This window comes from Misgurnus anguillicaudatus, chromosome 20 (assembly GCF_027580225.2).
Source record: "Misgurnus anguillicaudatus chromosome 20, ASM2758022v2, whole genome shotgun sequence".
Lineage (NCBI taxonomy): Eukaryota > Metazoa > Chordata > Actinopteri > Cypriniformes > Cobitidae > Misgurnus > Misgurnus anguillicaudatus.
In genome coordinates this window covers 13099577-13150476 of record NC_073356.2, presented here as the reverse complement: position 1 = coordinate 13150476, position 50900 = coordinate 13099577, and the positions used below count along the sequence as shown (strand labels likewise).

Sequence of the window (50900 nt, the reverse complement as noted above, 5' to 3'; positions counted from 1 at the left end):
AACACGATCGACTGCTTTATGCTGTCAATCACTGAGTGATTTTTTTATTTTATTGTAAAACTTCAGAGAAACAGATTTAATAATGTGCCATGGGCTTTTTATGTCTATAATTATGTATTGTGTCTATATCTGTCATTACACGGACCAGAACAGCACGAAAACAATGTGGGTTAAACAAATCACAGTTTTATAAATAACAATGACTGTCAAAAAACGTCTTGAAGAGGTTCTGCTCATTAATGCATGTACAATAAAGTAATGTGAAGAGATTTTGAGATTTTTATACTGTTATTAAACTGCACAGTATGCGCTGCAAACGCAGCCGGTATGAAAGCACAATGGCCACGCGCAGCAACGCTCTCCTCACGCGCTGCTGATGCTACGCATACGCGCTGCTCACGCATGCGATGTGAAACCAGCGTAAAGTCAATGGCGGAATATGTTTTTTGTTATTTAAAGAGCGGATTAGTAATATGCGCCTATAAACGGGACGACAACGTGGGTTTGCTTATCACATACATGAATGTGCAGCAGCACAAAAACGCTTTTAAATATGAAAGATTAAAGGAATGAATGTAAAAGATTATTATTGAGTCTCTTGGACATAAATGAGGACTAATTATGAGACGTTAGAAGGCGCAAAGAGCTGCTTCACCTGCAGCCTGGTAAGTAAATAAATGCTTTGCTTTAAACAAATGCATCTATTTTTAAATGTTTTTAAAAAAAATGCTACCTCACATATTTATTGTATATGATGACTCTGTACCTGTGGATATGGTGAAATGAGAAACATTTTTAAAGCCAGAGTCCACGATGTTTGAAAGCCAATGTTGATATTTGAAATCACCTAAACAAACACGCCCCTACCCCAATAGAATCTGGACCTTCTGTTGATAGACCCGCCCCACACATACGCAACCCGGCAAGGATGTCGGTTAGTAGACACGCTCCTTACTGCTGATTGGCTATAAGTGTGTTTTGGTAGTCGGCCCGTCTCCTTTTCCAAAGCGTTTTTCAAACATCGTGGACTCCGCCTTTAAGTAATGCTTAAGAAAAATCTTGACGCTGTCCAAGTGCTGAAACGTGTGGAGAGCCGTTTGTAAATTCTTTCATCTCCTGTTTGTTACAAATAAAGTATTTTTAGAGTACAAACCTTTTCTTACATACTTGTAAATTATTTTTTGATGATATTGGATAGCCATACATTTATAGCAATTAAAAGCCTGCTATTTTTACTTCCATGACTAAAAGAAAACGGGTTTTAAAAGGTTTTAATAAAAAATAACAATTTCAATACAAGTGAAAACAACACAATAATTTAACATTAATCTTAAACTGGGGATCTTCTCCCTCCGCTTAGTTTTTCAGTTAACAAAGTCCGTCATCTAAATAGGGATTAGACATAGCGCCAGCGCAACTGGCTTTTAAAGGGGATGAGAGCTGAGACTCTCATTGGTTTATTGCACGTTACGCCCAAAACACACCCATTACTCATAAAAAAATAGGATCAATCCTTTCCGACCATTCGCTCGGCGCACAAACCATTTTTCCCGTCGTTAAATTAGCAAAAGTGGATTCAGACACGCCCATTTAGACGTTGCGCTGAGCGCTTCAGACAATGCGCTTAGATCGTTAAAATAGGGCCCTAGTACTGAATATTCATCATGACTATTGCAATGTTACTGCGTATGTGAGTTTATAGAGTCAAACATATTTAACTTTTAGCGACACACTGCGCTGATCAATCGTCACTTCATTTTGCTTTTTAATTGGCTAATGACTAGGTGGAGGTCGTAGTATCACGCTAAATTTCTGACACTGCCAAAAAAAAAAATCACAGGCTACCTTTGAATCTCGAAGAAGGACCACCGTTTAGGAGCAACGATCATAGAAATCATTACAAATGCATCACAATGACCAACTATCGTCTAGGACAGACAAAAATCTTGTGGTGTGAACCTGGCTTAAAGGTCCACTGTGTAGATTTTTAGCGGCCTCCAGCAGTTCAGTCCACAGCTCACCAGATTTAGAAACGCCTCTCACGAGCAATACACAGCCACAAAGTCGCTTATAATGTGAATATACCTTTACTGAGTAGAGGTGGGCAATAAACCGGTAGAAATGTGTCAACCCGCATAGATTTTGGACGATCGTCTCTTTCAAGGTTACACGGCAAGTTTGCACGTGGTCACGAAAACGTAATGTTTGTACACATTTGTACAAGTGATTTTAAGCCATTGAAAGAGCTGTTTCTGTGTGCAAGTGTGCATCCAGTGCTCATTGAGCTTGTGAGCATTTTTGCATTTAAATTCACATTTAGGCGTTTAGCAGACGCTTTTATCCAAAGCGATTTGTCATAGTGAGGCAATAATACAAGAAGTAATAATAACAATTTACAAATAGTAACTATTTCGAAACAATACCACTTTTGCGACTTTATTGGCCTTAAATACACATGTGAGTCAGCTGAAAAAAACATGTGTAACAGTATATTTGATCCGGACTTTGGTCTTAAAGGGGAAGTTACCTCATTTCGCAAATTTCTCACTGCTCTTATCTAAATCACTTTTTTACCTTTGATAAGATATACATATACATTATTATTTATTATCCTTATTTCATCACTGACTGTTTATCTTTAGTGAATTTGAGTTTTTTGTCTTCTTTTTTTTGTGAGAATTATGAAAATTATATGGCATTCAAGATTTTAATAACATAAAAACCTTATTAAATGAAACTCTACTGTGAAACAAACATATTATCATCATAATATAAAATTAATCCTATTGTAATATTTGGTCATATCGCCCACCCCATACTTTTATAGCTATTTTTAGAGTTTAATAGCACTAGTCCCCATTCGCTTTCAATGCATTAAAAAGAGCAACGTGTTCTTTTGTGTTTCACAGAAGTATCATATATATTAATAATGGTATGAGGTTAAGAAATATGACAAAATGTTCATTTTTGTTCATGGATCGGAGTTTGAAAATAGAGTTCATATAGTGTGTATAGAGTCTTACAATAAATATCTACATCTCTGGGCTCTAAACTGAACCAAAATACTGTGTTAAATGCATTTATCTAACAAACTACAGCTAACTGGCAGCAGCATGTGTGGAGTTTCAAAGAGGTCAGAAATTGAAGCAAGTTACGCTCTCATCTACAACAAAGTGAGAAAAACTGCTTACTGAGCATAAAAGTGCATAATAATACCACATGCCAGAGCGACCACCTATAATGATTGACCGTTATCTGGTAAAGATAACCCAACAATTAGATCTAAGATAACATATTTCAATAAATACAGAATTTTAATACACAAGTGAATAATTTAGTGTTTAAACAATAAATAATACAATATTTCACACCACCGAAATGCCATGACTTCCATCAATGAAAAGCCATTTTGGAAAAGTTCGTTTTGAAGCAATAATTTCATCCTACAATACAGTAAATGATTTCAGTATATCTGAATAAACTTTACACTGATTAAATTCAGAACATTTGAAAACACTTAGGCCTGAAACAAACTTCACACAAGTACACGACTGCAAACGTTTCTAGCTACAAAAACTCAATTTCATTCAAAACTAGTGATGCACCGATGTATCGGCCGCCGATATTTATCGGCCGATTTTTGATGAATTTGAAACCATCGGCATATCGGCAATAGCACGAGAAAGGCCGATACCGATTGTTTATTAATTAACTGCATAAAGAAATCCATTATATGTAAAAAATGAGTTAATGTTGTTAATAAAATAAATGCTGAATAGCAAAAACCACCTTTGAAGGTTGTCATGCTGTCTTATTATATTTGTTTTAGCTTAACTTGTGCCTCTCTTATTATGTTGGTCAGTTGAATGTTAATTAGATCCAATCCATGTTCAGTAAAAATAATTTGATGCAGAAATAAACTAGCTAATAGACCAACTGTATAGTATTGTATACAAGTGTTTAATATCGGTATCGGCCAGAAGTTGTCTGTTTAAATCGGTATCGGTATCAGCCCAAAAAAATCCTATCGGTGCATCCCTATTCAAAACCACTGGAGTTTCATTTTATTTAACAAGGGGGGCTATAGAAAGAATTACTATAGTATAAACTGGTGAGGTGTTCAGCTAACTTAGCATCCCTCGAGTCGTGAAATTGTTACAGCCACAGCAATGCAAGAATGCATGGTAAATTCATGTACTTGTGTGTAGAGTTTCTGGCCTTAGATATCAGAAAAAAGCAAACAATACTGATATAAATACTTCTGAAATGTAAGGTAAAAGATCCTTTGGGAAAATGTAAAAGTCAAGATCTACTGTATTTTACAGTTGTCTATATCACTCACTGTCACGCAAGTGTGAAAAACTGGATGCATTTTAGTATGTAGTGTTATAATCTATACCTTAAGTATGCACTGTAAAAATCTATTTCATTTAAAATATCCAACAAATACTTTTACATTTTCAATACTTATCCACATCGTCAGCGAATACATTTGGCAGTTTAACAAACATATCAATAATTTATCATTTCCAACGCTATCTCACGAAAATTTGTACATATTTTACGAGTTGGCTAATTCGTAATACTTAATACGACCACATTCGTAAGTTTTTGTACGACCTGTGACATTGGGGTTTAAGCTTTGGTTTCGTTGTTGTTTTTTTACGAAAATCGTATGCTTTCGCACAAAATTGTACGAAATTTGCCAATCGTAAAATATGTACGAATTCTCGTGAAATCAGACTGATCATTTCCCAGCAAGCAAAAGCTGTCATTTCACCGTCTAGGTTAACTAATAAACCCGATATAGTCCGGATATGATTAACCCACTTGTAGCCAAAATAAAATGTAATGCTGTTTCTGCCTAAATAACTTGTGAGATGTATGTTATTCCATCATGTAAGCAAAGTCGACAGCGATTACATGCTGTTTGGTTTCATTTACTTATTTATTTAATCTAATTTATTTTTGAGCTATGGTTGGACGTCTATTCATTTTTACTGAGAGCTCAAATTTTTCATTGTTTTAGCCTCTGGGCTGTGTTTCACCTACGAAAGTGAACCATGGTTTTACTACAGTTAAAACCAAAACAACATGGTTACTGTAGTATAACCCTTTATTTGCTGATAGTAATCAATACACCAAAAAAACATGATTACTACACTTTTACCACAATAAAACCATGGTTTCGTAAGGGTTGAATGGCTATAAGACGTCTTTAAAACGCAAAATTGCTTGCTGGGTTCTGTCGTACAATGCAGGTTGATAAGATTAATGGCACAAATTAAAGATGAAGGTCCAGTTTCACAGACAAGGCTTAAACTTGCATGTCTGAGCTGTCTTAATTTTAAACAGCTTGCACTGACGCATCTTTTTTGTCTCAAGATGCACACCAGTGATGTTTTTCACATGTATAAAAGCTACGTAAAGGGCCTAATTTAACTAAGGCCTATTTCTGGCTTAATCTGCAGATGACTCTGGGCCAGACCCACACCAGATCCGCGCCAAAGTCAGCAGCTCCGGTACGGATTCAGTGCAGTTCTGGCCCAGAGTCGTATGCTGTCTGAGAAGTCTCGCCTTTGAAACCGGGCCGAAATGTTTTGAACATCAATTATTAATACCAAAATAATACTATTTTGCTCCTGAAATACTGTGTTTCTTTAAAAAAAAAATTTTTTTGCAATTCCAAGAGCAAAACGGTAACACACCTGACCTGACTTTAGTACACTATTATAAGCTATTGATCTAATACAGGTTTTTGTTTGGGGTAAAGAAGGAGTGTCCAGGTAGATTAATATGAATACGCATGTGCACGTTTACAGGTGTTGTTGTGATTCTAGGCTCAGATTTATCGTACCATTGATCTGTCTTGTAACTAATACATGTACAATGGTTTAAATACTAACTAACAGAATATTAGGGTATGGTGGCTTAAGCCCTCATATCTGTGCTGTATGGCAGAATAAGCAGAATACCGGCTGGAAATGGTGACCAGGGCAGGACGGGGGAAATGGGTTCCTCTGGGCGGCTTTAGGGCTCCCAGTCTTCATCGTGGTGCTGAGAGGCAATGATGACCACAACGGTAAGGATGGTGCAGAGCACAATAGAGGCGATGCCCACTGCCAGACTGATGAAGGAGAAGTTACGTGCCTCGCGTGAGGCGATCTCCGCCGTCACCATGTCACCTCGAGCAACAGCAGTACGCACCTGCACAAATACAAACATGTTTTTTTTTTTAATTAAAATTAAAGGTCTGTTCACACCAAGTTCACACCAACAATATTATTCAGTCGCATTTAAATGCAAATATCCCTCAGCAGGAAACCGAAAATATATTCACAGGATGATTCATATTTTAGCCTCATTTCCATGGCATTAACACTGCGCCCGGGCTGTCTGTCTTACTCACCTGCACGGCTTTGATGATGGCGATTATTCCTGTTGGCCAGAAGCAACAGACTGTGGTGAGGACTGCGATGGGCAGGTAGTCGTGAGGTGGGCGACGAGGCTCCATCAGAGCTATGCCATTTGGCATGTGCATGGCCATCTGGCCAGGGGCAACACCTGGGTGGGGGGCACCGTTGGGCAGGTAAGGCTGTCCCTGAATAAAGCAGAGAAAAGCTCATTAAAAGGCTTTAGCTACATATCCATCCAATTACACCATGTAGGTTAACCGTTATATAATAAAACCCCACTTACCCCTGCTCCTATAGGGTAAACGGGCACGTAGGCCGTGCAGGGTTGCAGCTGAAGGGGGTATCCCGGATGTAAATAACCCACTGGAGGATGAGGAACGGTGCCGCCCGGTCCGTGCGTCTGCACCGTGTAACCGTTCTGAGCTCCCTGGGGTCCGAGGGTGCCGCAGTGGAACTGGGTCTCCTGGTGGTACCCGTCCGATCCCGGAGGAGGAGGGGGAGGGGGGTAATTGGGTTGCGGGCCACAGCCAGGTGGAGGAGGATGCGAGGGCATGTTGGGGTCCTGGGAGGGCAGATATGGAGGTGGAGCCATCTGTGTCATTTGCTGAGACATAGCCTGCCTCCCCGCTGCCTCCTCCAATCCTGAGCCACGACAGATCAAGAGTGTTAGACAAGTACGGTGTAAATGATTTCGCATTTTACTATTTTATGTTTCAGTTCACACCAGCACATCCCGTGCCCTCTTTTTCAAGTGCTTACTCCCAACACACTGAAAAAAAAAAGATTAGTAAAGTAAAATAAAATATAAAACTTTTGTTTAAATGTAGTTTAAATAAATTGATTGCAACCACTTACCTTAAAAAAATTGATTAAATTCAATGAAAAAAAAAATTCAGTGCAGCAAGGCAAAAATTTGGTCTCATGTGCACCGCGTTGCAGATCTTTAGTGTGTACTTTGCAACTTTGGGACACCAAACTGTTGCTTTATGTGCTCCTGTATAGTTCAGTGCATTGCATTAGCAGTGCAAAGGTTCATGGGTTTCAACCTTGAAATGCACTGTAGTTTGCTTTATACTAAACAAAGTGTCTGCCAAATACATAAATGCACATTTTCTGTTCCTGTATTTCAATTGGTTATGCATTGCATTAGCAACAAAGGTCTTGGGTTTGGTCCAAGGGGACACACATAGCGATAAAAAATTATAGATTTAATACATGCACTTTAAGTCGCTTAAATACATAATACGTAAATACGTAAGCCTGCTAAATACATACATGTACATACATTGATGTAATGAGATTAGTGTATGTGTTTATTGTAGAGATGTTAAGGGACTAAATCATTATGTAATCCTCCATCATGCTTACAATTCAGGATGAGATGGGGCGACTAGGCAATGCAATTCATATTTATTATAAGATGAAGGAGGGTACAATTCTATTCATTTTAACATATGTAAATAAATGACAGATCTGGAGAGGTTTTCCTTTGTCAAACATCTTATAAATAAAGTACATAAAAGATTAAAGGTGAATATGAATCATAAATATATAATCATTCTTTGTTTAATTGGGTTGCCAAAAAGGTGAGATGGATTTTGCAGCCTTTATATAGCATGACACTGGTTTGAAACCATCAAATGAGAACAATTAAAACAGTACAAATTAATGATCATTTAAAAATGCTGTTTATTTCTGCGTATAATCAATCAATCATAAATAATGACAATATAAATTGATTTTAAGGCCCTTCATCAAACAAACAAGGCCCTGCCGCCCTCTTACAACACATAATAAACCCCACACCTCTTTATATATTTATGATTTAATAAAACTTCTATCGCGTGTGTATGTAGCTTATTGTCTATGTCGTTGTGCATATGCAAATAACGGGCATTGCGGTCGTATCACAATCCCTAGTGTGTTACCTATCCAGACAGCTTTAATAGGAATTTGATGTCCCAAAATGTTGGACGCGTCCATGTCCAAAGCTTCAATGCCCAAAACAACGCATCACGCGCCTATGGTGTTTAAACTGCTGCACGCGCTTATGGGCAGCAAACGATGCCCGCGAGGCTGTCTAGGTAGGCAGCTCGTTAGAAAACCACACACGGCCGAATAAATATCGCGGTTTGTACAGCAATGCGTTATAAATAGGAATAAATGAAGAAAAATGAAAACGTAAAGGGGTGCGATATTATTTAAAACGATATCGCCTCATACACATTTGACAAAATACGTTATACAGTGAGTGGTATAAATTGAAAATTAGCTGAATGAAATTGATAGTAAGTGCAAATTTTACCGTGTTTTTCCGACGACATCGTGTTTATTTATCCGTTTTGGCGATGTTCAGGGTGTCCCTCCAGAGAAAATCCAAACCAGTCCGTCCGTCTTAAATCACAACAGACGATGGTAATGATTTTTCAAGGCTAATTACAACGCATCTTCAGTTTAAATCCTCGTGTATGCTGTATAAAGGATGGATTATTTGAGGAGACATACACTGAATATCGCTTAATCTTCATCCACGGTCCGACTGCAGCATCCACATCAGCACAGCAGCAGCAGCAGCAGCAGCAGCAGGTTTCAACTACGCTACACTGAATTAAATACGCGGTCTTAAAGAGACAGCAAAACCACACCACCGTCTCATTGTTATTACATTAACGGTGTATAAATAAATAATTACTGATAATCAAATGGCAAAAAGATTATACACCAAAAAGCTATCGCAACTGATTACCATAGTAAGCTTTTCCACCCATCCCAGCTAGCTTTTATGTTGTAAGAACGTTTTTATTAGGTTTCAGAAACGTTGTTTTTAAATTTCTATATGAAAACGATGTATTATCGTTCGTTATAAGAACGTTATTAAAAACAACATTTCTACCATTTGTATGGTTATTAAAACGTTAGGTAAACGTTATTAGAACGTAATTGGATTCCATAAATGTTACTACAAAAAAACTGGGGAATTAAACAAAGAAATTAAATGAAATTATTTTAAATTAAAATTATTAATTAAACAATTTATACCATTCTAAAAGCTTTAGATCATTCATGGTTTTACAATAGCATTAATAAGTAAGGAATAATTGACGACGGGCCATTGAATTATAAGAAAATAATACACACGAAGGTGGTAATGTTACACCGCAGGAGTGCAGTATTTTCAAATAATTCAAAGGACCATAGTCAATTATTCCTCTTATACCATGGTTACCACAAATATTGCTCTGGTGCCTATTTTTAAGACATTTAACAAGCTAGGTGTGCGGTATACAGAAAAATAATCAACACCCATTGAACATTTCTCAGCCAATCAGAATAAAGCATTCAACAGCCCCGTGGTATAACTAGTTTATTAAATAGTTTATTTGAAGGAAATTGTTTACATATTCATTTCTATTACTCTAAAAAAATATTTTCTAGAAAGTGAGTTTTGTGATGTTAAGTGTGACGTATAAAAACATTTTTTATTCTGACTGGTTGAGAAATGTTCCATGGGTATGCATTATTCTTTGATAAACGCACACCTGACCTGTCAAATGTATGTGGTAATGTATGTGTTATAAGCGGAATAATTGACTCCGGTCCTTTGAGTCATGTAAGGAATAATTGACGACGAGCCATTGAATTATTCAAAAATAATGCACACCCGAGGTGGTAATGTGGCACAACGCGAAGTGTGCATTATTTTCAAATAATTCAAAGGACCGGAGTCGATTATACCACAGTTACCACAAACATTGCTCTGGTGCCTATTTTTAAGACATTTTAAGGTAAGGTGTGTGGTTTACAGAAAAATAACCAACACCCATAAAAAAATTCTCAGCCAATCAAAATAAAGCATTCAACAGACAAGTAAGCAATAAGGTACGAGAGGCTGTGCTGTATCGTGAATAAGTAACGGCTGAAGGGCGTTGTATGCGAAGCGGAGTTAAGCCGAAAATAGAACCGTTGGGAGAAGCGGTCATAGTCGTGTTTTATCGTAAATAAAGCACAGCTATTGACCAATCAGAATCAAGGATTGGAACTAACTGTTTTATAATTGAAAATTATGCACGCCTGTGGTGTAACGGCATGACCACATTGGGTGTGTAATTCAACGGTCCATCATCAATTATTTCTTACTTATTTATGACAATTTTTAGAATAGAATTTGAAATAGCTACCATTGTCTAAACAAAGCAAATGCCTGTTTTTATAATAGAAATAACTACATTTCAAGAACTAGTTACAAAGTTAAAGCTACATATTAAAAAGGTGACTTTATGCCGGCCATAGTTCCAATATGGGTTAATTTTGACACAAGGTTACATTCAGTTTTCCATAGGTCAATAGGAAGGTTAACAGAGAAAAGATGCAGCAAATGAGAAAAATCACAACACATTAAGAATGTGACAGTCTGTGAAATCCAGGCTAAAGTCTCATAATCTAATAGTGACATTAGGAATATTAAAGTTTGATTTCGCTCACTGATTTCAATTTTTGACATGACGTTACTCAATGAATATTCAAGATATCCAAGTAATTTTTCACAAAATGTTCTTTAGATTATGCAGAATTACTTTCTATAGAAAACAGTATATCACAAAAAATGACTTTAGCTGGGTTTTCACAGGCAGTGTCACATATCGAGACAATTCATGTATTAAAAACGAAAACCCTGAGTCAGTTATTGGCGATTTTGGCCAAAATAAACATTCCTAATATGTCTCCGGTCCTAATAAAAAGTATAACAAATCAAAAGCATAAAATCATAGCAACTAGACCTTTTCATGTCGTGTTCATGATATAAAGCTTATTTTATTGCTGTATGATTAATTACAATCCATGATTAATGTCAACTTCCATTTCAGATTAAGTTCACAACTTTGGTCAATAGTGAATTAATCCTTCATTCGTACTGTACATGCATACACACCTTATAATGTAAACATGCACTCAGTAATGCAAGTACAGTTTCATAGACCCATATTCTGTACACTACCATTTCATACTAATCCACAACGCCTGCTTCTTTCCTTCTCAGTGTGTGTAAAGCGAGGCAGTGAACACAATGTCTCTACGAATAGCCAGCGAAGCTTTTTCCATCTTGCTGCCGAGGACGGAGTCGCCGACGATGCGAGCGGCCTGTCTCACTTCCTTCAGGACCTCATCCAGCCTCTGGATGCAGCGAATGATCGTCCCCTCCTGCACGTCTGTCAGCTCAGCGATCTCTGCAAATGGCTACCACACACACAAACACACCACGTGCTATTACCAGCTATTGACAGATATTTCTCTTTCCAAAAATAAAAAAAATGTCCCTGGACCACAAAACCAGTCATAAGAAGCATGGGTATATTTGTAGCAATCGCCAAAAATACATTGTATGGGTCAAAATTATAAATCTTTTTTATGCCAAAAATCTTAAGGATATCATGGTTTTCCTACCACAAATATATCAAAATGTATTAATCATTAGTAATATGTGTTGTTAATGACTTCATTTGGACAACTTTAAAGGTGATTTTCTCAATATTTAGATTTTTTGCACCTTCAGATTTTATATTTCCAAATAGTTTTATCTTGGCCAAATATTGTCCTATATGCAAACAAACCATAAATCGATATAAAGCTTATTTATTCAGCTGATGTATAAATCTCAATAAAAAAGACTCTTATTTTGTGGTCCAGGGCCACATATCTATGTCTTTACATTTATAAATGATGTTAAGGGTTTATAAAAGCAAAATTACCCACAAAAATTATGCTGCTATTAGTAACACACACCCTGGTTGCAGGGCGAACTTTTCTATTTTAGACTTTAGTGCTCACCATGCCTCTTGCCCAGCAGTACACAACCTCAGTCAGGCCAAATTTGAACTGGGACACAAAGTCTTCAGTGGTCTGACCTATCCCACAATCCATCTGCAGCTCACCAATACGCTGTGCCACAGAAAGCACTTGATTGATGCCCTGGGAACGCAAGAAAGAAAAGAAATATATTCACAGAAGACGACATTACTTACTAGTGAAAGTGAGGTCACATAGTACAGCACTACATCAGTCCACTGCCGCTGTCTAAGTGCTTACAAACCTAAAGCAAAGCAGGAAATGTACTCGGCCTGCGGCAACATCACCTGTACACACTCACCTCTAAGCGTTCAAGGAGGAGTGCGCTGTTATATTAGTCTATGAGACACTGTGCACTATAAAACTCTTGGTCGCTTCTCAATCTTATGTCATAACTTATTTACGGTCCCGTTAAAGGGCTTCCATGCTTGCTGTTCAGCAACACAGACACAGACATGGCATGCGCGACTTTATCCTCGGATAAAAAGCCATAAAGCAAATGTCCGGGCTGCTTGTGCTACTCTGATATGCACATCACTTGGATGTTGAGCTCAGAGGACCGTACAAATTCACATCCATCCATAACCAGCGGGACAGGAATATTTGATGCCTTACATTTTATTGGCTGTGAGTGCAGAAATGCATTTCAGGTGTACCTAATGCAGTAACACACTGCACCTGTTCTCAGGCATGAATTGAAGAGCTCAGATGCAAAACCCTCTAAGTGCGTCTGACATGTTTTCTTGTAAATGAGCATTTTTATCAGGTTCTTATGTTTAGGTTCAGTCATTTCAATTTAATGGCAATAGAAAGGTTATAGGTCAGTAATAGAAATGCCTTTTTTTTCACAAATCATTACATTGATCATTTAATTGCTACTTAACAACATTTTTGGGTGTGTCCTTTTAAATGCAAATGAGCTGATCTCTGCACTAAATGGCAGTACAATAGAGACAGAGCGCAGTTATGCAAATTTGAAAACCGCGCCCACCGGGGGAGGCGGCCCGGCCGTCTCCATCGACTTTGTGTTGCGATGGGCCGCCTCCTTGTCATTTCTGGCTTGTAACAAAAAACTGAATAATGCTTAAAAGCTGCTGTGTGACAATATGTACAGCTAACAAGCCAAAGAACCCAGAAATAAGTTTTTATAAGCTGTCGAGCCGTACAACCCAGTCTTTAAGGAGAAAAAAGTGGATCGCCGACTTAGTTTTCCCCTAGTGGACGCAGTTCTACTAATAGTATTACTATGAAAAGTTGTCTGTTTCCACTTTTGTGTCCTTAAACGCTCGTTTTCTGAGGTCGACAGCTTATAAAAAGTTATTTACAGATTAAACTTAAAAACAGATTAATACCTAAAAGCTGCTGTGTGACAAGGTGTACATCTAACAACCCAAAAAAACCAAATACGTTTTTATAAGCTTTCAACTTAAAAAAAACGAGCGTTTAAAGACATAGAAATGGAAACAGGCAACTTTTCATAGTGCTCCTATTAGTAAAACTGCGTCCAATAGGGGGAAACGTAGTCGGCGATCCGCTTTGTTCTCCTTGAGGGCTGGGTTTTGCGGCTCGACAGCTTATAAAAACGTATTTCTGGGTTCTTTGGCTTGTTAGCTGTACATATTGTCACACAGCAGCTTTTAGGCATTATTCTGTTTTTTGTTATAAGCCAGAAATGACAAGGAGGCGGCTTCTCGCAATACAAAGTCAATGGAGACGGTTGGTTTGCTTTCCCCCCCGGTGGGCGTGGTTTTCAGGTTATGATGCGCTGCGCTCTGTCTCTATGGTTGGATAGTGCAGATTAAGGGGGCGGTATTGTCCCCTTCTGACATCACAAGGGGAGCCAAATACAAATTTTCTAGATTGATAGAAGCACTGGGGACACAATTATAGCACAGTTTTGCAAAAAACTGCAAGTATATGCAAAAAAAGTTTCCGGTTACTCTTCACTGTCGGTTCAGAGTAAAAGTAAAAGGCTCAAAAATTCAATCAATATCTTAAAATATTCAGTAAACCGCCTTTAACCAGGTAAAAAACTCAGTGGCGCCTCACTGCAGAACACGACATCCAGGGGGCGGGGTTGGATCCAGATCCAGGGGGCGGGGTTGGATTCAGATTAAGGGGGCGGGGTTGGATTCAGATCCAGGGGCGGAGCTGGATTCAGATCCAGAGATCTCTTCCCACTGCATTATGATTGGTCGGCAGTTTTACCACAAGACACGTCATACACGTGTTGTTGCGTTACCATTTCCGCATTGAGCCGTAACTAAATTAAGTTATTCTTTTGACAGAAAACCAAACTTTACTTATGACTACAATAAAAGTAGGGCTGCACGATAAATCGCATGTGTTTGTCACGCGCATCTCGTCAGTAATGCCGGTTCCTAGATTAGTATTAAATCGGCATCAGCTCTTTTCAGATGGAGCAGCTTTAACTACACAGAGCCGTAGTTCACTGACAATCGGGGCAATTTCTGCGATATGTATGCGATATATGGCCCAGCTTGTCAGGGAACTACAGCTCTGTGCAGTTAAAGGAATAGTCTACTCATTTTCAATATTAAAATATGTTATTACCTTAACTAAGAATTGTTGAGACATCCCTCTATCATCTGTGTGCGTGCACGTAAGCGCTGGAGCACGCTGCGACGCTTCGATAGCATTTAGCTTAGCCCCATTCATTCAATGGTACCATTTAGAGATAAAGTTAGAAGTGACCAAACACAAAGTTTTTCCTCGTAGTTATACGAGCAAGTTTGGTGGTACAAAATAAAACGTAGCGCTTTTCTAAGCGGATTTAAAAGAGGAACTATATTTTATGGCGTAATAGCACTTTTGGGAGTACTTCGACTCGCCTAAAAAGTCCGCTCCCCTTCTCACTCTCATAATGGGAGAGGGAGGGTGTTACTGCGCCGAGTCGAAGTACTCATTTCATTTATATCACATTAAGTCATACAGTAAGACTATCTCTAACCATTTGTACATTAGTTGAACTTCATCCACGACGATACCCATTACGTTTGCTTGAAAAATATCGGGCCTAGCATGTCCCTCCACAATTCCGGGCTTCCGAAAAGAAGCTGGCAACGGCCGCTAATTATATCCATCTCGTCGTGCACACCGAGTTGCATCGCCGTGATACCCATTTCAGTTGCTTCTTTAACTTGATAATTCATAAGTGCGACAACTTTTGCCGAATCCCGTAGGAAGGACGGCAAAAACATCAACAAATGCCTTGCTCGCGTTTCTCTGTTCCTCTTTTAAAATCAATGCTCTGTCGATATCTTTTAGAACAGACTCAATGTCAGAATCTGCACATCTGATTTTTACCGCGGCCGCCATTTCATTGTAAACAGATTCAACACACACGCTCTTTGGTGACGTGGTTGATTTACGTTACTGATCATCTGTCCATCATCGTATAAAGCCCGCCCTGACAATTTGATTGGTCGACCAGCTTTGGGTCGAGCATAGTAGCTCCTCAACGGTGAAACCCCAGACCGATTCTCCCGTTTCTCAAAATGTTGTGGGTGGGGCTAAGATCGGCTGGCACCCGGGCTAGTTTTTATGTGTAATAAGTGGGATAATGTACAGCCATGCGGGTCTCAAATATATCCCTTCAGTGATTTCACCCTGTCGGGAACGTCTCCCTTACCTCCCCTTACACTAACTGTGATCATTACTTACTAAATTATGAATCATTCTCGACTATACTATACTATTAATCAAACGTAGTACACTTAAACTAATAAGAGCAAACGTTGGCGACCACAGGATGCAACTAATTACGGGCTGCAACAACACAAATATACTGGTTTATTTGGCGGAACAAAGTATATAAAGTGGGAGGAGTTGGATCTGGATCCAACCCCACCCCCTGGATGTCGTGCTCTGCAGTGAGGACCGTCTCAAAAAACTTGCACCTTGATGTACGCACAGCGCCGTTCATCCAATACTTCTTCTTAGAGAACTTTGCAATAAAATCGTTGTGGAGTTTAATGGATTCTGCCGACAAAATTATGTTATGCTGTATGCCATGTATTGTTTTTTTTAAGGCTTACAGTAGTTCAGGCTTAAAGGCAGGGTAGGCAGGAATTATTTAAAAAACTTTTTTACACATTTGTTTAAACTGTCTTTATATACAAATGCATAATTAAAATGTAAGTACTCTGAAAAAGACAGTATAAAAATCGAGTGTCTGTAGACCTCTCACGACAGCTTGTTTTAAACACAGCTAATTATTTCCATTCGGGACGAAACAAATGATAAGCTTGCGCGAATATCACTCTCTCTCTCGACCATAGCACCACCCGTTGCTATGGGATCTGCCCAGACATGCGCACACCCGATTGATTTGAACGTGCACGAGGCACTCTAGGAAGAGCAAAATATGGCAGAGAAAGTGAATTCAGAACTCACAGAAAGTGCATATCCAGTCAGCGAAGGCAAACAAGGCAAAAAAGGAATAAACGAAGCAATCAAACGAGAGTAAATATCACGTGGCTTTTCCTCGAGTTGATGATGCGGTAGCGGTATTGTCTGTGGAGTGTAGTCCTCATCAGAGTCAACAATGCTTTCATCACAGAAACTCTTCCATGCAAAACACTGGCTTAATAGTGAGTACTAAAGGCCATCCTTTCTGTTTATATTCCTAGTGATAAAGTTAGGTGTATTAATACATGTGATTATGACATGATGTTATTACATGCACCGCGCTCCTTCCTCTCCGCTTGTCTGAGCTAAATCCTTCTCCCGGCAAAGCGTTCATGTGTTTTGGGGGCGTGGCTTTAGAAGAAACCCAGAAGGGAGGGGGTGGAGTGAATGTAAAAATGAGCTGCGTTTAAAACAGTGGTGAGAGGTCTACAGACACTCGACCCTCCATACTCTCCCCTTCAGAGTACCCACATTTTACCTATGCATTGATACACAAAGACAGTCCAAACTAATCTGTAAAAAAGTCTTTTTAGACAATTCCTGCCTATCCTGCCCTTAAATCATATTAAATGTGTGTTAATAAAGATGTTCTGTGGTGAAGACATGCAGTACATTACCTCTTGTAAAGTGTTGGGGATGTGTGGATCTACTTGGGTTTTTTGTGTAAAGACAAGGCAGGACAGCAGGGCGGCGCTCTCCTCTGGGGCCAGAGGACTCAAGGTGTTCTCAAACAGCAGTTCAGTCAGTAAGAGTTCATGACTGCTGATCTGACACGCCACACGTCCCTTCAGCTGAACCGCCCCAGTGCTGTCCACATACTTCAGAGCTTCCAACACCTGTTATTATAAACAATGATGAAAACATCACTCAACATCATAAATCAAGCAAATTGGAAATGCCAAAAAGTATGTATTGTAAAAACTGTTTATTAATGGTATATAAAATATTTGTGATTATATCAGTTTAATATCAGGCATTAATTTTGAAAGCATATACATTTTCCTTGTGTTAACAGTTTTGGTGTGTAAAGACGTTATACTGTGTAACTGACACAACTCTCTATGATGGAGACGTTCATGTTGAACTGACCTTAATTCTCTGATGGTACTCAGGCAGCAGAGTCAATGACTGATCAGACACCAGGAAGAGAAGTTTGTCCAGCTCTTGCTGCACACTCATCCTCTCTTGCACACGGGCGAACTGAGCAGGACATCCATAGAGAGAGAATATATGATCATAAGTTTATCACTCAGTTCCTGCATCACATTCTGAAAGTGATTACTGAGAGTTAATGAGACAGATCCTTAGACCGCCCCATCACTGTCACACTTCATAAATGCAGTCTGAGGGCCTGGGAGAGTTATTATGCATAATGCATACTAAATATAGAGAAAAAATACAGCAGAACTGACATTTAGAAAGACATGACATAAAAATCATTGATCATAAAAAGATAAAGAAATGCACAGTGGAATATGATAAAACAGCAGAAAGTCAGACAGATGAACACATAGACAGATTAGGGATGAACCAATAGACAGACGGACAGATATACAAACAGAGAGATGTATGACATACAAACATGATCAAGAGATAGACAAACAGAGAGATGGGTATACAAAAGGACAGACAGACAAAGAGATGGATAAACAGACAGACAGACATGCAGATAGATAGATAGATAGATAGATAGATAGATAGATAGATAGATAGATAGATAGATAGATAGATAGATAGACAGACAGACAGACAGACAGACAGACAGACAGACAGACAGACAGACAGACAGGCCAATTAATGGATGACAAGACATGATCAAGAGTAGGGCTGCACGATAATGAGAAAATATGCGATATGCGATAGTTCTGTTGGTGGGTGCAATGGCGATATGCCTTGCGATATGTCTTACTTAGAGAAATTCTTTTTTTATTTGCTTTTATTTTAGCATTTAGATATGTAATGAAATAAAGAGGTAATGCATATTCTAAAGATTTAATTAAAATATGCTATACATGTGACAAAAAACTAGTAATGTGTGACCATAACGCATATTTATTGAATATTTATATTAATTTCATAAATCCAACCACTCCAAACTCTCTTTCCTTTCTCTTTGACATGAACAAAGCTGAATGAACTTGTGAATATGACCCCCTTTAAAGGGATTTATTAACATTGTGAGAGGTGTAGAAAGACTAACTTTATACAATAAAATGTATAGTATATTAATGATAGATAATGTAGGTCTATGGATTATAAATAGGTCTAAAGATTATAAAGTTGATAGGTTTGTGTAGAAGCAGTAAAAGTGCCTCTCTTTCTATTCCTCTCTTGCAGATTAAAAGAGCTTAATCCATCATTATTTCAGATTCATATACTCTATATAAAGTATTTAGATTCAGCTTACATAATGACTGTTTGAGCTATAATGGCTCGTTCAGTGCAATGAGCTTGGCATTAACATTGGTTATTTGCTACCATCTTTGTAGCAAACCTTTTAGATATAAAAAGACGGTTCATTGATAATAATACTATAAACATGGGAGAAAGAAAGTGCAGCGCGTGGCCGTGACTTTATATAAACAAGAGTAAGTTTTCGTCGCCATAGAAACCGGAGGTACGCTTGAGACTGCACATGCGCTATAGTGCGTTAGCGCTGACTGACTCTTCACGGCCGCCTCTGATCGACTTGGGTTTAAACAGACCCGGTACCTGAAGTAATTCAAATGGGACCGACTCGGACCCAACTGACCTTTCAAAATATAGACTTGTGTCCTTCCGTGAAGACCTCTAATGGATACAACTATGATCAAGTTCAGGAACATGGAAGGATACAATGTAATTTGGACGATCTAAGCATGCAACACACAAATGATAGACACGTAAAAATAAATGCAAGTTATCGCAGCTCCCTGCGATATGCATATCGCATACACAGTTATCGCGATGGCGATACATTTTCGATATATCGTGCAGCCCTAATCAAGAGATAGACAGACAGACAGAGAGAAGAATGGACAGAAATAGATAATAGATAGACAGACCGATGGATAGATGACAAGACAGACAGATAGAGAGATGGATTGGTAGAAACAGACAGGATAAATAGATAGACAGGATAGACAGACAGACAGACAGGCAAGCAGACAACGGATAAAGGCAGGTAGGCAGACAAACAAACAAGATCAATAGAATGACAGAGAAAATGGATGGAAAGAAAGACAGACAGATAGACAAAGAGATAAACGGACAGAAAGACACATATCCATGCAGGCAGACAGACAGACAGATGATGACAAGACAGACATTATCGATAGATAATTATAGATAGACAGATAGAGAGATGGACTGACAGAAATAGACAGGATAGATATGACAAACAGACAGACAGACAGATATATAGACAAATAGATAGAGAGACTAGATAGACAGATAGACAGACAGACAGACAGACAGATAGACAGGATAGATAGAAAGACAGTATAGATAGATAGACAGGATAGATAGACAGACAGACAGACAGGCAGGCAGGCAAGCAGAAAAACAGATAAAGGCAAGTAGACAAACAAACAAGATCAAAAAATTGACAGAGAGAGATGGAAAGAAAGACAGACAGATAGACAAAGAGATAAACGGACAGACAGATACATATCCATGCAGGCAGACGTGCATACAGACAAATAGATAGGACAGACAACAGACAGACAGATGTTGACAAGACAGACATTAGCCTCTTTCACACAGTAATTACCATGAATTTACCAGAATGAATTTACCAGTAAATACAAAAATGTGCCGTTCACACACGCAGTGGCGTTCCGTTATTTTACCAGTAAGACATCATTCACACATCAGTATCAAAATACCGGTAAATTCGTTGAGAAAGCGGAAGTACCTGTAGCACGCGGCGAGCTCAGTGTTGTATTTGTAAACAATCCACGTCGTTCATAACCACGGTCCGTATTTTGTTGTTTTCACGTCTGTGGTAAACAGTCGCGAAGTTGCTCATGACCAAACAACATTGAATGAGACGACGTCAAACCAAAAATGCGTTTTTAACAACAGTACTGTTTGCACTTTAGGCTTCACAGAGGGCGTGCTAAGGACGTCGGCAATTTGGCGGTAAGCTGTTTTAAACAACTTTGGTGAAGAAATGTGGACGTAAACTTCAGGTGTGCTCAACTTTCAAGCAGCATGTGTGTGGGAACGTCCGTAAACAGTGCGGGGGTAAACGCGTCATCTGTATTAAAACGCTATGATTGACCCGAACTGAAGCTGTCAGCACGGTCTGACGTCGTCCGTTCTAAATGCCGGTAATCCTATAATTTTCATTCACACACAGCGCTTACCGGTAAATTACTGGTAATCTTACAACCTGTCTTACTGGTAAATTGGGAGCACTGATTTACCGGAAAGGTTCTGTTCACACATGACATGTTAACGGCAATTTACCAGTAAATTACCGGTAAAGACTGTATATGTGAAAGGGACTATTATCGATAGATAATTATAGATAGACAGATAGAGAGATGGATTGACAGAAATAGACAGGATAGATATGACAAACAGACAGACAGACAAGATATATAGACAGATAGATAGAGAGACAAGATAGACAGATAGACACATAGATAGATAGACAAGACAGATAGAGAGACAGACAGACAGATAGATAGACAAGATAGATAGACAGGATAGATAGAAAGACAGTATAGATAGATAGACAGGATAGATAGACAGTCAGACAGACAGGTAGGCAGGCAAGCAGACAACAGATAAAGGCAGGTAGGCAGACAAACAAACAAGATCAATAAAATGACGGAGAGAGATGGATGGAAAGAAAGGCAGACAGATAGACAAAGAGATTGATAAACTGACAGACAGACACATTTCCAGGCAGGCAGACACACAGACAGACAGACAGACCGATGGATGGATGGATGGATGACAAGACAGACATGATTGAGAGACAGACAGATAAGAGAAATGGATTGAAAAAAGACTAGATAGATAGATAGATAGATAGATAAAGGCAGAGAGAGATGGATGGACAGACATACAGGACAGACAGACAGACATGAATAGAGAGAAAGACAGACAGAAAGTTGGACAGACAGGGAGGGAGGCAGATACACAGACAGACAGGCAGAAAGATTCAATAAACAAACAGACAGAAAGAAAGATAGGCAAATAGGCAGGCAGACAGACAGGACAAGAGATTTGATAAACAACAGATTTGCAGGTGAGGAGACAGACAGAGAGATTGGTAGATGGAAAAGAAAGAAAGATGGATGTACGAACAGACAGACATTGACAGACCTGTTCAGTAAAGGTGGGTGAGTGGATACAGTGGAAGTTTTTCAGGCTGTCCTGTAACACTCGTTTTCTCATTACCCCCTCCACCACATCTACCCCCTTTAGGTGCAGGTCATTCACAGGGTCAAGAGTCGCTATGCCATCTGGATTGGCCTCCGCTAAACGCAGGAGCTCTTGGGTTGCTGTAGAAATGGCCTGACCTGGTGGATCAAGTCTGCGAACGGAGGAATGATTTACATTTATTCATCACCACTGTTCAACAGATGCAAATTCACTCACATTAAAATCACACACACCTGAAGCGTGGCTGTTGTCTTTTGTTGTAGTTGTCAATGATTCTCTCTGGAATGACTTTGAGGGTTTTGGTTGTGATGGCAGAGATAGACGGCAACTTCAGTTTCTGCACTGTATGGCTGCACGGTCCTACAAATAATATTGAACATTTGTGACTTTTATTTTTTTATGCCATAACAATGCCAATATAACTATTAGCACTAAAACACTGTTTAGCTGTGACTATATTTACAATATGAAACAACCTGTTGTCATTTATTGCTTAAATATAACACTGTGTGCGCATGACAAACCCTCAGGAATAAACAGTGCAGAGCTGTAGATGTAAGCTGAGGATTTATTCGACTGATTTTCTGCCGGCTCCTCGTTCCCCTTCTCACAGATAATAAGAGTGGTGAAGGTGCGATTTACAGCATCACTGGACACCTGTGGGAGATGAAAAACAAATACTAAAGACCAAAAACTGAAGTCAGATGATAGTCACATAGGAGATCTCTTTATATGATAAAACATTTTCACAACTTGGTATTCACAAATTTGACAAATTAGTCTTTTATTGCAAAACCCTCTAAGTACATACAAAAATCTCCACTTTCTGAATAAAGGTAAAAGGCTAAAAAATTCAGACAATATCCTAATATTTTCAATAAACCTTTAAACGGATAAAAACAACCATTATTCATTAAAATTTTCTTCTGTGCACTTAGAATAAAAATTGTCGTGTCGTTTATTGACAGATTGATAATGGGACATGCTATTTATGACTGGATGTAACTTTTGATACTTTAAGGTAAACGTGGCTCTCCTATTGACTTTAATCTATCAGTTTGGCTCTCATAAAAAAAAAAATGAAGACCACTGATCTACAGTAAAGTTTGTATTTTATGCAGTATAACACACACCTGCAGAATGACTCCCAGGGCGTTGTGGTGCTGATCGTTGTTTACCACCACCACTCTCCCAACAGACAGAGCTTTAAGTCCATTCACTGATTCCAGGACAGCTTGCTAACAAACACAATGAATGATGTAAACCGTGAATACTACAAACAAGATAAATTTTATATATGCGTGTGTATGTGTACCTTCAGGTGATGTGCATCTCATACGTGTGTGTGTTTTTATACCTTCAGGGTCTTTGTGATGAATGTGCATATGTGCATGTATGTGTGAGCTCTGTAAAGTTTATGTATGTCTGTGTGTGTTTGTACCTGTAGGGCTTCTGTTGTGTAGCGCAGCTCTGTGATGGTGTGGTAATATGGTAGTATATCAGATAACTGTCCTTCTGTGTCCAGTGGAGGAAGAGAGGAGAGCGACTTTTTCAGCTCGCTTATTCTCTTCTCATGTGTCTGACCAAGAAAAAGGCATAAATCAGCCAACAAAAGAAACATTTCATCATATATTTTTTAGTCTCTCCATAAGATTAAGAAGATTGTGTTTACTGAAGTTGTGTTTACTGAAGTTGTGTTTACGTCTGCTTTTCCCCCAGGTGCTGCTGGGAAATGGGCCGGTTTACCTGTGTATCTCTGTGGTTCTCAGAAAAGCTTCTCTTCATCATGTCCGTGACCCTTAGGGCCTCCACACGGAGCAGGTTCAGGATCATTGTGTAAGTCAGTCTGAACTGAGACTGCAGCAGTGTCGGTTTCCCCTGAAAAACAAGCAAACATCACACTTTAAAACTGCTAAATAAACAAAAATCAATTATTAAGTAAACAAAAAATCTTATAATAAAGCTTATAATGACAGGAAATGTACAATTGAAGTCATTCGTCTTTGCTTGACTTCATCACATTGGAGAAGCATCATCAGTGATGGCAGCAACTAGACAGTGACTTTTGTTACAGCCCGAGTTGTTAAATATCGCTTCTCAACTTGGTTTTTCTATGCTTAAACCATCGCAAGCAGAAAAGTGTATAAGGAAATGAGAAGCTATATATTGCAATTTTTTTGTACATATCGGAGGGAGGAGTTTCTTGCAAACCAATCACAGCACTTGTAGTACATGCTGTTACATTTTTGGGAAGGTGCGCATCAGCGTATGGCATAGGGTACGCGCCGATGCATAGGCTACGCTGTACACTCGACCCATAAGTGGCGGTTCACATTTTGGGTCTAAAACTGCACAAAAAAGCGCGACCGTGCCACTTTCCTCCTTTTCCAATGCACTTTTGCGCCGCGACAGCGCCGCTCTCTATTCGAGTGCGCTTGCTGTAAATATACATTCAAAATAACTAGGGTTGTCAAAAGAGTAATCACGATTAATCGGGTGATTCTCACGAAACCATTGAAACACCACGCCACTAATGATTTTAGCTTTAAAATGTGTAATATAGTAACATTAAAAAGCATCAGAATTAACACAATACTGTGTTCTACCTTGCACAATGTGTGATTTCAACATAAGAATTTATAATTGGAAATTTTATCTCATTTTCTGCTGAAATTCTCATTACCGCAATGTGTCCGGCTGTGTTTGAACATGCGTTATGTTGTAATTTAATCAAATTAACACAAAAATATTTAAAAAATAATAATAAATGGATGTTTTGCTAGACTACTTTAGATGACAGAAAAAATATTTACTGAATATTCATGTATAATAATAATGAAGAAAAATTAGGAAAATGATGTGTCCATGCCCGATGTTCTCATCCTCCGCAACACTTTTTGAGAACAGTTTAAGCATACATACAGAATTTTAATAAAGTTTGATTTTGAGTGACCAAGCACATGGACCAGTTACTTCAAGATGGCTACCAGGTAAGATCATTTTTTTACAGTTCATTTGAAATATTGTCTTGTCAGAATGCTTACACGACATTTTGATTATCATTACCGCAACAGATGCTTACATTTATGTTAATTTAATTAATAGAAGCATAATACTTTGATTTTAAATGCATGTGCAGAATCTCCAAATTATGTTCTTTCAGGTTTGTCATGTCATTTTGAAAATATGTCAGTGTTGATGTTTTCTGACTGTTGCGGTAATGAGATTTTTTAGGACTAGTTTTTTAAATTATGTTACAAAAAGTGTTAAATGATAAGTAAAAGTTTTTAAATTAATGTTCCCATTTACTCCAGACTTTGTTTTTCAATGTGATGTCTGGTGGGAAAAAAAGTAAATTTAAGCAATTTTTACATTTTCATGCTTGACATTTTTAAAACCAAGTTTTCGTGAGAATCACCCAATCACGTACACAATTTGCATAAAATATGTGTGTGCACTTGATTGTGTGTTTTGCACTTGACAGAATAAACTTTCCATTATTTTAAGCAAAGTCAACAAAATTCGAGCAGGACCAAAACATTTTACAGCTGATTGCTGTCAAAAAAGTTCAGCGATGACGTCCTAAGGATGACAGCAGCAATAACAGTGTTCTTAATATGACAAAGTAAGTGTTTTGATTAATGCCATTAATGTTAATTTTTTTAATCAGTGTATTCTGTGTTTTAAACAGAGATGGCGATAAAGAGGCAAAAGTTACAGACTGAAGCTTTATGGCATAACCCGATACTCCGTTCATTATAACTGAGTGATTGGATATTACAACTTCTTACAGGCTAGGAGTGTGTTTTTTTTTGAGGGTACAGACTACAGATATATACCATTTAGCTTCAACAATTTAGCTTCAAAACATGACAAATAGAGGTTTTGTGACATAAAGTATTGAACCTAAACTCTGAAGTTTTACACAGACTCAGGTGCAGTACTGACCAGCATCATTGCATGAAGATCTCCCATATCATGAACACCAGCCTTACAGAGGATGATAACAGTCCCTGTAGCATCCAAACCTCTCCTGCCGGCCCGGCCCGCCATCTGAATATATTCACCTACACAAACAAACACATACATACAGTTTAACTCTTGTGATACATTTTGTCAGAATAAGCCTCGCACCTAAAATAGGTAAATCTTACAAAAATAAAGTCAAATAAAAGTAAAAGGCATCATGAAGTTTACGCAGGTTAATATGTTCCTGTAGCTTAAATTGAAGAGCATAGAATTAGTGAAGTAAAGGTCATGTGGAGCACACATGCTGATAAATAATGTCCTGCAAATCACTTCAGATAAAAGCATCTTAAAAAACAAAACATGTAATATTTGGGTCAGTGACATAAACGTTTTTTTTTAAAGAATGCATAAGGTTTATTTAAATGCAAATAGTCTATTTATGTTCATTTTATTCAATAAAAAATTACATTTGAACCATTCTTATGAAAGTTAAGACTGAATGGACCTGAAAATGTCAAATGATGTAAACACCAATTGCTCCAAAGAATGAGAAAAATATGAAATACTTTAACCACCTTGATGGCATATAAGCGTAATCATCAAAAAAATAATAATAATAATTTTAAAATATCATGTTATTAGTTATTTCAAAATCACATTACAAAAAACATATTACACTAAACTAGATGATTATATTTAAAAAAAAAATCATTTAAAAAAATACTAGTTACTCCAATTGACACAGACTGGTTACACCACATTTTTGCAATTATCCCCCAAATATTCTTTCAAAATGAAATAAAACCAAATATTTTAGACTTGGTCCTCAAAAGAGAGAATGTATGCCAGTAATCTGCAAATTTATTTTAAAATTTTAACCCTTTTACATTTAATTGAACCATAAGGACACCCAATAATTAACATCACGTCATTGACCCATGTGCGCTTTTTTCGTAATATACAACTATACAGCAAAGGTATATTTACATACATGTGCCCTCTTAAAAATGCCCACAGCTATAATCTCTCTCTTCCCCTTTATCTCATACACACAATTTTTAGAAAAAAAAAATAGATTAACAAACACAAGTAATTAAACATGCACGCACACACACGCACGTGCACGCACACACACTCACACACACACCAAAGGCTGCCCACAGTCTTTTACCCATCTGGATGCAGTCCAGTCACATGTGCACAAACATCTGCAGTACTCCAGCATAATTAATTAGACATTGCCAATTCAACGAACACCTGGCCATCACAGCGTCAGTCTGCCTGTAGAGTCTTAGCCAACAAGTATCTGATGGACTCATTTTTTATATAACATTTATTGTTACGGTGAGAAATGATTATCATTTTGAATAGGATCGGCTGCAGTAGGCTTGCAAAAAAGATACATGTCAATAAATATGCAATAAACATTTAAACAAATGCTATTTTATAAAGGGCAACCAAGATGGGTATTTACCAGGAAGGAGGTTTCTGAAACCCGTGCCGTCGTGTTTTCGGATGCTGTCAAACACAACGGTTCTGGCAGGCATGTTCACGCCCATGGCAAATGTCTCTGTCGCAAACAGGACCTGAGAGAGAAAGAGAGAGAATAGTAAATATGAGAGAAAGAAAATAAACGGAGAGAGTGAACGCGTGAGCAAGTGAGAGAAAGTGAGAGAGAGAAAGTAATATTTCTTAAAACAGGCACAGCTCAATTAAGTTACCAGCACAAACCTTTACTAAACCTCGTGAGAAGAGCATCTCTATAACCTCCTTCAGGATTGGCAAGATGCCACTGTGGTGAACACCAATCCCTCTTTTCAGCAAGTCCCGCATTAACAAGATCTGAGAGGATGAAACAACACTTATGTACGCAGACTAACTGCAAAAAAACTAGAATGATAATATTGAACTGGGGTATTATATGGTAATGGCAACACCTTCATAATAAAGTATATGCTCTAATCAGACCCAAACTGGTTGATCTTATCTCATATACCTGCGGCAGCTGGCGATCACTTCCTCTCAGTCTGCTCAGACTCTTCTGGAGGAAGGAGTGGATCTCGCTCTTCTCTATAGAGGTGGTCAGATCCAGAGAGGTCAGCGAGCGGGCGTTTTCATCACAGCGCGTCCGTGAGAACGTGAACGCCACCACAGGAGTCTGCTGCCGCTGGGACAGAAAGTTCAGCAGCGTCTGCCACACTGCCCGATCCTACCAGGACAAGAGAGGGTACAGTTAAAACTAGAGATGTGGCGATATAAAAACAATTCCAACGATACCGATAGCAGATTATTTAGGCTAATCTCTGCTGATAGTTTGGTGGTTATATTAACTTGCATTAACTACATTTTTAAAGGATTATTCCACTTTCACTTTTATTAAAAAATCCCAATAATGTATCCCCATGTCATCCAAGATGTTTATGTCTTTTGTTGTTCAAATTAAGTTTTTTGAGGAAAACATTCTAGGATTTTTCTCCATATAGTGGACTTTAATGGACCTCAATAGTTTACAGCCAACTAAAGTCCACTATATGGAGAAAAATCCTGCAATGTTTTCCTCAAAAAACTTAATTTCTTCTCGACTGAACAAAAAAGACATCAATATCTTTGATGACATGGGGGTGAGTAATTATGAAAGTGGAGTAATTCTTTCAAATTACATTTTCTGAATGGTATTAATTTATATAAAGACCATTAATATTGATCATTAAACTAGTGATGTTTCTTTAAATTTCCTTAATTTTCCCCCTTCTTTTTCATATATTTCCTGTTCTCTTTTGATTGACAGGATATATTGGCTAGGACTATCATCTGTTTTTAAACTATACCGATTATTGGCCGATATATCAGTGCATCTCTAGCAAAAATATTACTGGATGATCTGCTGCATTTAAAGAGGAATGATAAAAATCGAGTGCTGGTCTGAAACCTTCAAATGAAATGAGCACAGAAGCAAAGTAAACATGCTCACCTGACTTGCTGTTGTGTTGTGCGATGCGTTCCTTGCGCCGAAAGATTGGGCATGTTTACTGGTGCGCTCCTTTTTGGCCTCCACTGCAGCATAGTAGCTGAAATACAATACAGGTACAAATAAAAAGTTGATGTCAAGCCTAAAAAGGACCAAAATTATTTAGTCTCCCCCTGTTTTTCACATTTATTAAAATGCAAATCTGGAAATTACTATTATACGGTATATACAGTTAATTACCTTGGCTATGATTGGCTATCCTCCTACTCAAAACTTTTATGTTTTACTTGTTAATTTTAATTTTTTACTTATTGATTTGTTTAATCATTGTTTAATCAAATGTTAACATATATAAAAGAAGTTAAGCTAATATAAAAATACGTATTAAATAAATATTAAAATTGAGACTATTAATAGAATGTGCTTTGGCGGGCAACTCACAGACTTTGTGCGGGCAGACCACTGGTCTGCAACATATGAGTTTGGTTCCAAAACACGATAAACGTCATTTTAAAAATAAGTTACCGCATAAATCAGTATTGTATCAGGTCAGTATTAAAAAGTAAAATCTTAATTTTACGCAAATTTCCATATCCGCCGTGTTATTCTGTCATCTTTTCTCCCTTTTTCCCAAAACACGATAAACGCCACTCCTCCTTCTCCGCAGAATGCAATAAATCCGCTTAACCAATCACAGCGCACCATTCCACGCATTGTAAACAACAATGGTGGCGCGTTGAATACACACTGAAACCTAGTTTTCCTCATCTACTTTGTACTTCGTGATCAACAAGCAAACAAAAACAAATAATACTTTTGATGGCATTGATAAACCTGTGATGGTTTTCTGTGCCGGGGACGGATAAATGTCGGCTGTTGCTTGTTCTCACACAACAGCGTCAAGCTTCTGTCATGCTTACACATTGACCCCAGGGGATTTTATGAAAGACTTTCCATTATTTTACTCAAAGTCAACGAAAATCGAGCAGGACCAAAACATTTTACAGCTGATTGTTTTAAAAAAAGGTTCAGTGACGTTGTCCCAAGGATGACAGCAGCAATGACAGTGTTGTTAATATGTCAAAGTAAGTGTTTTGAATAATGCCATTAATGTTTAATCAGTGTATACCACTAGTCAACTAAATGAATATAACATGGCAAAAATGAATGCACATTTATATATTGATTCAATAGATTTATAACATTTTGGAAAAAAAAAACTTGTCGTGGATTTATTGCATTTTGCGGAAAAATCAGTTTTTATAATAAATCTTTGAAAATCAAATTAAGGATTTGAATTTTTTGTGTTATTATAACCTAAAGATACTATGTGAATGTAACTTTCTTGGTATAGAAAACACATTTTTACCCAAATTAGCCTAAATGGATTTACTGTGTTTTGGAACCAAACTCTTCATATGGGTACATCAAACTCTAAAGCGTCGCTAATTTAGAAATGCATTACTGGTCAAAAACAGTTAACTAACCCTTTTGTGAGGAAGTTTCCAGTGGCATCCTGCAACAAGAAGAGTTCTTTCTGAGTTTTGGTGCTGTTGCCGGTATAAAGGTAGTGCTCCAGAGGGACAGGCCGTTTAAGTGTGCTGATCACATAGATGTGTCGCTTCTTAATACGACTGGCAACACAGAAAACATAGAGGTTTAAAGCGAGCAACACACACACAGGTAGACAAATAACGCAGGCGATCTGTATGAAAGCTCCAGCATAGAAACAAATGAATATTACACACACCCGATCCATTCACTGAACTCCACAGCGTTTGGCACTGTAGCACTCAGCAGGATGATGCTAACATGATCTGGCAACATGATGAGCACTTCTTCCCACACCACTCCTCTCTCTGAACATGAGAAACAGCCCAAAAATGACAATTAAAAACAGTAGGAGGGGCTCTTTACAGTCATGTGAGGCGCTTGCCAATCCGTGGACATGTGCAGTAGTTGAAACAACCTGGAAAAGGTGATTTACTACAATTTGAGCTTAAGAAACTAAAGTTATTGTACAGGTTCAATTGTTGGTCAGAAATATGTTGTTTAATTGTGATTTTAGCACATGATTTCTGTCTTTCCCCATTCAAGTACATAGGACTTTAGTCTTGCATGACTGAAATAACCGCTTGATGTGTTGCAAACATGGCCCCCTAGTGGTGTGACTTCCCTAAAGGGACTTTGAGGCATTGCTACGTTTTGGTTACTGCAGTGTCGTGAATGTTTTTAGTGTGTTGCAATGCAGTTACTTTAGTGTTGCTAGGTGATTGCCTATTGGCCAAAATCAAAACAGCCCACCTAGGATACGACTCTGGTCTCTTCCTCAATGTCTATAGGATTTTTTTCTGTGTGCTTTTGTGTGTAAATTGCTTAAAAAATAATAACGATGCATGCTAAAGAAAAACCAGCATGTTTACCTCTGCATCATTAATGTAGTGAACCTCATCGAAAATGACCCACTCCAGGTCTCGAATAACCTCAGACCCGTTATAGAGCATAGACCTGTTGGGACAGTGACAGTCAAAACAAATCAAACGAACAATAATATAACCGTTAACGTTTGCTTTCTTTTGTATAACCACCTTAAAATCTCAGTGGTCATGATAAGACAAGAGCCTTCTGGGTTGAGCTGGACATCTCCAGTCAAAAGCCCCACATCACCAAATGTGTTCTTGAAGTCCCGAAACTTCTGATTGGACAAGGCCTTAATGGGGGACGTGTAGATGGTCCTATTATGAAAACCAGCCATGTCAGAATGTGCCAAATATAAATCAAATGTAACTTAAGACATTAGGCCAAATGTAGAAAGACACACACCTAGTCATGTGTTTCTGGGAGAGTGCGACCGCATACTCGGCCACTACCGTTTTGCCAGCCGATGTGTGAGCCGCAACAAAGACAGACTCATGTGCCTCCAGTCGGAGTATAGCTTGCTTCTGAAACACGTCCAGCTCAAAGGGATACTGACATGAGAGAACAATGGGAAACAATATAAAAACAGCATTCCTCATAAAAATCGCCTTGACAAGAATGTTTTACAGCCATAATTTGGCTCAATTCGATTTAAATTTCTGTTTTATATTTAAAAACTATTTTTAATATATTATTTTTTATACACTCAGAAAAGTCAGCATTAAAGGAACACTCCACTTTTTTTTGAAAATATGCTCATTTTCCAGCTTTCCTAGAGTTAAACATTTGATTTTTACTGTTTTGGAATCCATTCAGCTGATCTCCGGGTCTGGCAGTACCACTTTACCATAGCTTAGCATAATCCATTGAATCTGATTAGACCATTAGCATCGCGCTTTTTCATATTTAAAACTTGACTCTTCTGTAGTTACATTGTGTACTAAGACCGACGGAAAATAAAATTTTTTGATGAACCATACTCTCATTCTGGTGTAATAATCAAGGACTTTGCTGCCATAACCTGGCCATGTTACGGCAGCAAAGTCCTTGATTATTACGCCCTAATAAGATTATAGTTCCTAGCCATATCTGCCTAGAAAATCACAACTTTTAATTTTCTGTCGGTCTTAGTACACGATGTTACTACAGAAGAGTCAAGTTTTAAATTGAATATCAAAACTATGGGGTTTTTTTTGCGCGATGCAAATGGTTTAATCAGATTCAATGGATTGAGCTAAGCTATGCTAAAAGTGGTACCGACAGACCCGAAGATCAGCTGAACGGATTCCAAAATGGTACAAATTAAATGTTTAACTCTAGGGGAGCTGGAAAATGAGCATTTTCCAAAAAAAGTGGGATGCACAGGTGCACAGTGTAGATTTTAGCAGCATCTAGTGGTGGGGTTGCGAATTGCAAACAACAGCTCAGTCCCCCGCTCACCCCTTCCTTTCGAAGCACATAGTGAAGCTACGGTAGCCACCACAGGACAAACACGTCATCGTATGAGACAACATAATAAAAAAAAAACACTCTATACAGCAGTTTGCCCGTTTAGGGCTACTGAAGAAACATGACGCAACTTCCATGCCCCGCTGTGTATGTAGATAAAACGGCTCATTCTGAGGTAAAAAAAACAATACAGTTTATTATGTGAAGAGATCCTTATACAATTTACACATTGCACCTTTAAAGTAAACTTGAAGTTATTAAATCTCGTAAAAAGATCAATTCTGTCTGCTAAACTCCGGCTGGGTCAGCGGTGATACCTTAAAGGCCGGATCAGGTATCCGTTTGTAGAAATCGTCACAAGGTGAGGCGACATCCAGAGGAATGGCCCATTTTTTGTCACCCTTATCTTCATCTGGTGTTTTTGCAGGAGGTTGAGAAGAAGAGGGGCGCGGAATCTGAGGAACATGGGTGATCAAAAAACGATGTGCCACTTGTACACAAATATTTTGTGATCTTTTTAATAAATACATACTATAATTCCCAGATCCTCCAGACTGTTGGTTCTGGGAAGTTTAGCAGGTTCTTCTTGTTTTGGGACTTCTTCTTTCTCCTCCAGTGGTGTGTCAATGATGTCATCCAAACTGGCCAGAAGTGACATAAGATTCACCTCACCCTTTGTTGTTTTGGCCTCTAAAGGTATCGAAAGAGCACAATGCATGATATAAAACCTTAAAGATGAAGACTGAAAACATGTGGAAGGCAGAAGTGAGATCAGACCTTTAGCACTGAAGTCCATGCCACCCTTCATGCCAGGAGCAACAACCAACAGGTCTGGAAAGAGATAAATCTGGTCACAAAGTTTCTTTTTATTTCCCCAACATTCACAAATGTGTAATCATAGATATGTATAAAGAAAGGCTAGATGTCACGCCCGCCCTGCTGGCCAATTGAGTGGAACGTCAGCTTTTGGCGGCCATCTTACCACAGGCAGCTCGCTCACTAGTAGCATTGAGTTCTAATGGTGCAGGTACTTTTAAATGACCATGAAACAATTTCATGAAACATGTTAAAGCATCCAGAATTATAGCCACAAATTTTATAACCAAATTGGTAGAAAATTGAGCAAGTTATGGTCATTTAAAAGTACCTGCACCATTAAAACACAATGCTACGAGTTAGCGAGCTGCCTGTGGTAAGATGGCCGCCAGGTGATGACGTTAAAGACTCCCCCATAACACATCTAGCCTTTATACATATCTATGTGTGTAATGATCTCTTTAGACATTGAGTAATATCACCAACTGTTTTCAAAGTCAATGTCCTCCTCCAGCCCTGACTTTTTCATGATCTGCTCCAGTGTCAGTTCTTCCATTCCAGCTGTAAATATAACAGCGAATAAAAAACAAAATCGTTGTTATTTCTAAATTGAATTATAATAGCTTATCAAAGTATAAATAACAGTACCTGGCAGAAATGGGTAGTTTGTGGTACTCCCTCTCAGGCTCTCTGACGGAGGTCCTGGTTGTCTTTTTAATGAGAGTGAATTTTTCGCAGACAACCCTGTGTCTTCTATCAGCACCTGACATTACACAAAATCACAGTTCAAGAGACCATAATGACTTTTGAAATAATGACCTTATACTGGTTTTGGTGTTATTAGTGTTATAAGGGTCACCTAATATATGTTGTTTCAACATAATTGTGTGTACACAATCACCCTTTAATGGTAAAAACCTTCCAACTAATTTTTTTAAAATCCAAGCTGTTGGCGTTATCTGAGCAAAGTGATGTCACTTTGCGCAGACTCCGCCCACAACCATCCTAAGACCATACTTTGGACATAAATTATATTTTAAATCTTCTTTACACAATTCATTACCGCACATTCATTATGAACAATGACATAAGGTGATTTTCTAATTAAAAACGCTGTATGTTTTTGGTATAGATAAAACTAAGTAAATGATGAGTGAAGCAGCAGCTTATTTGCATTTAAAGAGACACACACAAAAACAACACTTGTTCCTTTCAACATGGTATAATAAATTACCTATAGGGTATTTGGACCTAAAACTCTGCAGGCACGTTCTGGAGACACCTGAAATTAATGTTAATTTTTGAAAAATATTAAAATGTTTTCCTATTACCTCTTTGAAATCCAGTAGCATTCCAGTAGTGGGGTCTCTCACCACAGACAGCTCAGCGTGCACTGGACATAGAGGAGCGTTAAAAAGCGAATCCACATCTACCTCTCTTTTGCATAACCTAAAGACAAAAAACATTATCAGAACAAACAGTGTTCGACAGTGACTAACATATTTAACAAAGACAGTAAGATGACAAATACTGCTTTTCTTGTACATTCATAGTTTCATACTTGGTAAAGTCCTGAAAGGCGTCATCTACATCATGTATCGGAAGCCAACCAGGATCTCTGAGGAAACGTTTCTCTACCTCTGCTTTTAAATCCAGGCATACAGGGGGCAAGCCATGGGGGAGCTGAAAAGATAAATAATTTCAATATTTAAATGTTTTAGAATATACAGGTTAATTTATTAACAGTAAATAAAATCACATGCAATGGCATAAGCATACCGTGGTCAGTGGAGGTATTGTCATGTGTTTGGGCAGTGGATGTGTGATGAGCTCAAAATTCCCAGAGCAGCCCACCTCCAGCAGATGCAAGGGCAAATCATCAGGACCCAATGGTGGCAACTCTACACACATGAGGGACACATCTCTAAAACCTGATCAAATATGAATTGACACTAATACAAAGTAGTTTGCAAGTATAACGTTTAACAATAAAGTGGCTGCAGCTGCCTCTCATATAATCGATTTAATACAACGGACTGCTGTGGAAATTTCACAGCTACTGACACAAAATGCAAACGAAAATTAATATATTAATTTTCTCATACCTATTCTCCCCTCCATGTCAGCTTCGGCAAATTTACAGCATCAGTGAAGTTTCATTCCTGCAGGAAGCTGCGCGTAACTACAGCGACGGAAGTTGTTTTATTTATGTGAACATTTTTAATTTTACAACGTCAGTTGTTTGTCTGTGTTTGATATTTGAATGCAGATAAAAATACGTTTATATTATCAAATGAAAACAAATATGTTAAGGTATGACTTTTTTATATTTAAGTGTAGTCTTACTTCACACTGCGCTGTTTAGACCGATCGCTATGACATCAGAGTACCGCGATATTGATTCATGTGCACATCTTCGGCACAGCTTTGTAACTCGCTCTCGCGGTACTTTGATGTCAAAATATCTGCGCAGCGCTACATAAAGTCAAATACACTTTTTTGTTTTTTCACTCGTTTATCTCATAATAAGCAATAAAGAACACAATAATGGCAAACATCAAAATAGGTTATAACAATTTCGTTACTCAAACAAATAAAGCTTATATACGTTTTTTTATTACTACTTAACAACACGAGCATTACAAAAGTGCCAGGGGAATATACAAATTAACAAACCAAAAATTACATATAGACTATACAAGATAGATCTAACAAATTAAATAAACAAAACAGATCTAACAAATTAAATAAACAAAACAGAAATAAGCTTATATACGCTGCAGTTCTACGGATAACAACAAATGACGTCATATTTATGCGTCGAGTGAGACATGTCTGCAGAAGACGCTCATTCTTACAAATCTATCATCTAAAAATATAAGGTAATGTAATATAAAGTATAAATTTCATGTACCCTGTAAATAATAACAAACAATCTTTAAGAACATCCCGTTGAAACGAAAATGCCGACAATAAGCTGCCGATAATATACACGCTAAATGCGGTTCATTCATCGCCACATATTTGACTATGCTATCGTTTCATTCTAATACATATAATGTGCAGTATTTAAAAAAGATAGCAGACATCTAAAACATTTCGCTCTTCTTCATAGACATCCAACGAGATGGCGATTTTCCCCAGCTCACTGACAGAAGAAGAGGAGGCATTGCAAAAGAAATATGCCAAGTTAAAGAAAAAGGTGAAATCTAGTTATAAGTGAAAGCAAACAGACGTGGACACGAACTGTAATGCACATTTATATTGTCTAGTGCACTATTTTTTATGGAATTATTGTCTGTGTTTTCTGTTCTGTAGAAAAAGGCTCTGTTAGCTCTGAAGAAACAGAGCTCCACCAATCAGACAAGTCAGACTGGACTGAAACGCAGTAAGTCTGTGGATCTCTAATCTTTTTGAAATAAGTTTACTTAAAAGCCCTTTTAACTTTATGCTTTTCTCCCTCTCTCTCTCTCTTTCTCTCTAATAAGCTTTGTCAGATCAACCTGTGGTAGACACAGCGACCGCAACAGAACAGGCAAAGATGTTGATCAAGTCTGGAGCCATCAGTGCCATCAAATCAGAGAACAAGAACTCGGGCTTCAAGCGCTCTAGAACACTTGAAGGGAAACTAAAGGTAAAAGACAACACATTGCAAACATTTTTAGATATTTTACAGTAAATCTAAAGTTTGGATAATCTAAATGTAATTTTTGTTTTACAGGATCCAGAGAAAGGTCCCGTTCCAGCGTTCCTTCCATTCCAGAGGAGTGTGTCCACAGATGAAGAGCCTCCTGATGTAATATTGCTTTTCCTTTTTTAATAAACGCATACGTATCTGTGAACAAGTCAGTACTGTGACCTGTTCCTGATGAGGATAGTAAATGCACAGCAGATCGATTTACACAAATTCACACATAGACCTAATCAAAGTTTCCTGAATTCCCATTACAGTCTGCTAAACGAGTCCACAGGAAATCCCTGTATGAGAGGTGAGACTAGAATATTACTGTTAACACCTACAATACCTATTAGACACAGTTACAGTCAAATTTCAAGGCTGATTTTCACTGTCCCGTTACAGTTTTGTTACTAGCGATCGCTCCCGTGACGAGGAGGCTGCAATGTCGTCGAGTCGAGATGCCGAGCGCGAGCGAGAGAGAGAGATGGAATGGGAGAGAGATCGAGACAGAGAAAGAGAGCGGGACAGAGAAAGAGAGCGAGACAGGGGCCGCGACAAAGAGCGGGAACGCGACCGTGATCGAGACAGGAGCCGAGAAAGAGAGCGAGATAGAGAGAGAGACACGCCCTACAGACGTAAGTTTTGAAGTACTTAAAATATCTTTAAATAACTTTGGAAAAAAAATGTAAGGCCAGGGCAGTCGCTTTTAAATTCTGAAACAAAACAAAAACGCCTGACGTTTTGTAAATAGCAACAATTTTTATAAAGATTATATTTAAAGGAACAGTATGTAAGAAATGTATATCAATTAATCATAAAATGGCCCTGATATGTCACTAGACATTAAGAAATCATTTTCATTTCAAAGATTTATATCACTCACAACAGTGGTCCGGGATATTGTCTTTTAAAAAGTTTGCAGTCCTCAACTGATGTTGATGTTGTCATGTTGTGTATTGGCCACCAGTTGTGTAATTGCAGTACCAGTTTTAACCACAAGTTTTGTGATTGCAGTACCAATTTTGGCCACAATCCTACATACTGTTCCTTTAATAAAAGAAAATGTTGTGACTGATGTTAGGCTTTTGAAAATCTGATGCCCTGAATCTCCTTTCTGATGCTGTCCAGGATCTGATTCATATCCAGAGCGCCGAGGTACACGGAAGGGAAACACAGTGTATGTAAACGGCACAGGTTTGGTGGAGGACAGCTTACGCTCAGCATTTTCCCAACATGGCACCATTATCGATCTTACTATGGACTCTATACGCAAGTATGATGGATTTTTGATCCTTTCTGGAGTTTTGGAATGTTAAAGGTCACCTAATATGAGAAAGTCACTTAAAATAATAAAAATCTGCCCCCTCCTGTTTTTTTAATCCACTTAAAACCCCAACAGTCTCATGGAACAAGCTGTTGAGCAAAGTGACATCAATTTGCACAGGCCCCGCCCACAACCATCTGAAGACCAGTTAGGTTTCTGTTTGAAATCTGCTTTACATAATTCATTACCGAACATTCATTATGAGCAGTGAAGTCAGGGGATTGTCTTATTAAAAACGGTGTATGATTTCAGTATAGATAACATTAAAAAGGGAGGGAAGCAGCAGCTCATTTGCATTTAAAGAGACACGCACACAAAAACAGCACTCACCAAAAACTGGGCCTTTTCAGCATGATGTTATAAATGATCTATAGGGTATTTGGATCTGAAACATCACAGCCACATTATGGGAACACCTGAGACTAATATTACACCTTGAAAAATTTCCATATTAGGTGACCTTTAATGTACCCTTGAGAAGGGTGAATTGCTCAAAAGATACATAATATATTGACACATTTGTTGGGATGTTGAAAAATCTGTTTTTTTGACATAAGACATGCCAGTAAATAGAGCGCGTGTGACTTAGTAAACACGTCTTAGATCAAAGCATGTGTAATATTTTTTCTTTCTTATCAGTTGTGCCTTTGTTACCTTTGAGAAGATTGAGTCAGCCGACCAGGCCGTTGCAGAGGTGGGTTGTTTTCACATTTGCAGTATTTTATTCCCGTGGTGTGCCTATATTATGTCATATGAGATTTTGCACCAAAGATAGATTTCAAATTAATTTCCTATCCCCCTCTCTAAATTTGTTTGTAATTTGCTAATGTACTATTAAAGGGACACTCCACCTCTTTTGAAAACATGCTCATTTTCTCCCCTAGAGTTAAACACCTGATTCCCACCGCCTTGGAATCCATTCAGCTGATCCCCGGGCCTGGCGCTACTACTTTTAGCATATAGCATAATCCATTGAATCTGATTAGACCATTAGCATAGCGCTAAAAAATAACCAAAGAGTTTTGATATTTTTCCTATTTAAAACTTGACTCTTCTGTAGTTACATTGTGTACTAAGACTGACAGAAAATTAAAATTTGCTATTTTCTAGGTTGAAATGGCTAGGAACTATACTCTCATTCTGGCGTAATAATCAAGGACTTTGCTGCCGTAACATGGTGTAGGAGGCGCAGTGATATTACGCAGCGCCTGAAAATAGTCCCCTGCTATTGAAAAAACCAAGGGGACTTTTTTCGGGCAGTGCATAATATCACTACACACTATGCTAATGGTCTAATCAGATTCAATGAATTATGCTAAGCTATGCTAAAAGTGCTAGCGCAAGACCCGAAGATCGGCTGAATGGATTCCAAAACTGTAAAAATCAAATGTTTAACTCTATGGGAGCTGGAAAATGAGCATATTTTCAAAAAAGTGGAGTGTTCCTTTAAGACTGTATGTATACGAGCTCGGTTATGATTGGCTAACTTCAGGGTACTAGTGTAGTTCATACCAGCATTCAATAGGATCCCGTGGCTAAGTACTGAAATGGTAATATGTTTATGTGCTGGTTGTGACGTCAATACCCAGATTTTGTAGCTCACTTTCATTATTGTTGTGTTTTTTTGCTCTGCGAACATTGTAGCATATCTACACAGTATATCATGATGTGACTCCATGTGTGCTACATACATTTTCCACTCTTTCTTTTTCCCAGCTGAATGGCACTACAGTGGGTGATGTCAACATCAAAGTCAGCATCGCCAGGAAGCAGCCCATGCTTGATGCCGCCACAGGGAAATCTGTCTGGGCTACTCTTGGTAAATCAGGACATTACACAAGAATAACTGTCAAACTGTCTGTGTGGCACCCTGACTAACCCATTTCTATTTTTGTGTCTTTATCACAGCCGTGCAGAACAGCGCCAAGGGCTCGTACAGGGACAAGCGGAGCCAAGTCGTCTACAGTGAAGATTACCTTAAATAACATGGTTATTTACAGTTTCCTAAGATTTTTTTGTTTACTTACAGCAAGTTTTGTTTATGATGAACTGATAACATTAATCTGTTACTTTTCAAGCATGAGCTGTGGATTTTTGGTCTTTAGAGTACTCCACAGCTGTTTATTGTTCAGCGCTTTAAGCTTAGTCATGGTTTATGTTGTTGCGATCAATAAATAATTCAATAAAGTTTTCCGTCATCCTGTGCGAGGTATCATTCAATAATTACGGCGGAGAGTCATTCATATTTATGATGTGCATGTTCAGACTTTTTGATACCTCTCCATATAACTTACCGATTGCAACAGGCAAATGTAAACACATGTGTATGAATACGGTTAAATTACAGCAAAGCTCTGCGTTGTGGTCTCCAGCAACAATCCAAAACATTAGATGTTATTGATTCAATGAGATCAGCTTCAGAACCGCCAGCGCTCTGGTTTTGCCCCAAGGTAAATGGTATATAGAAATAATGAGGCGTGTAGTGTTATGTAAACCATTAACATAGGAGTCCAATAACATTTACATTAGACAAAATGTTAACGTTGGTGTAAAGTCATTTCAGAACTGTTTCTTAACACATCTATTTAAAAAATGTATTGTTGAAATGCAATGTATTGTAAATGTATTGCAAAAGAGTTTTCCACATTACTGTGTTCAGGATTATTTGGGCAGGGCTAAAGCGGTGGTTTGATAACGCACTGGAGCCACCACGAGCATGGCCCCACCCCTAATAAAATCACCAGCATCAATTCAGGTTATGTGTTAAAGTGGTTGAGAGAGACTTTGGGCCTCATTTATAAAATGCTGCGTAGAAACCATCCTACATTTGATCTTCTGATCATTTATCAAAAATGCGTACGTGTGATTCATAAACCGAACGTACGCTCAGAAAACGCGCGTACCCCTTCCTATCAGATGTGAAATCTATAAATCGCAAATGATCTTGAACTTGTGCGCAGCGGAGCAGTTTCAGATCTCTGCCTTTAAACGAAGCATAAATAATGTCATTGACATATAAAATAGCGCTTGTCAATGTGCACACTTTACGATCAAATTTGTGCGTACGCACGCTTTATAAATGAGGCCCCTGAAATATTTGGTTACCATATATGATAAAACACTGGGAGCTTTCCTGCAAGTGGGCGTGGTTTAAGCCAGAGGACACGCCCCCAGGGTTTGAGGGCAGAGAATCCTGCCTGTTTTATCCAGATTTTGATGACTTATTTATTTGGCGGTATTTTAAATGATCATTCAAATTCATCTGGGTGGTTAATAACACATTTTTGTGGCGTCACAAAACAAGAGCACATTAAAATTGGACTTTCCACGGACTTCAAATGCTTTCTAATTTGTAATGCTTATTGGGTTCAACTAGGTGACTTACCACGTAACTATCCAAGATGTGATTATAATTCTAATAGCTGGAGAATTAGTTAAGTCAAATGATTAAAATAAACAGCATCTGCTTGAATGTGTTGCCAAGTGCCCAAGTGAAAAAAGGTGCACTAAAATACAATTAAGTACTCTTAGTAAATGTACTATTTTCATGCAGTCATTTTTTACTTAGAGGGGACATATCATGAAAATCTGAATTTTTTCATGTTTAAGTGCTATGATTGGGTCCCCAGTGCTTCTATCAACCTAGAAAATGTGAAAAAAATCAACCCAGTAACTTAGTTTTGGTAAACCATTCTTGTGATGTCAGAAGGGGATCTTCTTATAATAATACCGCCCCTTAATATGCACCATCCAACTATGGCACTGCCATTAAGAGCAGAGAGAGAGAGAGAAAAAAATTGACAGCACAATTTGAAAACAGTTTGAATTTCAACAAACCACCATCATTGTGATCAGTGTTTGCTTTTCATCAGCTCACTTGCATTTAAAAGGACACCCAAAAACGGCAGTTTTGGTCGCACCTACAAAGTGGCAATTTTCTGTGTTATAATAAATTATCTGTGGGTTATTTTGAGCTAAAACTTTACATATGTACTCTGGGGACACCAAAGACATATTTTACATCTTAAAAAAGTCTCATAATATGACCCCTTTAATATCCAAAAATCAGTTTTATAGTGTACTCAACTGTGATATTTTGAGAAACCATTTATTTTTCAATACACTAAGTATTACTGGTATTTAGTTTACTTTTTTAAGTGCACTAAGGTACTATTGAAGTAGACCTATATTTTTATTTAGTATATTTGTAGTGTATATCTTTTACACTATTATTTAGCACAATAATAACAATGTACTAAAAACGTACTTGCCGTTATTTAAGTATACTTTCTTTTACCTGGAAGCAAGGGTGCATTCCAAACAGGCCTCTGAAGGGGGACTTTATGTATGACTAAATGGCAATAAATACACACTAAATATAAACTTACAGCGAGAAACATATGAGACAAGCTTCTTTTATTTCCATATAATTATGACATACATACACTTAAGTTTCACTACTGAAATGACAGACTGACGTTTTGTTACTTTCTTCATCGCGCCACAGTACAGAATCATGCCGTAGTTTGTCCTCATCTTGTTTTTCCCTCATTTTACAAGTCACATGCTAGAACTTCCCTTCATGAGTCTAGATTATCATCTGCATTGTGATCATTATCCTGGTGAGAAACACAGAGGAGTGTAGAGTATAAGGGCACTCGCGTCATTCAGACTCTCTGGCCTGAAGAACTGGAAAGCTTTGGCAGTATTAAGATTCACACAGTGACATTACTAATAGACAATGCTGTATTACTGTGAAGCAACTATGTATTCATTATACTGCTATTAAAGTCAACATGAAATACGATTGAAACGCGAGGTATAACTGCATGAAATGGTATATTCGCAAGAAACACTTTGAAAATGCGTTTTAGAGGCTAAAAGTTCAGCCTTGTTTCCCAATGATCATTACAAATGAAATATTGCAATTAAATATAGGCAAATTTATTGAAAGTCTGCATCACCTACAACACTAAAACAATGCTAAAATCGCTTTTTGGTAATGGGTTAATTTGGTGCTTAACCAATAGTCAGTGTGGCCTACATGAAGTGAACCACAAGGAAAAGAAAAGTCGCTTTAAATGCCTAACTGTGGGTTTACACCAGACGCGAGTTCAACGATTTGCGCGAGTAGATTACATACAAAGTCAATGCAGAGACGCGATCAGACGCGTCCTCGCGTGGGGCGATGCGAATAATGCGATATGGGCGGTGCTTTTGCAGCGAAAACATGCGCTATTTGCCTCAAACGCATCTTTCGCCCAAGTTGAAAATATTCAACTAGAGCGAAAAATTTGCATGACACGAAGTTAAATCCCACAAGTAATCTAGAGCGAGTAACACGATGTCCCGCATTTGGTGTGTACGTAGCATAACTGTGGGTTCACACCAGACGCGCTTGAGGCGTCAAATTCACATCTACCATGCGTAGTTGGACGCTTGAACATTTTGAGTGTGCTTCATTCGTGCGTGAATGCCGCGCGTGAAATTCTAGTCAGTGAGTGCGTTTACATGCACAGTCTTACACCGATTATGCTTAATAAACTGATAACACGTGGGGTCATGTAAACACATAAAACAGTTTTCTTTAATCGAGGAAAGCCCATAAACGGCGTAAACAAAAACTGATCGGCACAGGTAGTTTTTTGCTCATTACCCTGATTTCATACTCATTGAGACATTCACGCAAAAATTTGCGTCATGGGAGGGGCTTCTGCGACTCTGCTCGCTTCCTGTTATTGGTTAACATGGCGTGTTTTTCCACCAAAGATCACTTTTTTTTTAACTCGCGCGTTTCCAGCGGCAACGCTCAATTCACATCATTTGCGCATACTAGATGTGTTTAGCGCGGCACGAGACCTCCAGACGCGCGTTAACACGTCTTTACATTGACTTAACATTGAAATCACTCGCGCTTGATGCCTCTACCATGGCTGGTGTGAACGCAGCATAAGTATGGTCCACTTTTTACGCGTACACGCGAGTCTACGCACAGTGCGGTGACGCAATGTTCGGAATGAGAAGAGTGTGTGCGTACTGTATGGATTTTTGAAACCCCTCGTAAATTGTATGCGTAGGTCCCGCATGCACCTATAGGAGTATGAAGTATGTAGCCCATGAGTTGCATTCAATTTTGTTGTCAAACGTCTGTGTATACGCAAAAAACTGTACTTTGTAAGGCTGTACTTCACTTTTACGCATACATAAGGGTCAGCGGACAGTGTGCGCAGCACAAATTCGGCATCAGAATAGTACACATGTACTGTACGTTGTATGTGCGTTCAGAAAAATAAAGTATGTAGGCCAGGAGAGGTATTGTAATTTGTCGCAATGGGCATGCGAACGTCTGTTTACGCGTACGAGTCAAATGAAGTATATTTTGCAAGACTGTGTGGGTACAATTGTGTATGCGTAAAAAAACTTTATACGTACTTTATAAGTATATTTGGGTCTTTAGAGAGAGCAAAGTATGTCACATTTCGATTACTTTGATTTTTCACTTTGGAATAACGCGCATTGAGGAATCGCGCACAAGGAGAGCAAAATTTCATGTTGACTTTAACTGTAACTATACCTATAACTGTACCCTAAACCTCTCCTCCAACACCCCCAGCCGCATCTTCATTATTTCGCTGCATCTCCAGATAGTTTTGGGCAGTGGTCCTTCCGTGCTGCTCTTTCAGGTGACGACGTAGAGCGGGCTTGTGGGCGAAGCTCACGTGGCAGTACGCGCAAATATGTGGCCGCTCCCCGCTGTGCAGGTTCATGTGGTCGCACAGTGTTGACTTCTGAGTGAAGGTTTTGTGGCACAGGGGACAGCAGTGGAGTTTGGCGACTCCGCGGTGGACGATCATGTGGCGGTTGAGGTTACTGGAGTGGCTGAAGTTCTTACCGCAGCACGGACACACGTACAGTCGGTGCGTCGCCAGGGAATGCACTGCCAAATCCTGCGTCGAGGAAAACGCAAGCCCGCAGTCCTCGCACACCACCGGTCCCGCCGAGCAGGACGTGGAGCCGACGACCGCCACCGACTCGTCGGCCGTGCCGTGCTCGTTCGCCGGTGTCCCGACTCCCATCGCCCCTTCCCCGCCAGAAGCTTCCACACCGAAGTGGGACGGACCTCCTTCAGAGCCGTCCTCATCTTGTCCTTCGCCCATCCTGTAATCCATGCGGAGCGAACCATCTGCGAGATGCTGACCGGATAGGTAGTCACCACCGAAGTTCGCTCCGAAACTACCCATGATCTCATCCGGGGTGGGAAATCGCCACGCCTCCTGATAGTTACCCAGAGGTTTGCGATCTTTGAACGTGTATCGCTTCCTGGGTTTAAAGCCCCTTCCTCTGCCTCCCCTGTGCTCCCCGTATCTTCGCCTCCACCTTTGGCCGGCGCCTCGAATGCCTTTTGATCGACCATCGATGTTAGGTTCCTCTCCACCTGTGTCCAGCACTTGACCATGGTCATCTATCACAACGTGTTCTCTTTTCATCTCGTCATTACTGAGGTTCTTATCTGGATCTTGATGTTCATCGCTGATTTGCACTTGAAAGACATCAGACTCACCGCCGTCCCCGAAGTGGCCAGACGGCTCAGATCCTCTAACCTGCAGCAAGGTGAAAACAAGCTAGTTAACCAGTAACAAACCCTACCAAAGCAAAACAACATCCATAATCTTGAATCGCTACATATTATCTATCTTTATCTTTTTCTCTGTACCACTATACCATCCAACAGATATTTACATGCTGCATAGACAAATCACTGGGATCTCTGTGATGAATGCCAGAATGTTCAGCATCCTTTCCAGAGCTGTGAGGGTGCGATGATGCCCGGTCAGAAGGGGACGACAGAGATCCACTGACCATCACAGGCATGGACTGGGGGTCTTCAGTTTTAACACTCTGAACAGAAGGATAATGGAAAACACAAAGACAGAGGAATTGAAATGCACTCTGTAGAGTAGTTTGTCCATTTAAAGGGACACTCCACTTTTTTTGAAAATAGGCTCATTTTCCAGCTTCTTACCGTTTTGGAATCCATTCAGCTGATCTCCGGGTCTGGCGCAAGCACTTTTAGCATAGCTTAGCACAATCCCTTAAATCTGATTAGACCATTAGCATCGCGCTAAAAATAAGCAAAAAGTTTAGATATCTTTCCCACTTAAAACTTGACTCCCCTGTAGCCACACCGTGCACCAAGACCGACGGAAAATAAAAGTTGCGACTCTCTAGGCAGATATGGCTAGGAACTATACTCTTATTCTGGCGTAATAATCAAGGACTTTGCTGATGTAACATGGCTGCAGCAGGCGTAGTGATATTACACACTGTCCGAAAATGTCACGGCTAGTCCGTGTCATGTTTTGTTTGTGTCTCCGATTACGTCACCTGGACAATTCACGGACTGATTCCTCATCACACCTGTTCATTGTTAAGTGTTTGTGTATTTATACTGCTGTCTGTTTCACACCTGTGGCCGGATGATTGTCATTACAACCCTGTCTGTTTCCTGTGTCACGTTTGGATGTTCCTGTGTTTGCTACCCTGTTACTCCTCGTGTTTTTGTTTCCCCATTTTATTATTAAATGTTATTTATTTGCCGAACTCTGCGTTTGTGTCCTCACTCCACTCCCGCGTCGTGACAGAAAATAGTCCCCTGCTATTGAAAGTAATTTTCCGTCGGTCTTAGTACACGATATAACTACAGAAGAGTCAAGTTTTAAATAGGAAAAATATCGTAACTCTTCGTTTATTTTTTAGCGCAATGCTAATGGTCTAATCAGATTTAATGGATTGTGCTAAGCTATGCTAAAAGTGGTACTGCCAGACCCGGAGATCAGCCGAATGGACTCCAAAACGGCAAGAATCAAATGTTTAACTCTAGGGGAGCTGGAAAATTAGCATACCTTCAAAAAAAGTGGAATGTCCCCTCAAGGCTACTGTAGGAACATGACGGTGCAAAATGGCGACTTCTTGTAAGGGAACCTGCGTGGTATGTATATAAAACCAGCTCATTCTAAGGTAATAATAACAATTCAGTTCATTAGGTAAGATCTTTATACATCCTTGATAATATAGTTATGTATATTATATTACATTTCTGTCAAGAGATCTTACTAAAAAACCCCACATTGGACCTTTAAGGGATAAGGTTTGTGATAGTCACCATCGGGCTGCGACTCCGGGGCTGCATGTACTGTGTCAGGGCACCTCTGCATTTCTCCACCACATGCTCCATCTGCAGGTAACTGGCGGCGGTCAGGTAGTTCACAATCTCTTTAGCACTGAACTGCAGCATCCCTGTGTAACAGGACTGGAGGAGCTCACATAAAATTGTTGAGCTGTGCAACATTGACACCTGCTGGAGACGTGAAGGCATTGACAAAATCAAACTTCTGCATGGCTTACAGTTAATTTTTTTGTTTTTGAATATAATTAAATTAATAATGGATGGATTTACAACTAAACTATATATATAAACTATAAATCATGTTTAAGAGCATTAAGAGTATAGTCTTGAAGAGCCAGACCTTTGATCATCTGCCTGGTATACACTTCAGCTTCAATATTGTTTACTTGATGCTTAGGATTTATTGCTGTTTTTTCAGTTGTTTCAGACATTTACATACAAATGGATGTCTTTGGCTGTGGTGTCACATCTCAAGCTGTTTTATGGGCGTCATAAAGGAGACATTTAAAGAGATAGTTCACCCCAAAATGAAAATTCAGTCATTATTTACTCATTCTCATGTATGAATGTCTTTGCTTTGATGAACGCAAAAGAAGATATTTTGAGAAATGTTTGTAACCAAACCGCTCATGAGCCCCATTCACTTCCATAGTAGGATAAAAGAATACAAACATTCCTCCAAATATCTTCCTTCATGAATTCATGATGTCATCAGAACAAAGACATACAGGTTTGTAACAGCATGAGAGTGAGAAAATGATTTCATTTTTGGGTGAACTATCTCACTAAATACAGTTCAACTGCTAATACCTGTCATGTTTAATCTCAACACGTACAGTAACCAAAGTGTAGTAACAGAAGAGCAAGAGCTCCAGAAAAAGTTACGGGCTGCTCCAAACTGTGTTTGTAAGACTCTTACCTGTAGCTCTGATGAAGGGTTCAGAAGAAACTGGTCTCTAAGAAAGGCAGAGCAAGCAGCCAGTACCACCTTATGACCCCTGAACATTCGTCTGCCCCCGGCCATAATGGTGACATCACAGAAGTGCTGCTGTGACCGCAGAGAGTTCATATTACTCATGGCTGTGTCTCCATGCCCAGGCAAACGGAAACTAACCACTTCAACATCCATCTCTTTATCTGTGAAAACCAAAATAGGACCATTTAAAAAAAAGCAACTTTGTTACTAGAGATGCACCGATGTATCGGTCACCAATATTCATAATCGGGACACTCCACTTTTTTTTTAAACAGGCTCATTTTCTAGCTCCCCTAGAGTTAAACATTTGATTTTTATATTATACAAATATCGCAAAATATCGAAACTCTTTGGTTATTTTTAGCGCGATGCTAATGGTCTAATAAGATTTAATGGATTATGCTAAGCTATGCTAAAAGTGGTACCGCCAGACCCTGAGATCGCCGAATGGATTCCAAAGCAGTAAAAATCAAATGTTTACCTCTAGGGGAGCTGAAAAATGTGCATATTTAAAAAAATGCAATAGTTGGTATTGGTCGCTGAAAGCAAATTTTCACACTATTGGTTGGTAGTTTAAATATAGCCGATAATCATCATGGCCGAAATATCTTGTCAATCAGGAAAATTCAATGAATTTGAACTCTGTGTATAGAAAATTTAAAGAAAAATCACTAGTTTAATGTCTAATATTTTTGGTCATTATATGAATAACATTCAACAAATGTAATCTTTATAATTTAGTTAATGCAAGTTGATATAACCACCAAACTATTGGTATCAGCATCAGTATCGGCAGTCTGGATAATCAGCAATAGGTATCGTATTGAAAAATGTATTATCGGTGCATCTTTGATTTTAAATGATCGGCGTATTGACTTGACTACAGCGTAAAACTGGCATACCGGTATATAACAATTCAAATTTAGTTCATTGCAAGTTTATAAAAATTTTTTATAAACTGCATTAAGGGATTGAGTTGTATATGTATGTCTATTGCGTATCGGCCAATTGTTGTTTGTTAAAATCAGTATATAGTAATAAAATAAAACACTCTATCAGTGCAGACGTAACGTTAAATGTTACCGATATATAAATAACAACTAACGTATAATTTACGTTAACTGTTAACTTAGTTTGTTTTATATATATCTTTATATCAGACATAACACTTCAAAACCCACGCAGTTATCGCATGTTTTTTTTAAGCAACACAGACCTTTATTTTTGTATTGCAGATATTTTAGATGATGTTGTGGTTACTACAATAATAACGTTACATGTTTATTACAGTGTTGTAAACACTGGGCTAAACTAGCAGACATTGTAGCAGTTTTTGCTTCACAAAAGCTTGTTGTTTCGGTATTAAATACAGTTCTCATTACACTACAAATGTTTTACTCATATAATAAAGAGGATAAACTTATTCGGGTGATTTAGTGTTGAAAACAGATCAATAATCCTGAATAACAGATGAGCACACGCGAGTTGATAATAACGTTAAATCCGGCTAAATCCACATCACTGGCGACCGATGAGGATCTAAAACATCCAGTTGAACAGAAATTCTTTACAGACACGTGTTATGTGTATTTTACGGACTTATTTTCCCTCATATCTTTCATATTTTCGATTTTGCTTCGCGTGATTTAAAATTATTACGGCTGGGATTTGCAGAAGTGAAGGGAAGTTAGAAACGGTACTGAAAAACGATAGAGCGGAAGTATTATTTACAAAATAAAAGCCCCGTGTTTTAAAACTAATAGTAAATTAGTTTTAAATATCATGAACTTTAAAGTAAACAAAGCCTTCTTATGTCTGTGAGTTTAAACATTTTTCCACACAAAAAATATTTTATTAAAAATTAAAAAGAATGTATTAAAAATACACGTACTTATATTTATAATAAAATAAATAAATGCTCTAAAACGTAAATTGCTTCATGTTATCCAATTCGGAAAATATATCGTTGCGTTGCCTTTCATTATTCAGTTACTTTTAAAAACACAGATTTTTGAAAGGGCCTTTGTCTGATGGTTTCATAAAG

At 38.5% G+C, this 50900-nt stretch overlaps 4 protein-coding genes across 4 annotated transcripts; 1 reads left to right on the top strand and 3 right to left on the bottom strand.

Moving 5' to 3' along the window:
• Window positions 1–5665: 5665 nt before the first annotated feature.
• On the bottom strand, window positions 5666–9157 carry prrt1 (proline-rich transmembrane protein 1). The gene is made up of 4 exons (XM_055219793.2): window positions 8722–9157; window positions 6700–7058; window positions 6410–6601; window positions 5666–6207 (listed from the first exon to the last, which is right to left on the bottom strand). Exons 1-4 carry the CDS (start codon window positions 8738–8740, stop codon window positions 6031–6033), a joined length of 747 nt encoding a protein of 248 aa, XP_055075768.2. The 5' UTR covers window positions 8741–9157; the 3' UTR covers window positions 5666–6030.
• Window positions 9158–10950: 1793 nt separating this feature from the next.
• skic2 (SKI2 subunit of superkiller complex) lies at window positions 10951–35964 on the bottom strand. Its single transcript, XM_055220070.2, has 29 exons — window positions 35796–35964; window positions 35470–35591; window positions 35252–35373; window positions 35022–35139; window positions 34339–34453; window positions 34177–34251; window positions 33652–33705; window positions 33407–33564; window positions 33192–33329; window positions 31831–31976; window positions 31596–31742; window positions 31431–31515; window positions 30758–30864; window positions 30495–30641; window positions 29011–29107; window positions 28036–28248; window positions 27771–27881; window positions 27514–27625; window positions 26019–26137; window positions 23817–23948; window positions 23512–23649; window positions 23204–23308; window positions 22595–22727; window positions 22304–22430; window positions 22011–22221; window positions 17781–17891; window positions 17309–17527; window positions 12243–12383; window positions 10951–11651 (listed from the first exon to the last, which is right to left on the bottom strand). Exons 1-29 carry the CDS (start codon window positions 35809–35811, stop codon window positions 11451–11453), a joined length of 3720 nt encoding a protein of 1239 aa, XP_055076045.2. The 5' UTR covers window positions 35812–35964; the 3' UTR covers window positions 10951–11450.
• Window positions 35965–36414: 450 nt separating this feature from the next.
• On the top strand, window positions 36415–40916 carry nelfe (negative elongation factor complex member E). The gene is made up of 11 exons (XM_055220071.2): window positions 36415–36572; window positions 36806–36892; window positions 37009–37078; window positions 37179–37324; window positions 37412–37486; window positions 37642–37679; window positions 37772–38004; window positions 38498–38642; window positions 39333–39387; window positions 40410–40512; window positions 40602–40916. Exons 2-11 carry the CDS (start codon window positions 36818–36820, stop codon window positions 40676–40678), a joined length of 1017 nt encoding a protein of 338 aa, XP_055076046.1. The 5' UTR covers window positions 36415–36572; window positions 36806–36817; the 3' UTR covers window positions 40679–40916.
• Window positions 40917–43092: 2176 nt separating this feature from the next.
• On the bottom strand, window positions 43093–50559 carry LOC129455528 (uncharacterized). Its single transcript, XM_055220290.2, has 5 exons — window positions 50281–50559; window positions 48800–49017; window positions 47857–48051; window positions 46434–46592; window positions 43093–46294 (listed from the first exon to the last, which is right to left on the bottom strand). Exons 2-5 carry the CDS (start codon window positions 49007–49009, stop codon window positions 45281–45283), a joined length of 1578 nt encoding a protein of 525 aa, XP_055076265.1. The 5' UTR covers window positions 49010–49017; window positions 50281–50559; the 3' UTR covers window positions 43093–45280.
• Window positions 50560–50900: the final 341 nt, after the last annotated feature.

Bases quoted from the DNA above. Each gene is read 5' to 3' on its own strand.
- nelfe (XM_055220071.2), top strand. From the start codon at position 36,818: ATGGCGATTTTCCCCAGCTCACTGACAGAAGAAGAGGAGGCATTGCAA. The intron at 37,079-37,178 runs GTAAGTCTGTGG...CTCTCTAATAAG, and splicing joins TCAGACTGGACTGAAACGCA to CTTTGTCAGATCAACCTGTG. The intron at 40,513-40,601 runs GTAAATCAGGAC...TCTTTATCACAG, and splicing joins ATCTGTCTGGGCTACTCTTG to CCGTGCAGAACAGCGCCAAG.
- LOC129455528 (XM_055220290.2), bottom strand. From the start codon at position 49,009: ATGGATGTTGAAGTGGTTAGTTTCCGTTTGCCTGGGCATGGAGACACA. The intron at 48,052-48,799 runs GTAAGAGTCTTA...TCACGTCTCCAG, and splicing joins ACCCTTCATCAGAGCTACAG to CAGGTGTCAATGTTGCACAG. The intron at 46,295-46,433 runs GTAAATATCTGT...ACCTTGCTGCAG, and splicing joins GTGATTTGTCTATGCAGCAT to GTTAGAGGATCTGAGCCGTC.
- skic2 (XM_055220070.2), bottom strand. The intron at 30,642-30,757 runs GTGTGTGTAATA...CTGTGTTGCCAG, and splicing joins GAGTTCAGTGAATGGATCGG to TCGTATTAAGAAGCGACACA. The intron at 27,626-27,770 runs GTTTGTGCTGGT...TTTCTCTCTCAG, and splicing joins TCTCACGAGGTTTAGTAAAG to GTCCTGTTTGCGACAGAGAC.
- prrt1 (XM_055219793.2), bottom strand. The intron at 6,602-6,699 runs GTAAGTGGGGTT...TGCTTTATTCAG, and splicing joins TTTACCCTATAGGAGCAGGG to GGACAGCCTTACCTGCCCAA. The intron at 6,208-6,409 runs GTGAGTAAGACA...GTATTTGTGCAG, and splicing joins CCATCATCAAAGCCGTGCAG to GTGCGTACTGCTGTTGCTCG.